General features: G+C 38.5%; 5 protein-coding genes, 1 non-coding gene and 1 pseudogene across 9 annotated transcripts in view; 5 read left to right on the top strand and 2 right to left on the bottom strand.

The window, feature by feature from the left end:
* The window catches only part of LOC148073687 (fatty acyl-CoA hydrolase precursor, medium chain-like), a 7443-nt gene extending 5316 nt beyond the window's left edge, over window positions 1–2127 (top strand). Inside the window, exons 6-13 of the mRNA XM_087797020.1 lie at window positions 1–58; window positions 119–217; window positions 278–421; window positions 489–566; window positions 653–791; window positions 874–1023; window positions 1119–1191; window positions 1273–2127. The exon at window positions 1–58 is cut by the window's left edge and continues 47 nt beyond it. Coding sequence (XP_087653146.1) covers window positions 1–58; window positions 119–217; window positions 278–421; window positions 489–566; window positions 653–791; window positions 874–1023; window positions 1119–1191; window positions 1273–1459 — 928 coding nt within the window. The 3' untranslated portion in view covers window positions 1460–2127. The remainder of the gene's footprint in view (window positions 59–118; window positions 218–277; window positions 422–488; window positions 567–652; window positions 792–873; window positions 1024–1118; window positions 1192–1272) is intronic.
* A 3772-nt stretch (window positions 2128–5899) lies between these two features.
* Window positions 5900–11981, top strand: LOC148073686 (fatty acyl-CoA hydrolase precursor, medium chain-like). Its single transcript, XM_087797018.1, has 13 exons — window positions 5900–6030; window positions 8054–8246; window positions 8324–8462; window positions 9114–9247; window positions 9340–9493; window positions 9645–9749; window positions 9859–9957; window positions 10018–10161; window positions 10233–10310; window positions 10385–10523; window positions 10601–10750; window positions 10844–10916; window positions 10998–11981. The coding sequence occupies exons 1-13, from the start codon at window positions 5961–5963 to the stop codon at window positions 11182–11184; spliced, it is 1665 nt and encodes a 554-aa protein (XP_087653144.1). The 5' UTR covers window positions 5900–5960; the 3' UTR covers window positions 11185–11981.
* Window positions 11982–16753: 4772 nt separating this feature from the next.
* Window positions 16754–24286, top strand: LOC148073685 (pyrethroid hydrolase Ces2e-like). Its single transcript, XM_087797017.1, has 13 exons — window positions 16754–16876; window positions 18789–18981; window positions 19520–19661; window positions 19828–19961; window positions 20052–20205; window positions 20409–20513; window positions 20623–20721; window positions 20785–20928; window positions 21047–21124; window positions 21188–21326; window positions 21400–21549; window positions 21621–21693; window positions 21758–24286. The coding sequence occupies exons 1-13, from the start codon at window positions 16801–16803 to the stop codon at window positions 21942–21944; spliced, it is 1674 nt and encodes a 557-aa protein (XP_087653143.1). The 5' UTR covers window positions 16754–16800; the 3' UTR covers window positions 21945–24286.
* A 64-nt stretch (window positions 24287–24350) lies between these two features.
* Window positions 24351–39371, bottom strand: fbxo31 (F-box protein 31). 3 transcript variants are annotated; one of them, XM_087797023.1, is made up of 10 exons: window positions 38909–39371; window positions 32814–32885; window positions 32062–32148; window positions 31737–31813; window positions 31484–31651; window positions 30105–30179; window positions 29915–30024; window positions 28962–29115; window positions 27898–28277; window positions 24351–27000 (listed from the first exon to the last, which is right to left on the bottom strand). In XM_087797023.1, exons 1-10 carry the CDS (start codon window positions 39279–39281, stop codon window positions 26778–26780), a joined length of 1719 nt encoding a protein of 572 aa, XP_087653149.1. In that variant the 5' UTR covers window positions 39282–39371; the 3' UTR covers window positions 24351–26777. The 3 variants fall into 3 exon arrangements, with proteins under 3 accessions (XP_087653149.1, XP_087653148.1, XP_087653147.1); XM_087797022.1 differs by lacking the exon at window positions 32062–32148 and having other exon boundaries at window positions 27898–27965; window positions 28038–28277; window positions 38909–39369; XM_087797021.1 differs by lacking the exon at window positions 32062–32148 and having other exon boundaries at window positions 38909–39370.
* A 2249-nt stretch (window positions 39372–41620) lies between these two features.
* trnar-acg (transfer RNA arginine (anticodon ACG)) lies at window positions 41621–41693 on the bottom strand. Its single transcript has one exon. It is a non-coding gene; the product is annotated as a tRNA-Arg (tRNA).
* A 209-nt stretch (window positions 41694–41902) lies between these two features.
* Window positions 41903–54170, top strand: LOC148073682 (Fanconi anemia group I protein-like). Its single transcript, XM_087797016.1, has 37 exons — window positions 41903–42294; window positions 42361–42433; window positions 43261–43391; window positions 43924–44077; window positions 44155–44212; window positions 44276–44317; window positions 44631–44754; window positions 44831–44916; window positions 45310–45442; window positions 45504–45581; window positions 45643–45779; window positions 45849–46029; window positions 46092–46179; window positions 46242–46372; window positions 46439–46509; window positions 47204–47318; window positions 47390–47512; window positions 47588–47656; window positions 47720–47821; window positions 47889–48071; window positions 48916–49037; window positions 49100–49261; window positions 49461–49640; window positions 49707–49873; window positions 49935–50011; window positions 50070–50186; window positions 50241–50292; window positions 50353–50480; window positions 52187–52252; window positions 52333–52429; window positions 52498–52682; window positions 52762–52815; window positions 52884–52943; window positions 53022–53096; window positions 53187–53282; window positions 53619–53717; window positions 53783–54170. The coding sequence occupies exons 1-37, from the start codon at window positions 42202–42204 to the stop codon at window positions 53852–53854; spliced, it is 3981 nt and encodes a 1326-aa protein (XP_087653142.1). The 5' UTR covers window positions 41903–42201; the 3' UTR covers window positions 53855–54170.
* Window positions 54171–56320: 2150 nt separating this feature from the next.
* LOC148073681 (carboxylesterase 1D-like) lies at window positions 56321–58460 on the top strand (annotated as a pseudogene). The gene is made up of 10 exons (XR_015712114.1): window positions 56321–56463; window positions 56567–56721; window positions 56924–57028; window positions 57139–57237; window positions 57301–57444; window positions 57563–57640; window positions 57704–57842; window positions 57916–58065; window positions 58135–58207; window positions 58273–58460. The product of XR_015712114.1 is annotated as a carboxylesterase 1D-like (transcript).
* The last annotated feature ends 11372 nt before the right edge of the window (window positions 58461–69832 follow it).

Below are 69832 nucleotides of genomic sequence, written 5' to 3'. Positions count from 1 at the left end.
GAGTGGAACTGCTGCCATGGATGTTCTTGTTTACGAAAATGCTATTGAGATGGCTCAGGTGATAATTTCTAATTATCCGTTAGAAATATTGTGATGAAGCTCTTGTGTGTGTTTCCAGATGATTGCAAACATGTCTGGATGTAGTGTTGACTCCACGGAGAAGATCACAGATTGTATGAAGAACCTGGATAAGGAAACAATTAACACGCTTGTCAAGGTATGAAGATGATGATTTAATTGGTGGAGAGTAATGTTCATGTTACCTCTCCGTCTCAAGGATAAGACATTGAGGTATGCTGTAAGCATCGATGGACACTTTTTGACAAAACCAGTGAAGCAGTTGTTCAAAAACCATGAACTTCACAAGGTACCGTTCATTACGGGAATAAACAGTGATGAAGGCGGTTATATGATGCCACATGTAAGTCATTACACACTTTGAATATATGTTATCATCATATATTTCAGTATTTATGTGTCATTATTAGCACTTTGCACCCCCAAACTGGACTGAAGGACTTGACCAGGAGCAAGTTTCAAACGCGATGTCAATGTTTCTCCCTGATGTAAGAACTGAACCGTTCTGATACTTCAATGCAACTCTGTGTTACTAGAAAAAGCACATTCATCATGAAACAATTTCTTTTACAAGGTCAGAATCAGGGACTGGGTGGCAGAGGAATATGGTGTGACTTATGAAGACCGTGTAGGAAACAGGAATGCCTTTACTCGATACATCGCAGATTTTATTTTCAACATTCCAGCCGTTGTTACAGCAAACGCTCACAGAGGTAATTCTGTGTGCAGGATGATCTAACTTGAATTATGTTTCGTTATGTGATACATGTGTCACTACAACCTCATTTCTGACAGACGCTGGTGCACCCATGTATCTTTATGAGTACCAGTACATTCCATCTTTAATAAGGTCAAGAAGACCAAGCTTTGTGGGAAGTGACCACGGAGATGAACTCTCATCAGTGTTTGGATACTGTTTCATAGAGTCTCTTGTCAAATTACCAGGTGAGTCCACTGTGATATATTGGTTTTATGTTATGCATTCGGTTTGTGTGGTAGTACTTTAGTTTTTCAAGATGTAAACTAATTGTTGGTTCCAGATGCCTGCATAGCAGAAGAGGAACAACTAGGTAGAACCGTGATGAGCTACTGGGCCAACTTTGCTCGCACAGGGTAAGATTCAAGTCAATGAAATTCAAAACATGAAACCCAAAAAATCATGAGGAACAGTAGCAATACAAACTCTTCATGTAGGTCTCCAAATGGAAAGGGTCTGGTTCACTGGCCAAAGTACGACAAAGAAGAAGCTTACCTGGCAATCAGCGAGGATCAGGTAGTTGATCACCACCTCAAGAACGAACACTTTGTCTTCCTGACTGAGACCCTTCCAAAGAAGATCCAACAACTATATCAAGAAAAACAAGATCGCAACGAGCTGTGATCACCTTTGTTCCCTCTAATACAGTTTGGTCTTCTGGTTTCTTTATTGACTATTTTCAATTTTACTTGAAGTTGTCACCAACTACTGACCTTTGTTAGATCAAACTTATTATACACTATACGTATATGCCATACTTATGATTATGCTAAAAGATAATAATAAATAAAGTATAAATTACTTGCTTGATCTAAGAGCTTAAACGTTTGACTACACATTCACAATCAACATTCCACTCCAGAATGATTCACACTGGTTCGAGGAAAGCTTGGATCAGAATTAGAGATACGACACCGGTTATTTAAAACATCCGTTTATCTACAAATCACATATTAAATCGTAGATCAAAGAACGAAGCAAGACACACCCAGGAAAGGGGGGCTAAAAGACGGAAACCCCCACCCGAGAACATTTGAATGATTAGATTATAAGAAAACAAATTAGGATGTCTCTCTGCGGGGGATTGGGACACAGGGAACTTTTTGGCCGGAAAGGGACGACCTCCAGTACCGGAAATTTTCCTTAAATATAGCGATGTTTCTACAGATCGGGGCCTTTTTTCCCGGGACTGTTGACCTGTACAGTCGCCGGGACAAAGTGTGTCCGGTCGCGATCGTAAAGCTTGTATTTTGTTTGACTTGGAGCGGCGAATAAACAAACCGTGACACACTCTTGATTGTTCATCTCTCTCCACAAAGCGAAGTATAAGACCTGGGGCGGACGTGACATCATGTTGGAGCGACGGAAGCGACTCCGTATTTTGATAGTTATACTTTTGAAATGGACAATTTTCAGACTGAACCCAGCTTCTCGGGAAGGCATTTGATTTGTGTGATCTCAGTATCATTCTTAAGAAGAGCAATTTTGGAATGTCCGGGTTGAGGAAGAAAAGCTAAAATTGATCACACATTCCTTCATTTCCAAGATCTTCGTTTTCAGTAAACTGACTAAAATAGTTTCAAGGTTCAATTCTGGCACTATAAAATACCCTGTTATCCTGACAAAGATATGTTGATGGCAGCAGATGTTTGTCAAAAAAATGGTTATGCTAAACCATGAGAACTGGTGGAAACCTTTGTTTATGGCTTCCTTTGATTAAAAAAAAGAAACACAATAATAATGAAGTACACAAGCAGTATACTCTCTACTGTCCTATTACTCTTATTATGTATTAGTGCCCCCTCAGGCTCCCTTTCTCAAAAGTTCCCTCGTGCTGCTAATCCCCCTTTTTCATTAAGCGAGAACAGAGAACATATCAACGATGTACTTGCAACAAAGGGAGAGGGAAGCTTAAAAAATAGGAACAAAACAAGGGGCTGACACTCAAGAGTCAGCACGCCGTGTGTAGACAATAAAAGTAGATGTGGTTGCACAGGGAAAACCACAGATCTGAAGCAGAGAAACAAGAAAAGAGAACCCCCACCAAATTAAAACAGGAAGAGACATTAAAGGGAACAACAAAACGGGGGCATGCAACATGCTTTTGTTTGGAGACGGAATGATCTCTGTACAGCTCTGGAGGAAAGTGTTGGATTAAATAAGCAGGCACTTGTGTGAGACTGTAGAGGAAACTCTGCTTTACTTCCTCGCTGTCACAACATGAACTCCAAACAAACCCTGCTACTTCTCTCCTCTCTCCTTTTCCTCTGTGCCGCTGCAGACCTCCAGGGTGACTGGACAAAAGTTTATTTGACTTATTTTTAATATATAGTTATTCATTTGTATTTTTGATTAAAAAAAAAAAAGTTTCATCTGAACACATTTGATTGGTAGTGTTTTGGTTGCTGAACCTCTGGGGTTATCTGAGGTAAGATCTAAAGCGAGGTTTGACAGAACTGGTGTGTCTACTTCTTCTGTCCCAACACGTTTCTATTTTGAAAATATTTCAAAGTAGCCCACACTATTAAAACATCAATATACCTTGAATACATTGACAAGTAACCAAATTTTTAATTGCACAAATAATTTCTCACAAAAAATTGACCAAAGAAGTATCCGCTTCTTATTAGGTGGAAAAACTAAAAACCTGATCTGATATGAATTTCTCAATCTGAGCCTTCAATACAAGAGGGACATTATAGACAACTACCTCCTCATCCATAATATGCCTCAGAAATCACTTTTAGGGAGGGATCTCATGTGCGGCCCGAACATTATTTGCAGCCTGTAAGATAATATTCTGCGACCTCACAAATCTTTTTACTATGTCAAACGTTTACGAAATTACGCAATTTGAACACTTTATTGTTAAAGTTTCAATACAGTTATAATAAGTTTCAGGATTCATTTAAACATTTAAAACCTTTATCAGCTAAAAGTGACATGTTGGATGGCAAACTTGAACATTGTACTATAACTGGTTACCACCAGCCCCAGTCGTCCACACCAAGCTTGCAAAACGAAGGCATAGATGTTATGGACTGGCCCGCCCATTCCCCAGACCTTAATCCACCGGGAGTTTGTCTGTAGCTTAACATCTTCACACCTGCAACCAGACCTTCATGATGCCAGTCTTCTGTAACATCTGGGATTTCCATTTTTAAGCCCAAACGTTTCAAAACGGTTAAAACACATTCGCATTCTATGCAGCAACTCTGGAACTTTCCCAGGAGAAGAGAGTGTCAGGTTCAATGGTGATTCCACTTGTGAAGATGTTATTCCAAGCAACCCAGGAAGAAATACTGAAGACCACAAATGTAACAGCAACACTACTTGGAAGGAATATCACTGCAACCCTCATAAACAAGTTTGACAACCTCGAGAGCTCAACTGTTCTGTCACTCGCAACACTGCTGGATCCAAGGTTTAAAGGCATTGGATTATACAGTCCATAAAAAGCTCAAAATGCTGCACGGAAACATAGAGCTGAATGTGCAGCAATGGTGACACACACACACGCGCACACGCACGCGCAACAAATTGTTAGATTAAATTAGTTGTATACATATATGCCATACTTATATTAATGCTAAAAGATAATCAAATATAAAGTAAGAGAATAATAAAATATACGTGGTAAAAAAATATTATCTTATTATAAAAATAAGAGCAGGGGAACCTTTTTCCCCCCCACACACACACAATCAACATACATGCATACTGACTTAGAGTCAAATCAGAATAAATATTTATGTCTGCCTGGCAACCCGAGACTCCAGGGGAAATGCGGAAGACAGGATCCAACACCCATAACTAACTGTGTCCTTCGCCTGGGAACATTTGAATTATTAGATTACAGGAGACAACAGGCAATCTCTCCCTGCAGGACACCAGGGAATCAGGTTCAAGTTGAAAGAACAATTTGGCCGGAAGAAGAATAGCGCAAGCTTTCTACAGCTCCACGCTATTCTGTCCTGGACTGTCAATTTGTTGAGTTGCAGGAAGAAGGAGCCCGGTCGACCCCAACATGCTCTGGATTGTTTGTTTCCTCCACGAATCAAAATACAAGACCCGGGACGGAAGTTACCGGTGTCTGTGCGCAGACGTCGTGTTTGACTTTAATAAAATGCACAAAATCCATCGTCCACAGGTAGTTGTAAGTTGGTCACTATGAACACACACACACTGAAAATTGTCTGTGTTCATGACTGTCAAATCTTTTTTTTTTCCCAGCTTCCAGTGTCGATCGAGATGCTGCACTGGCAAGAGCTCACAGGAATCATACATCGGATGCTACAATTGGAGTTTTTAGATACTTTTGTGATGCTCCGTTGCAAAGATCAGAGGATCCTCTGGTCTTCTGGAATGAGCACAAAAATTTGTATCCGCATTTGTATTGTTGGCTTAATAATATTTATGCATACCAGCCCCATCTGTTCCATGTCAACTTTTTTAAAATCTGGAGTTATCATCAAAAAAGGAATCGCCTAAGTCCACAAACTCTTATTCCTAAATAAAAACCTCTGAATTCCCATCCTCAAATGTCATGATTGTCTTGAGTTACACAAACACAACCCACCTTCCCTGCACCTATTTTGTTTCCTAAATAAACATCTGAATTCCCATCCTCAAATGTCATGACTGTCTTGAGTTACACAAGGACAGCAACCTACTTTGTTTGTCCACCCTCTCTCAGTCCCGGATACTAGTCAGCATACAGTATGTCTACTGAATCAGCTGAACATATGACAGTGTTGTCTACTATTTCACCACAAGATGTCACTGAAATGAACCTATGAATGAATGAACCCATGTTCAATACAATTGGCAAAGTCGTTCAATACTGCTTTATAGCATTATTTAAGCAACACTAGACCTAATCCCTGGTCGGGGGGGGGGGGGGAGATTGAATTATCGAACGCCCACTCGACAGATGTGGTGCAGACACACAGGAAAGAGAACCCTCACCAAAATAAAGCAGGAACTGACATGTAAAACAAAACATTTGTGTGCAACATGCTTTTTTTTATTATTAGGAGGCGGAGACAGTGTAATACATAGGCAGGCACTGGTGTCAGAGTCTTTAGAGGAACTCTGCTATTCTTCCCCTCTGTTCAGCCCCAACATGAGCTGCAAACAAACCTCGCTACTTCTCTGCTCTCTCCTTTTCCACTGTGCCGTTGCAGACCGCCAGGGTGAGTAGGGAAAGTTTATTTGACTTCAATCCATGGTTTGCAATGTGGAAATCGGATTTAAAAAAAATGTGTTTATTTATTATTTTGATGGTTAGTGATTTTGGTTGCTCAACCTGCAGGGTTATCTGAGGTTCAATCTAAAGTGAGGGTGTGACAGAAGTGGTTTGTCTACTTCTTCTGAAGTCTGTGGACAGTCCCTTCTGTTATGAAAGTCTTTTGAAAAAAGGCCATGATAGCAAAAAAACAATAGTCCCTAAAAACATTTTGACAAGTTTTTTAAATGCACAAATACTTTCTCCCAAAACTTTGACCCAACCACTGAAGTATCCACATCTAGCGGAAAAATGAAACCTGATCTGATACAGGCAGTGGTGTAACTAAACACCACAGGCTGGTTAAAGGGCTACTAAAGTGAAAATCCAACTCTACCGACTCCCTCGCATGTTTCAAATGTTGAAGTCTATCTCTGCAATTTGCAGCAAGTTCTTCACCGTGACGATGTTTTGATGTTATTACTTCATAAAAATTTCATGTAACGCAAAACGAAACATTTTCAATGGGCCGGTGCTTAAGCACATTTTCTCTTTAGCCACAGCTATCGTGAGCTGGACAAAGAATACACCATGTTCCCTGAATTAAGAGTCAACACAGTTACATCCCATCATGGTGGCCTTTTCGAGCTTCTGCCGTTTGATGGTGGCAACTCCCACAGTAAACCTAAACCACCGCATCCATATATGACATGATCAGCTCTACTAACTCAGATGGGGTAGTTGACCAGTGCCTTTCAGGGTCAGCTAGTGTGGAACACTTGGATAGGCCTTGGCTAGGTCCAACCAAACTACAGAGTGTTTCGTGTTGACTGTGGTTAATTTGGTCAGCCAGTTAATCTCTGTTGTATGCTCTAGAGTCTAGACAGTCAGACTTTGGACACTGGGATCAAGTAACTGGTTGACGAGTAGTTATTTTTCCCCAAAGATGGACCCAAATATTTCCCCCCTGGGTCCAAAAGGAACAATTCCTTAACTGTTCAAGTTTCATGAAATAATAATAATACTAATTTTATTTATATAGCATAAAGTCTTTCCTAAGAGGGGGAGGGTCAGTGGCTTAAAATTAGTGAAATCATTAGAAACGGAGTGGCTTGTGTCAATTATCTTATCAGGGGGTGTTATCAGTTGTCTTATTTCTTGGACTCTGGTTATAAAAATAAAAAAAAGCAGAAATCTTTCTCAGTCTTTCGGGAGTAGCACTTGGGGTGTGGGATTTTTTGGGATTAAAAACATCATCTAAAATCCGAAATAAAATCTGTGGGTTGGCTTGGTTGGCATTTAGAAAAATGATCCCTTTTTGCTTGGACTGCTGTCTGGTAGTGTTTTTTAATTAATTTGTCCACATTTCTTGGATACTTGTAGACCATCTTTTTTCCATTTTCTTTCATTCCTCCGGAATTCTATGAGGAGTTGATTTGTACTTTCATTTATCCAGGGTTGTGGGGGTCAGATATGTTTTTTTTTAATTTGAAGGGGGAACAGTGTGTGGGATGGTGTGACAACTGCTGTTAAAATGAGAGAGTAGCTCTTCTGTGTTAAAAGCAAAAAGTAAAATGCTCTGTAAATGAGAATGTTGACTGAGGGTTAAAATAGACAATTATGATAGCAGTTGGGTCTTTGCCATCTACAGAAAAGACAAGGAAGTTCAAAGGAAGTAAAAGTGCCGTTAAGGATTTAATTTAAAACTCTCTTTATAAATGACAACAACCCCCCGCCCCCCCTGCCAGTAGGCTCAGGAGAACTTTCCTTTGAACCGAGAATAGGAAAAGTCAAAGAAGAGTCAAACAAATGTTGTTTAAAGCCACTTACCACTTAAACTTTCCCACAAAATTTAGTGAATTTCCATCCATAAACCTACAATTTTTTTTGTTTATATTCAGAATTAATTTAAACATTTAAAACCTTTATCGGCTAAAAGTGACGTGTTGGATGACAAACTTGAACATTGTATTATATCTGGTTCCCACCAGCACCAGTCGTCCACACCGAGCTAGGAGGCCTGAGAGGTCAACTGTTTACTGTCAAGGGAACAGAGAATAAGGTTCATGCCTTTTTGAGTGTTCCCTTTGCAAAACCCCCTTTGGGCCCCGCACTGAGACTGTCTGCACCTCAGCCTGTGGAAGGATGGAAGGGAGTCAGAGATGCCACCAAACAGCCACCGATGTAAGAAAAAAATATATTTTTGCTGTAGTGATGAACAAAACCAGGTCAGATTTGTGAATCTTTTTTAACTGTTTAAGGTGTATCCAGAATAGAGAAATTACTGTGGAATTCATTGGGATAACGGGGCTTGACATGGAAATCCCAGAACTTTCAGAAGACTGTCTGTACCTTAATATCTTCACACCTGCAACCAGACCTCATGATGCCAAACTCCCGGTAAGAAAAGTTCAACTTAAAAATGAAGACAAATCATTTTACCATATATGCCCTTATTCAACTTGTCTTCTGTGCAATGTAATTGTCAGGTTAGAAATCTGACTTAACACTTTTACTTACTTAAAAAATAAATAGAAATCAGATCCTGTTTAAAGACACACCTGTATGTTGGTTTGCTGTTATGTCTCGATTACAGTCTAACAAGCTGTTGTGTATTTTAGTCCAAAGGTTTCCACCTAAAACGAGCATGAATTATTGATTGATTTGTCCTTACATTCCTTTCTCACACATGCAGTGAGGAAAATAACAGCAGTGATACAAACATAATAATATTATATGTGTTTAAGTAAATTTAATGAGCATAGTTTAGCTCAGAACTTTCCCATCAGTAATAGCAATACAGACTTTAGTGACAAGTCGAATCTGGCACTGGTCACCAATACGTTATAATACGATAAAATTGGTTCTGACATAAATGTCAGTAACCAGGCTAAAATCAAATTTTGGTGTCATTTAGGTATCATTTTTCCATGTGAAAAATGTGTTGATGTCCAGGTGCTTCTATTTGAGGAGAATATCTAGAGAGTGAGATGAATCAAACCAAAAATTCAAAATAAACAAAACATTTATTTTGCTTCTTTGTGTGGACAGGTCATGGTCTGGATCCATGGAGGAGGTTTTGCAGTGGGAGCAGCTTCAATATATGATGGGTCTGCCCTGGCAGCCTATGAGAATGTAGTTGTTGTATCAATTCAGTATCGCTTGGGAATTCTTGGCTATCTCAGGTAAGTCATGTCGAGATGTCAATAAATCAATACTGGCTGACTGAGAAGATCTGCTTTAAAATCATGAAACGCTTTCTATGTCTATGAGCCAGCACTGGTGATGAGCACATGGCAGGAAACTGGGGCATGTTAGACCAAGTCCAAGCCTTGAAGTGGGTCCAGGAACATATTCACAACTTTGGAGGAGCCTCTAATTCAGTCACAATATTTGGGGAGTCTGCTGGTGGAGTGAGCGTCTCATTATTGGTAAGTTTCATTGTTAGATGCTTAACCGGGTTGAATGTACTTCAGCTGTGATAATGATTTTTGGATTATTTAAAAATAACTAATAATATGTTTAGCACACATGAACGACTTCTTGCTAAATAACAGTTATTTTATGTGTTCAATTGATCAGCTTCTCTCACCACTGACTGAAGGACTGTTCCACAAAGCTATTGCAGAGAGTGGCACTGCTGCCATGGATGTTTTTGTCCAAGAAAATTCTCATGCGGTGGCTCAGGTGATTCATAGGTCCTTTTTATTTTTTATGTTTGTGGTATATTGTTTCTGTACGATAATCTCTCTATTTGTTAGAAATATTGGGATGAAGCTTCTGATTGTGTTTCCAGATTGCTGCAAACAAGTCTGGATGTAGTCTTGACTCCACAGAGAAGATCACAGATTGTATGAAGAACCTGGATATGGAAACAATTAACACACTTGTCAAGGTATGAAGATAATGATTTAATCGGTGGAGAGTAATGTTCATGTTACCTCTCCGTCTCAAGGACAGATCATTAAGGTGTACTGTAGTCGTCGATGGACACTTTTTGACAAAACCAGTGAAGCAGTTGTTCAAAAACCATGAACTTCACAAGGTGCCTTTCATTACGGGAATAAACAGTGATGAAGGCGGTTATTCACTCACACGTGTAAGTCTGAATACATTACACACTTGAATATATTTTATCTTAATATTTCACTGTTTATGTGTCATTATTAGCACTTTGCACCTCCAAACTGGACTGAAGGACTTGACCAGGAGCAAGTTTCAAATATGATCTCAATGTTTCTCCCTGATGTAAGAACTAAACTTCCATGCAACTCTGTGTTACCACAAAAACACATTTACCATAAAACAATTTCTTTTACAAGGTCAAAATGAGGGACTGGGTGACAGAGGAATATGGTGTGACTTCTGAAGACCATGTAGGAAACAGGAATGCTTTCATCCAATACATTGCAGATTTACTTTTCAACATTCCAGCCGTTGTTACAGCAAATGCTCACAGAGGTAATACTGTGTGCGGAGTGATATCATTTTAATGATGTTCAGTGATACATGTGTCACTCTTACCTCATTTCTGACAGACGCTGGTGTCCCCATGTATCTTTATGAGTACCAGTACATTCCATCTTATATGAAGTCAAGAAGACCAAGCTTTGTGGGAAGTGACCACGGAGATGAAATCTCATCAGTGTTTGGATACTGTTTTACAGAGTCTCTTGTCAAATTAATGGGTGAGTCCACTGTGATATATTGGTTTTATGTTGCATTTGGTTTGTGTGGTAGTACTTTTGTTTTTCAAGATGTTAACTCATTTGTGGTTCCAGATGCCTGCATAGCAGAAGAGGAACAACTAGGTAGAACCGTGATGAGCTACTGGGCCAACTTTGCTCGCACAGGGTAAGATTCAAGTCAATGAAATGCAAAACATAAAACCCAAAAAATCATGAGGAACAGTAGCAATAAAAACACTTCATGTAGGTCTCCAAATGGAAAGGGTCTGGTTCACTGGCCAAAGTACGACAAAGAAGAAGTTTACCTGGCAATCAGAGAGGACCAGGTAGTTGATCATCACCTGAATAAGGAACACTTTGTCTTCCTGACTGAGATTCTTCCAAAGAAGATCCAACAACTATATCAAGAAAAACAAGATCGGAGCGAACTGTGATCACCTTTGTTCCCTCTAATAAAGTTGGGTCTTAAATCCTGGTTTGATTTTTAATATTACTTTATTATTCAGTTTTCATCAATTATTGATGGTTCAAAACGATGGATATAAAACTACAAAAGGTTTTGTTATATTTATCAAAGGTTTGGCTAAGACGCATATGCATTCCAAAAAAAAATAATTGTAAAAAGTACATTTTCAGAGAGAAAATGGCTCTTCAGATATTGGTTTGTATGATCCTAGCATTTTTTTTAAGGAGCGCAAACATGGAATGTCCAGGTTGAAGAAGAAAAATCGGAACTGATCAAACAATTGATCACAATCCTGCGGCACCTGATCAGCAAAGCGGATTATCTGCTGCAGATACATTTTACTGGGCCTATGCTTTTTTCTCCTATGTCATCAACTGATATGCTTCTGTGATAGGTTGAATATATGCGTAAAAATGTGTAAAAGAATGGTTAAAAATGGTTAAGAACACTTCAGTATGGTCATGTCATTTAAAAAAAAAAAAAGTTGAAACGCCTTAATATGTTATTCTGTGATCAATAGGCATGATTCTCATTTATTTGTCTTCTCCCAGGTAATAATTCAATATTTCTTTCTGTTGTGTAGTTAAAAGTATGGGTGAATATGTGAAGTGTCATCTTAGGTTTTTTTTTTCAGTCATTGTTTGGTTGCTCCTGTGTGGGTGGATGCCGTTCGCTATTGGTTGTTTGCTGTACAAGTTGCAGGCATGAGCCTATGTATATTGGTTTATTTGAATAATAAATTCTGCCAGAAGTTGGCTGGGTGGAGACATGTTCAAGTGTCGTCTTTTATTTGCACTCTCAAAGACTTTCAGGGCGTTATATTTAGCACCACTGGGAGGAGAAATTTACCTTCTCCAGTTTGGCTCATCAAATTGAACAAGATTTCGTAAGGATTTCCTGAAATCGATTATAGTGGATGCTGTCAGTCGGTCAATAGCAGCAGGCCAAAGAAGTGGAGTCTGGCCTTAAATATGATCCTTTTCTTGAACAGAGTATGTTCCTACATACTGTCATGACAGTCTTGCAAAACAATAACGTTAGAAGTGACCTTTAACCGTACCTTCCACCTTCAAAGTTAAATATTGCATGTTCGAATGAAGCTGAACGACACAGCCAGCAGTACCCAGCAACAGCATAAAACCCCAACTTCAGCGCAGTGACTGTGGTCATTCTAGCAACAAGAGAACAAGTGTGACGTTACCCCTTACATTGTTCTTGATGTGCAAAATTCCACTGAACATGTTGCCAGGAAGAACTGGAAATGGTATCCTACAGCTTGTCTAAGCTGTCTATTCAGTTTACTGTTCAAGATAAACCAAGCAGCTGCCATCAAGTATCAGAGAATCTAGTGAACACACAGTAAGAACAGGTGGATGGCATATCATGGGATCCTCTGATCGACTTACGTCACTTGGAAGAGCCGGAAAGAACTGGTTGTACAGGACATGCTGCGGGAAGATTGCTCCACTTTCTCCAAGCAAGATGACATTATTGGATGTATTGACAACTATGTATATCTTTGAAGATTATTTACACAGTCTGATAACACATTATTGAGTTAAGAAGTCTCACATGTCATTTGCCTAACCGGTTGTCTGTTTAAAGAAGAAGAAAGGAAGCCTGCGCTGTTGCATCGATTTCAGTGGGCTAAACGAAATACAATGCCCTGAAAGACTGAGAAAACAAATAAATGAGGATGTTTGAACATAACGTCTTCATCCAGCCAGCTTAAAGCAGAATTGAATAAGCTAATAAACCAATATGCAAAGGCTCAGACCCCAATGCAATCGATTCCCTATCATAAAAAATAAAACAATTACATTAGACAGACTTTATTAATTCCTCTGAAGATCTCCTTCGGGAAACTAGATTTGCAGTACAGGACAGAGGATAGAAGGTTTAAGCAAGTTTCATAAAAGCAAGAACAAAGTTCAAATAAAATGAACAAGTGTAAAAAGATAAAGTGCAAATATAGAGAGCATAGATCGAAGGGAAAAAAAAGCAAAGATCTTAGGATAAGGTAAGGTAAAGTAAGGTAAGGTAAAACTTTATTGAAATTGTTTTTTTCCAATAGCCAATACATGCATTTGGAACAATCTTCCTCTCTCTTTGCGCTTGATGGAGTCTACTGACTCCTTTAAGAAACATCTTAAGACGTTTCTATTTGTTCAGGCTTTTCCTTGAATTTCTCGAACTCCTGTGTTGTTCTCGGTGTTGTCTTGATCTTTGAAGTATGTACTGTTTTGAGTATTGTTTTGATTGTTAAAGCGCTTTGTGACCCTGGTCTCGAAAAGCGCTATATAAATAGATATTACTTACTTACTTACTTACTTACATACAGCAATTTTTTTTATAAAAAATAAAAAATAAATCAAAATAAAATAAGAACAAGAACAAAGAGAAATAAAGAGAAAGAACAAGATGACACAATCTAAGTCTAAAGATAAAGACAAAGAACATAGATAAAAAAAACAACAACAAAGACAAAGGATACAAAGACTAACATAGAACAGAACATCCAGATATTTTCACTCCACTCCTGCCCCCGAACTAAGAATTGTAGAATTTAATAGCCCGAGGAATGAATGAGTCCTTGAATCTATTTGTTTTGCACCTGGGTAGGAGCATTCGTGCACTCATTCTGCTTCTCTGCTCACTGATGACAGTGCTGAGAGGATGACTGTCATCGTCCATGATGGACAGTAGTTTGTTCAATGATCTCCTCTCAGCAACTGTCACTTGGACAAATTAAGATCTCCTGAGTCTGAAGAGACTTTGTCGAAAGACTGAGCGTCTCTGGAAGTCCACTAAACTTGAGGTGCATAGACTTCACCTCAGGGATCTGATGACTTCTTACAATGAGATGGTAGAAACTGCTAGATCTGATTACATCAGAAAACTGGTAGCAGCAAATAGGAAAAACCCCAAAGTTTTGTTTGACACGATTAATTCTCTCGTGTCTCCTGCTCCTCAAATCACGCCTGTCTTCTGTGAAGCTGACAGTAATGCATTGTTGAGATTTTTCATTGACAAAATTAAATTGATCAAAGAGAAAATCTCTCCCCCTTTGTTTGGAACCCCTACTGTCTCTGAGCCCCTCTCCTCCTCTTGGTCCTCCTTCACTGCTGTATCTTTGGGTGATATTTCGGCACTAGTGAACAAGATGACACCCTCCTCTTGCTCAGATGACGTCCTTCCTTGTAGGCTTCTTATCAAAGTATTTGATGTAATTGGCCCCTGGGTTACCAATATGGTGAACCTCTCCCTTTCCACAGGGGTTTTCTCCAATGCATTTAAACATGCCATTGTGGAGCCTCTGCTCAAAAAACCAGGCTTAGACCCGACTGACCTCAGTAATTTCAGGCCTATTTCTAAGCTCCCTTTCTTGTCCAAGATGTTGGAGAAGGTGGTGTCTGAGCAGCTGTCTTTGTTCCTGGATCAGAGCGACATCCATGAGAAGTTTCAGTCTGGCTTCCGTAAACATCACTCTACGGAGACAGCTTTATTGAAAGTGTCCAGTGACATCATGATGTCGGCTGACTCTGGTAAATTCACTGTTCTGGTTCTTTTGGATCTGTCCTCAGCCTTTGACACAGTTGATCACCAGATCCTGCTGAGAAGACTGAGGGATGAAGTGGGACTGTCTGGGTCTGTGTTAGAATGGTTCTCATCTTACCTTTCTGGGCGCAGTTTTAGTGTATCTGCCAATCAAATGAGGTCTTAATCTGCAGATCTGTTGTGTGGAGTCCCTCAAAGTTCTGTTCTGGGTCCTTTATTGTGTTTGCTGTACTTGATTCCCCTCGGTAAAATCATTCAGAGATTTCCAGATGTTTCTTATCACATTTTTGCTGATGACATCCAGCTCTACTGCTCTTTTGATCCAACTGAGCCCCAAAGGCTGAACAGCTTAGTCAATTGTTTGCTAGAAATCAAACAATGGCTGAGTGAAAACACTCTACAGCTAAATGTGGACAAAACTGAAACACTGGTGATTGCTCCTGATGATAAGATTCCAGGGTTGAGTCAGTACTTGGGTGACTTAGGTCAGTCTGTCAAACTGAGCCTGAGAAACCTGGGTGTTGTATTTGATAAAGACATGTCTCTTGTTCGACACTGCAGAAAACTGACCAGAAACTGTTTCCTTCAACTGAGAAAAATCTCTAAACTTAGGAAAATGTTGTCGGAACATGATCTGGAGCTTGTAATCCATGCGTTTGTTTCTTCTCGTCTGGACTATTTTAACAGTTTGTTTTCATGTCTTAACAAGAAGGAGTTGTCTCGCCTGCAGTTGATTCAGAACTCTGCAGCGAGAATTCTAACCCGCTCAAGTAGAAGAACTCACATTTCTCCGATCCTTAAAACTCTTCACTGGCTTCCAGTTTCTTTCAGGATCAACTTTAAAATTCTGGTTCTTACTTTCAGAGCTATTCATTGTCAGGCTCCACCTTACATCACTGATCTGATCCAGCCTTACACCCCAGCTCGGGCTCTGAGGTCTGTGGATCAGAATCTACTTATGGTTCCACGCACACGACTCAGGACCAGAGGAGAGAAATCTTTTCAGGCTGTTGCTCCTAAGCTTTGGAACAATCTTCCTCTCTCTTTGCGCTTGATGGAGTCTACTGACTCCTTTAAGAAACATCTTAAGACGTTTCAATTTGTTCAGGCTTTTCCTTGATTTTCTTGAACTCCTGTGTTATCAGTATTATCTTGATCTTTAAAGTGTATATACATTTTTGAGTATTTTTTTGTTTGTTTAAGCGCTTTGTGACCCTGGTCTGAAAGCGCTATATAAATAAATATTACTTACTTACTTACTTACCAGTGAGTCCAGCTTCATTCCAACCACAGAGCCAGCCCTCCTGATCAACCTGTCCAACCTGTTGACACTCCTCTTGGACACATTTCCACCCCAACACACCACAGCATAGAACCGGACACTGGCCACCACAGACTGGTAGAACACCACATACAGGTACAGGATACATGTAAACATAGACTACATCATCCCTTCTCTCTGCTCCTGCCCCTAAATTCAGAGTTATAAAGTCTAATTCTGAATTTGGAACTAAATAGCTAAAAAAAAAAAAAAAGAAGAAATACTGTTAACACAATCTTCATAACCTTAAACCACGCAACACCAAACTGACCAAACACCGCCCCCACGTGGCGCAGATGGTGACTCATAGGAAAATTACTAGATAATAATAATAATAATAATAATACTAATAGATCCCCTCTTCTGGTCCAACCAGGCAAAACCAATCAACACCACTAAAAGTAAACACAATAAATAAATCTCAATGTCCAATTCTGGTCCAAGGAATTGTCCTGCAAAGCTATGCTTACCTTTCATGTTGAATAAGAAACACAATAACAACACATGAGCGCAACAAGTCCATATTAATTGGAAATATCCTCTTTCTTGAAGCATGTATTATTATTTATTTAAACATTCTATTGTGCTCACCACCCCCTTTTAAGGAGGAAATCATATTTTAGTTTCAGTTTCACTTCCACTGCGGGTGCGTCAGTGAGTGACACACTTCTATCAGCCTCCAACAAAGACAGTCATTATTCCACCATGAGGACCTGCTTCAAACTCTACTTCTCTCCATCTTTAGTTCTCTTCCTCTGTGCTGTAGCAGAGCCACAGGAGGGTGAGTCAAAGGAATTTATCTTGAGCAAAGCATTTTCTTTTTATAAAGTGCCGGTAACACTTCCTTTAAAGTTCTCGTGTATGATGGTGATCTTATGATGATTTTTTATAAATGTTTACAAGTGGTTGACTAAATTACTATAAATCAAGCATTCATAATGTTTTATAACTCATGACAGAGCTGTAATAAGTGGAGTAGAAACCAGATTCGCTTCAAAAAGACTTCAGTCGTTCAAAGGTTACTGGAACTTTGGAAATGAGGCAAATATTTCAAAAGAATCACAGTAATAATTGGTGGATTGTTCAAGGGAAGAAAGGAGTTTTGTACCCGAGGCACCCGAAAAGGAGCCGGCAGTAACAATATAACCAGGCGATCAGTCAGTAACAGGTCAACAGGAATCAGTAGAACATATTTTGACACAATAATGGCTTCACTCCTTCTCCTGCCCGCTGTTATCACGCCCCCCTTTGGAGGTGGAGACTTCTGGGATTGATGGCACATGGTGAAAAACCCCCATAGTTTTACAAATCACTGCAGAGTGTGGGTGTGGTTGGTAGAAAAGGAGATTTGATCATCAGAAAAACACTGTTTTCAGTGGGCGGGAGCTAAGCACATTTTCTAATGTTAATATAATAGAGTACAATAGAGGACTTGACAGCTTCTTCTTCAACTACTTTTTAACGCTGATTGCAACCAGCCATTGGAACCGTATCGCAAGTTATTAAGTTGTGTTTCAATATGTTATTAGTGTTGTTTTTGCGGTAAAATTAGTGTTTTCTCGAGACATTTACGCCGATATCTGCTCCGAAGACGTGTCGACAGAGACGTAGCTTCTGTTTAGCGTCGACTACGAAACTAAGATGACGGACGTTGAAGGTGGAAAGTGTCCATTGATCCAAACTCAATTTTGTGGCCGTCATACATTTTTGCACACTGCTCAGTGTGAACGCACTTTGTACTCAAAATATATAATGTAAGTGCAGAAGTAAGGGATTTTGAGACACACCACTGTTGTAAAAATCTGCTGATCATGCATTATACACCAAGTGCTACCACATTTCTTTTCACATTATTTATTGCAGGGGTTTTCAATCATACATCTCATATAAGAGACCAAAGTCTTTCGAGGCTGCGGGACAAAATGTAATTATTACCAAACTGCTGTAACAGGAAGTATAAGTCTGGTTGTGACATTTACTTGAAAGGCTTGTCTCCGTTTTTTTTTACTACATGAAAATGTATCTGATTTGATTGTGAGCCAACAATTCGGTGGGCCAGATTTGGCATCTGTCCACATCATCTCATTTGACTTGTTTTATACATTATTTTAACTTGTTATCTTCAACAAGGAAACCACACATGACCTCTAATACACTGTAAAAAAATGAATATATATATATATATATATATATAAGGCAAATTGGCCCAGGGGCAAAATCTGGCTCGTCGGGTCATTTAACATGACTCAAAAACATCATGTGTAAGCTTTACAAATGAGAAAAGATGTTCTTCTAGCGGAGTACAAATGCCAACCAAGACTCTGGTACACACAGATAGGAGGAAATAGGAGATAGAAAAAAAAACTTCTGTTGGTTTCATTGGTTCTATTGTTAAGGTTCAACTCTGGTTCTTATGTAAACTTCAGCAATCGGAAACACTCTACAAGCCAAATTCACTTTAATGTGGGTCAGGTTTCAGTGGAAGCCATGGCAAACAGGTTAAGTCAGGAGGAGCAACAACACATGTAAAAGTGTTCAACTGGATTGGATTTACGTTTCACCCCCTAAAACTCAACCATGATGCCTTATTTTTTAATTTTTGAAACCACAAGTTTGGATTGGATTAAACATTTAGCATCTCTTGTCTAATGAGTAGTCATTGTGTTTCAATAATAACCTTTTTTCCCCACCAGCACCAGTCGTCCACACCGAGCTAGGAGGCCTGAGAGGTCAAATGTTGACAGTCAAGGGAACAGACAATAAGGTTCATGCCTTTCTGGGTGTCCCCTTTGCAAAACCCCCCTTGGGCCCCGCACTGAGACTGTCTGCACCTCAGCCTGTGGAAGGATGGGAGGGAGTCAGAGATGCCACCAAACAGCCAAACATGTAAGTAATTTATATTTATAGAGCGCTTTTCCAGACAAGGGTCACAAAGCGCTTAAACAATCAAAACAATACTCCATAAAATATATGCTAAAAGGTCAAGACACCACCGAGACAAACACAGGAGTCTCAGAAAATGAAGGAAAAGCCTGCAAGAATAAAAGTGTCTTAAGACTTTTCTTGAAGAAGTCAGTAGATCCATCAAACACACAGAGAGAGGAAGATCGTTGCAAAGTTTAGGAGCAACAGCCTGGAAGGATTTCTCTCCTCAGGTCCAGTGAAGAGATTTAAGGATCGGAGAATTGTGAGTTCATCTACTAGAGCGGGTCAGAATTCTCGCTGCAGACTTCTGTATCGACTGCAGGCGAGACAGCTCCTTCTTGTTAAGACATGAAAACAAACTGTTGCAATAGACGAGAAGACACAAACGCATTCTCAAGTCATGATTTTAAAGTTGTAAAGTATGTGTGAAGAAAATAAATGATCTTGGCTATAATGGTGAACAAAACCAGATCAGATTTGTAATTTTTTTTTGTTTTAGGTGTTTCCAAGATAGAGAAACCAGTGTGGTTTTAGTTTCGATGGTACTTGGACTTCAAATGGAAATCCCTGGAGTGTCAGAAGACTGTTTGTACCTGAACATCTACACACCTGCAACCAGACCTCATGATGCCAAACTCCCGGTAAGAACAAGTTTTATTTAAATTTAAATAGCCTGCCTAAGGAATATTTGCCGATTTAGAGTCAACAACTTAAGTTGTTTTTTTTCTATCTCTTATTTAATAGTCTCTCCAATATTCAGCACCACATCCTCATTGTTAAATGACTGACAGATTTTTTTCTGGACAGGTCATGGTCTGGATCCACGGTGGAGGTTTTGAAATGGGTTCAGCTACAATGTATGACGGATCTGCTTTGTCAGCCTATGAGAATGTAGTTGTTGTATCAATTCAGTATCGCTTGGGACTTCTTGGCTTTCTCAGGTAAGTCATGTCTTGATGTCAGTAAATCAATACTGGCTGACTGAGAAGATCTGCTTTAAAGAAGAAACAGTTTCTATATTTATGACCCAGCACTGGCGATGAGCACATGGCAGGAAACTGGGGCATGTTAGACCAAATCCAAGCCCTGAAGTGGGTCCAGGAACACATTCACAACTTTGGAGGAGCCTCTAATTCAGTCACCATATTTGGAGAGTCTGCTGGTGGAGTGAGCGTCTCTTTATTGGTAAGGTTTTGAGCTTTGCTTTTTATGAACTTAAATCATTTATATTAAAATATATCTTAAGGTAGACCTTCTCACGATAGCAGGAGCATATAATATACTGTGTATATAATACATTTCCAGTTTTTTTTAACCCAGTTGGAATATAATAAACAAGGTAATTAGTAACAGAAAAAAAGAACTAAGTTGCATTTGTCATCGATCAGCTTCTCTCACCACTGACTGAAGGACTGTTCCACAAAGCTATTGCAGAGAGTGGCACTGCTGCCATGGATCCCCTTGTTTACGAAACGTCTCTCACGATGACCCAGGTGAGTCGTACCAATACCATTTTGCCTCATCAGATTATTATTATTTAGTATGCATATCTTTTCACATTTGTTAGAAACATTGTGATGAAGCTTCGGTGTGTGTTTCCAGATGATCGCAAACATGTCTGGATGTAGTGTTGACTCCACAGAGAAGATTACAGCTTGTATGAAGAACCTGGATATGGAAACAATTAACACGCTTGTCAAGGTACGACTTTGAATTTAATTAGATGTTATAAAAAATACTTAATTTCCATTTCCTGCTCTCAAGGACAAGACGTTAAAGTATCCTGTAGTCCTGGATGGACACTTTTTGACAAACCCAGTGAAACAACTGTTCGGGAATCAAAAACTTCTCAAAGTTCCGTTCATCGTTGGAGTCAACAGTGACGAAGGTGGTTATTTACTGACAAATGTAAGTCTGAATCCACCATACTCTTCTATTTGAATCCGATGTTATACAGCAATTCAACTACAGATCTATTTATACACATTATCAAGGCACATTACAAGCTATTTTTGTCTTTCCTTAGTTCTTTGCGCCTCCAAACTGGACTGAGGGACTGGACCGGGAGCAAGTTTTAAACATGATGTCAATGTTTCTCCCTGATGTAAAAACAGATGTTTTGAAACAACCCGTGACCATAAACTGATGCATTTGATCCATTTCTCAGGTCAAAATAAGAGAGTTGGTGTTAAAGAAATACGCTGGAACCTCAGACGACCCTGTAAAGAACAGAGATGCGTTCAGTCGGTACATCGGAGATTTCCGTTTCAACATTCCTGCTGTTGTTACGGCCAATGCTCACAGAGGTAACACTGTATCCAGGGTTATATAGTTTGAGTGATGTTCTGTGCTGTGTGACTCTGATCTGTATTCTGACAGATGCCGGCACACCCGTTTACCTTTACGAGTTCAGGCACATTCCCTCTCTTCTGAAGTCAAGAAGACCAAGCTTTGTTGGAAGTGATCACGGGGATGAAATATTTTCAGTGTTTGGATTCTGTTTCACGCAGTCTCATGTCAAATTACCTGGTGAGTCCACGGGGAAATATTTGCAGTTACTGATTTTCGGGATCACGATGTCAACTAATGTGTGGTTCCAGTTGCCTGCTTAGAAGAAGAGGAACAACTAGGCAGAACCGTGATGACCTACTGGGCTAACTTTGCTCGCACAGGGTAGGAAAGGTCAAAACATAAAACATCACAAGGAGAATAACAGTGATTCAAACTGTTCATGTAGGTCTCCGAATGGAAAGGGTCTGGTTCACTGGCCAAAGTACGACAAAGAGGAAGCTTACCTGGCAATCGGAGAGGATCAGGTAGTTGATCATCACCTCAAGAACGAACACTTCGTCTTCCTGACTGAGATTCTTCCAAAGAAGATAGAACAACTATATCAAGAAAAACAAGATCGGAACGAGCTGTGACTCTTGACATTTGTTAAAGATTTAGTAGAATATATAATGCCAAATACACAACAAAGACTATCCTCATATATATCGTTTGATGTTGTAGAAGGTTTTCATCTGAAGGATGTTGTCATGCAAACATGACATTTCAAGGGTGAGGTTAAATGCTTTAATATATTATTTTCAGGTGATTTTTAAGTTTCAGGTTACGGGGAATTCAAGTGGTCTGAGAGTAAACTTTTGACAGAACCTACTTGATGTCAGATCTTCTGATCTATTTTTCATAAAAGAACATTGACTTCTGCATAAAATACACTTAGTTCACTTTACCTTTGTGCACAGTTTTGAAATGAGAATTCAAATTGGTTAAGTCAGAAAGTGATTTAGACAACCTAAAGTCTACTATCAGATAATCATTCTGACCAAAAAACATATTAAATTAAAAGTTCCATTTTAAAGAGCAACAAATCTGAAAAGGAAACCCTACAGACTTACTTACATGTTTCAAAGACTGTAGTCGATCTCACAGTTCTGAGACTTACTTCAGCACATGTGTGGTATGTTTGTATTTGCCGGTTCCTGGGTATCGGTAGTGCTCCTTTAGGTCTGATCGAATAGGTTCTGGATCGCTATATCCCTGAGTCAACTGCTTTCACATCGTTTTCATCATCACTACGCAACAATACTGATGACGTTGAACACATGCCCTCGTTCGTCAAAAATATTAAAATCTTCTTATTGAGGTACACGTGCCACAAATCTCTGAAAATATTTTCCTTTCCTCGACAAAACTGCTTTGCCAAACATCTAAATCAAGTCAAATATTCGTTGGAATCCTTATTAAATATACATTAAAACATTTATACTTGAATCTGCCAAATATCTTTTAAATTGATCGATTCCCATGTTGTTTATTTCTGCCGATCGCCTGGTCACTTGTAGTCTGACTCAAGACAAGTAAGCTTACTGTTAACAGAGATTTCACTTCCGCTTATTTCATGCGTTTAAACAATAGGAATACACCGCAACTGTGCTTTATGTTTCTATTATTTTTTATTTAAACCGCGCTAATTGTTGAATCTTGGATGTTCATTTGTTTTTTCGATGCATATTTTGAGAGCCAAATTTTCTAATTTAACAATAACTAATTGATTCTAAACGATTAACGCCATTATTAGTTTCTTTGTTTAGAAAGCTTTCCAATGAGACCAACCTAAAGTTTGGATTTTAAAAAAGTTCACACCTCAAATATTGAACCCTATTGACGAAGAATATATTAGTGCATTTTCACCCGTTTTAATAATCCATAACTTTCTTAATATTTATCACAGGAAATTATACTTATATCACTAATAAAAAAAACTAATATTTTTTGTTCATCCCAAACATTACATTTAATGCAAATACTAGAATACACGTTTTCTTTCAAATAGTAAAAAGAAAAAAAGCGAATTTTATATACGACTAGATGTGATTTGGTCCATAAATAAACGTATATTAACAGTCCTATCGTTTAACCACTAGGCTACACTATAATCCCACTAGTTTCTGTAACTCTTCTTCCCACTTTCACGGAATATTTCACATGTCACAACAAAAGGTGAAAGTAAGCTGTATTAAATAAATAATATATTTAATATAGTTTACCCTTTAACAGGTTAATTCGTCAGTTATAATGTTGCTCTGGATATAGTTCTTAAATGTGATGCAAAAGTTGAATTCTTACCGGTATTTTTGCAGAGCTTTAAGTCGTGTGTCTCGTTTTTCAATTACTTTTTTTTTAACCAACTACATCTGAACTCTCAACTATCCGCCATTTTGGGGCCTTAATAGAACCCACCTTTAACTATTCTAGGACGCTGATTGGACCACTCTTTGTTGCCAAGTGATCATTTCACGTCACTGATTGGCTGACTGGTGATGAACGGGAAGTTCTTTCCTTTGAAATAAATGGAATTATGTTGTGACATTTGATGATGAAATTCGAACCACAGCAAGTGAGAATAATAATTTGTAAATATGATATTTGGCTTCATGCAAGTGGGATGTTGCCACTGACAGTTACATAATTGTTATATCAAAGAGAAATAATATAAAACTTTTAAAATTGAAATGAAATAATCTAGGAAACACTCAATATTTGTTAGACTTTATGCACAACGTGGAATAAAATATGTGGATTGTTAAACAATGTAAAAGAAAGCGCCTTTACTCATTGTGTTATGCACAGTACTTTTATTTTGAAGGATGTGTATTGTTCGATCCCGGATGTCATGTGTAACTTGCTCCGGGAAAAGTTGATTAACGTGTGTGTGTTCCAGCGGTCGTTCTTGAAGAAAATAAAGCAATGATTGAAGCTGTACTGAAGTGGAGTTTGAATCAAAATCCTTAACATGGATGTATTCAAAAAAATGACCCAAAACCTTTTATTTTACTTGTATTTATTACTGAGAAGAGCAATTAGCTGGAGAGCTCCCTGAAATAGCAGTCAGAGGTCAAACACAAATCACAAAATCTAGTTAGTGGTGTATAAATTAGTAAAAGCAACACATTCAAAATGCAAATTATTTTTAAAAAACAATGCACAGTACAGCTGGTCAACTGAGGAAACTACACAAGAGTACACTTGGGATCTGAGAAATATTCGATGCAATGTGTTTAAAAGGTCAATTTTCTTCTTTTTTTTGTTAATGTCAATAAAGATGCAGTCTGATATAAAAGTGCTGGCCTGTGGTTTTTAAGATTCACAAATACGCCCAGAAAAGTGCACTTGGAGAGGAAAAGCTACCGGGCACCACCAATAGGCCACGATGAGATACAATGCTATCACTGAGCTGCGTGGTAGGGTCAACTGTGTCCGTTTATACAAATAAGTTAACAAGCAAGCGTAATGTCAGCCTTTTTTTTTTTAACAAACAACAGATGCAATCAATGTCAAAAAATAAAGCGGCAGAACATCAATACACAAGCTGAAAGGTGAGTTCATTCATATTTTGATTCAGATCAGGTGTATAGTCACCTGGGCAACACAGCTTCACCTACTCCCAGTATATCAGTAGGTTTGAAACGACACACTAAGAGCAGTCGACGCAGAACAAATTATAATCTAAAGCGGATTCGAGAGCTTTCGTGAACAAATCATTCTTCTAAAAACTGACGGTAGGACGGATAATAATAATAAATTATTAGAAACTTGAAAACTCACAAGGATCATTAAGGCTGCGACGATTTAAGACGGTAAACTCAGAGCCAAAAGTTTAGGACTGACCACTGAAGGTGATGAACGAAAGGTTGTTGGGATATAAATCTATCTTGCAAGTTTACGATGGAGAAGCTCAAACTGGATGTGAGCTGGAGACACGAGGTCCACGTGGTAGTTCCTTTTGTGGTTGCCAGAGTTCAGATAACCCCCTTTTTGAGCTGCAATAGTTAATAAAGGCACCTGTTAGCTGCCAATGGAGCGAAGTACTAACATGGAAACCTTCTCGAAAAGCTGTGAAAGAGATTACAGGAGTTATTGGATGATGCAAAAAAGCATGACATTGTATAATTATTTTTTTTTTACATGTGACAATACATTTCTTTCATGACTGGCCAACAGCAATATGCTTTATATGAAATCAGCTTCTGATTTTAATTTTGAGCAGTTTACGTCCATCATTTGTCTTTGACAGGTCAGGTCAAAAGGGCAGCAGTCTAAAGAAATCTGGAAAGACTTTTATCTCCTTAGAAACCTCCTTCAACTCTTCTTATAGATGTGTACTCGGGTCTAAAGTTAGTGGAAAGTCAACATGATGGATGGAGGAGGCAGAATTGTAGCCCTTTATCTAATGTGAAAGTAAGAAATAAGCAAAATAAAAACAGATTGGGGCGGTACCAAGAGTTATGTTGATCCTTTAGAGGAGCTCATGTGCCTCCTATTGTCCCCTCAGTTTTATTTACTTTGGAACTCTACCCTCTCAAAGCCACCATTTAACATAAAGGATCTGATCTTAATCCTCAATCCTACATTTAGGAACATCCAAGGAGAAGGACTAGGAGTGATTGTCATCGTGACACTTTTTTTTTGTGTGAGAGGTCATTTCCTGGTTCAATACAGGGTCTTTTTCATGCACAAAATTTTAAGTATTTTTCAGCGTCTCTGAGAGGCCTGGTAAAGCATCTTGCTTGGATATAAGCATTTAACCCATTTTGAAGCAATTAAAAACACTTGACCTGACCCGAAAAACCCTCAAAATCTCACGACAACTAGACTCAACGATGTATCGTCCTCTTAATATAGTCATTCCATTACGAGTTAATCCATCAGAGACTTATGGTTGATTTTTAAAGGAATTCCTGGAGGGTCAAAATGTAGATTATCATTTTAAATAGTTTCAGCACAGTCTTAAACTTTTAGCACAAGATACAATCCGGCCATGCTTCAGCGTGGAATAGTACCTGACCACTACCTTTCAATTGCCATCTAAACCTTTGGCTAAGATAGCTGAGCGCAGCATGCATTGCAACGTGGTGGCCACTGGATTCGGGTATAATACTTTGGGGTTTAATACTTAAAACAACCTTAACACGGGTTAGGATGTGATTTTGAGGCACAATACAGTGTGATCTATGATTAGTGGTTGAGCGTACCATTCTTTCCTCATAAATAAATAAATAAAAAGTGACCTGTTGTCATTGGCACTGGAAGAGTCATTCCGAGTGAGTGCTCGCATGGGTACATCAGCGCGAGTGTGAGGGGGATGAGTGATACAACTGCTTTTTCTGGAACAGTTTAAACGCCTCCGAAGACATCTCTAGAGATTGAAGTCCAACGAACCGATGGGTTGTACCATTCTGCTGCTGCGTCCATCAAGACGTCCAGGACTGCATGTTGCACAGCATGGCCTCGAACCGCTCCATGTTTGGGGCGTGAGCGTGGGCCAGTTGGTCCGTCAGGCGACTGTACAGACTGAAAGACTTCAGCTCGAGCCAGATGAAGCCAAAGCGGTCTTTGTCGAACATCACGAAGAGGCCCGGCGTGCGCTCCGGACTCGTGAAGCCGTGTCCAGCGATGAGGCCGGTACCATAGAAGCTGGAAACGAGACGAGGGACGGAATAAATTATAAGATGATGATTTTTCTTAACATGAAATGCTGAGGTTTACTAAAGAGGTTATGTTCATGTTGACATTGATCTGTATGTTCTCAAACCATTTAAAAATGTCGTTGAAATCTTCAGGGAATGTTGATGATGAAGAACAGATGCACTAAAATGTCAATCAAGTTTTAAACCTACTATATCATACTATAACAACTATTAACGCTTACATTTGTCCTGTAGCTATGGGTTGCTAAAAGTAAAAAACCAAAGCACAGCATTTTTTTTCATTATTTAGAAAATATTTCTCACATTTGACAAAGTGCAACGAAATCTATTATATATAGAGTAGTGTTAAGAATAGTGTTTCTTAACTGTGATTATTTGAGTGATATTTGTAGTTTTTGTAAAGCACTTTGTATCAAATGCTGTTGTTTTTAACGTTCTTTATAAATAAAGTTGAGTTGAGTTGCTGTCCAAAAGTAGCTCATTGCGATCAGTGCCATTTGAAAACACAGGTCAAATAGTTGATATAGGACTGGGGTCCCCAAACAATGGCCCAATCTGCCCGGCCCCCTAAACAATAAAAAAAAAAAATCCAGACTATGTTTTTTGTTATTATAGTCTACCTACATTTTTTTGCTCTCCAAGAAATACTTGAAAGATGTTAAAGGGCAAAAACTGTTGATAACGTTCAACTTTCTCTCTTACAAACTGACCTTTGCCCCCCCGTCAGAAAAGGAAAAAGTTGTTTGGCCCTCACAGGAAAACAAAGGTTTGTGGACCACTGACATACGTGAAACAAACACAATCTGGTGCGCGCTGGAAACTTTTCTTAACCTATAACTGTATGTATAACACCTAGAAAAGGAGGAGGTTCACCATGACTCACCATTTTTGACAGGTCCGAGGGTAAACCTCATTACGAGCCATCACTCCGAGCGGCAGGACAAACGGCTGAGAGTCTGTAGCCTCGTTGCTGGTACCGGGTCCCAGCTGGCACCCGTCTGAACAGGCCCCGCCGAGGTGTTCTTCCTCCATCTCCTCTGCTGCGCTCGCAGCATCACCCTCCTTCTCCTCGGCGGGCGCTGCCGGAGGAGGAGCCGGGTTCTGGTTCTGCTGTTCCGACTCCCTCTGGACCTGCTCGTGGATCCCCAACACCAGTTGTGAGAGCTCCTCTATGTTCCGCTGGCGCTCCAGGTCCGGTAGAATCACCGGTCGACTTAGGTCGACATCCAGAGTGAGTTGACCCGCGGGAACATTGGGGTCGCCCTGGAAATAATAATAATAATCATTTTATAAAAAATAAATATTTATTTGTGCTTTAAGAGCAACTAATGTGTTGATTTAAGTGTATCTTAAAATGATCTCGGACCTCTATTGTATCATCAGTATGAAAACTCTCTTTTCATTGAAATATTTACATTAGAAAATCTGATTAAGCCCCGCCCACTGAAAACACTTTCTGGATGAAATCGGTTTTCCACAACCACGCCCACTTTGCTGTGATTGGTCAAGCATCAATGTTTGTTACCACATGACATCAATCCCAGAAGTCTCGAACCTAACCTAACATGTTGTCTAAATTACACTCTCAGTATAGTATATACTTTATAAACACATTTAAATATTTACACATTTTTTCTTTTATAAATGTAGTTATTTATGTATTTAGTGATTTCAACGTGTATTCATTTATGTATTTATGCATCATTTATTTATTAATGTATTGATACATTTAACAAAAAATAAAATCAGTAGTAATTTATTTATACATACTCACATTTATTTATTAATAAATGCACTTACGTATTTATAAATGTATTTATAATTAAGCCTTTTATTGTCCGTCATAAGTCACAAGGTGAAGTATGGGCTCCATATATAATAGCCCACAAGTGTGGGAAGGTATTTCTACCCTCAGGGACGAGTTCTTACAAGACTTGTCATGCTTACCGTGAGCTTGGTGGCTCTGGCAGACGTCCTATGAAAGCTGAGCATGACGATCTCTAGTCCGTGGCTGCCGTAGGTTCCTTTGAAGAGGCCCGGCTGCATCAGGTAGGACGGCAATTCTGGTGGCAGGTAGATTCTCCGGTATGTCAAGCAGTTGCTGATATAAAAAAAAGCCACTTTTACATTTCAGCCAAAACATTATGACCAGCTAGTCAAGTAGTCCATCTGTAATGACACCCGGAAGTTCGGTAAAGTACGAACGTTATAATATATTTTGATGTCAAACTCAATCACACAAGGGCCAAAAATTCATTAATGGTATAAGTCACGGGCCGAACAAAATGTACATTTACCAGGAAGTATGTGGTTTTGTATTTTTATACTCGCAGGCTTGATATATCTTGATTATCTCCGTTTTTCTCCTTCATCAAATACTTACCTAGCAATTTTCGGGTAAAACAATTGAACTTGTATCTCCACAATATCAACATGAACCTGATACTTCGGCAGAACACATAAAAGGACTTGGCGAGCACCGAGTTTGAAACATGTGGTCTAGAACATTCACAGATTTTCAACTGGACTGAGAACATCAAAATTTGGACTTTAGGTCAAGTGGTGCAGGAGGAGATTGTACTGCTGGTTCGAGCCATTAAGAAAAGATGTTTCCTTGAAAGGGTGTACCAGTCAGCAAAATGTAGATTTACTTTACAGAACCATCCCCTCAAGCATCACGTAGATACAACAAAATGTGGTTTTCTGCCACAAGCTAAATGTTAATTCTCCTGATCGAACCGCCTTGATAAAAATGTGTTCCGCCACTGTCTGTGAATAGTCATAATGCTCTTTGATTAAAGAGTTACCTCCAGTGTAGATGTCAACAGAAAGGTCAACTTTGCATTTTGAAAAACTTAAGATCAATCCAAAAAAAAAAAGGATGTTCTCATCACACGTACTCGTATTGACTTGTGTAAATAAACTTCATCAGGATCAGCTCCTGCATGTGTTCATGGAAGATTTCTTCCAGCGTCCGCCCCCACTCCTCCTCCAACCAGGTTCGAAACTCCTACGAGACACACATGCCAGGACTCTTAGACAAGAAGACACTACAAAACACAGCTTTATCAGAAGGTTGATGTAACAGACCTCCTGTCTGCCTCCTGGCATTCGGTGGTGATCGGTCTGATTACATTTGGTGGAGAATTCATCCAACTTCCCCGTCTAAAAATAACACACACATTAGACGACCCAATTACACAACTCAGTGAATGCAGAATTCAGCTTAAGAAGAAAATCTGGCCAAAAAACAGTGGATTTAAAGCGTTGCAAAATGATAGAAACTACTGTGCAATGACCTATGAAATGGTCAGGATTCACCACTATCACCCCCAGAAGAGAAGTTGTGAAATGGTGTTTAAATAAACATTCATGTCATGAACTAGATATATGTATATATATTAAAAGTTTAATGATTGTCTAGTAAAACAAAATGAGATTATCTTTTTTCCATAACAAGGACCATGACATGTGCACATCTTTGATAACCGTCTATAGAACGTACAATCAGGTCTTTTTAAACTCACTAAAGGAAAACGTGCAACAGAAATCAAAAACCCACATTTTTTTATTCACATCAATCAATTTCCTTCTTTTGTGTACTTAATTCATCGTTTTGCATTTTATATAGTAACGACAACAAAAGGAAAAGCAACAATATCAGGTGGTTTGGATTTAAACTACAATCTAAAATCATTTAATGTTAAAGCGTTAATACTACATGGACGCACAATATTGCCTGACAATGACAACATGAAGTGCTGCCGTCACAACCATGTAGATACACAAACAGTTATCATGTGAGAACAGGTCTGGTTGCGTTAGAAGGTAAGAAGAGGAAGAGACCAGAAAGATAACCATCTAGAAAATAAGGAACCCCTGGAGGAATATTAAGCTCACTTTATAAACTTTTTAAGAGAAGCAGAACGAGTGCACGAATGCTCCTTCCCAGATGCAAAACTAATAGACTCAGGGACTCATTCATTCCTCGGGCTATTAGAGTAGTACAATTCTGAGTTTGGGGGCAGGACTGGAGTGAAAGTATCATGATGTTCTATTCTATGTTAGTCTTTGTATCCTTTGTCTTTATTATTTTTCTTTGATCCATGTTCTTTATCTTTAGACATAGATTGTATCATCTTGTTATTTCTCTTGGTTCTTGTTCTTATTTTTATTTCTATGAATAATTGCTGTATTGCTGTGTCTAATTGGAAAAAAAAACAATTTTCTGACCTCCTGAGGGATCAATAAAGTTCTACCTAACCTAACCTAAAAAATATATTTTGGTGGTCAACCTTCTATGGCTATATTTCTGAATTGTGACGAGCATGGAGGTCCTTAAACATGAGTATAATTTGACAGAACTACGTAGCTTATCACGAACAGGACTTTGTCGCCCCCTTTTGACAAAAACTTTCAGTCGTTTGATGACTTTCGCTTTTTTGTTTTTCCGTAAAGCGCCTTTGTACCTGTATATCTCCTTTGTGAGGCCCCTTGTGTCCATACATGCACTCCACAATGGCCTTATTGCTCTCCCACATATGGATCCGGAACAGTGGACGCCTTCTCATGGGATCCTCCACCCGAGGGTCGTGAGGGGGCAAATACATCCATCCAATAATAAACAGACCGTCCACCTACGGGAGACATATTTTGACAAGGCGTTAAACCCAGGAACGTTGTCAAGGCGGTCTCGTACAAAGAAGGGTCTATATAGCTCACCACCACGTTGAGAAGACCGCCGTACGGGCCAATGTCCGGCTGCCAGAGGCCCAGGATGTGTCTGTAGGGATGAAGCACTGCAACACAACAGTGCAGAGTCATGATGACGCACACTTCCATCCTGTCTGCAACACGTCAGGCTCTCCAAACTAGTTAGGGTCACACGCTAGACAACTTCCGACCGGATAAGTTGTTAGAATTCAGAGCCCGTCAGGCTTCATTTAGAAAGTAGTTCATCACACTTTAATCGGTTATTGACATATTTAGAAATGTCAAATTCCACATGCACACAAAGTCCACGTGCAGAGGTCGCACATGTACATACGGCGTATATACACGTCTCTATACCCCATGTGCACGTAGTCCGGGAGGAGCTTCATAAAGCGTCCAGATTTCACCCGAGGGTTGACACCTGGACAGGTGCGACATGACTGTGTGTGAGATATACACACGGCCACACAACACTCACAAGGTCAGACTAACAAAACTACAAACTGGAAAACTGTTACCACCATTATTATTTTTACTTCAATTGTAAATATAAATTAAAAGTTTTTAGGACTTGACTTTAACTTTTGTTTGTTCTGTGTTCAATGAAAGTAATAAAGCTTTTTTTCTAGATAATATTTTTTCTATGAAAATGGAAATTAAATCGCATAGAACATTTCCTTTTTTTATGATGTCATAGGATAATTACACGTTTGATTTTTCTTTCCAACTGATAAAGACCATTATTTCTTCCGTCTTTTGATGAGTTGATGAGGTTTCACAATAGCTCAGTAGGTGGCGCTATTAGCTTACAAATACCGTTGCTTTTAATCGTCTTTAAAAATGAGGACAGTGGACGATGATATCTCATCAGTAATTTGCTCTAGATTCACGTTATAAAAACGTCACATTAATTTGTGGCCGACATCACGGATTTTAAAGGATGACTTTTAGACACATTGAGTTCATTCAATGATTGTACGGAGAGAGTTCTGTTCAGGCACTTTCATATGAACCCAGCTTATCAGAAACGTTTAGACAGTAAACAAGCAGAGATCAGATGACAAGTGTCTCTTTTGCAAAACTCACGTTTGACGTAGAGATCCCGGCTTGAAACACCTCCGACCTCCATACGCCTGAGATCCTCCTTCATTCCAAACTCTGCATAGAAATAAATACAGTATATTAGTAGATCATTCCAAACTTAGATGGAGACATTTTAGAGCGACTTTCACCGTCTCTTTTAAGGCACCAGCTGCTCCGTTTTTGAGTTTCTACTCTTACTTATTTTACGTTCCTTGTTTTTTAGCAGCACGTGCTAATAAATAAACAACTGATAAACATGATAAACAACATAGATTCTGATTTCTGAACTTTGACACTGAAAAGCAGAAGTCTTGGGTCTTAGGAAGCTGTTTTTTTTCGTACTTCGTTCTAGGCGGGCTGCGACAACACTACATATATTTGTCGGAAAATAACATGAAAAAATGTTAGAAAACTTACCAAGAAACGGTGATAAAGGGACTAGGAACTAGTTCAAACGGATTGGATAAGAAGATTTTGAAAGAACCGTAGTTTAATTCCAACTGCTGCTTTTCACACACCGTTCAAAACTACCAAAAACGTCGCGTTGACCCGTTAGCGTTAATATTTCACACTAATTACATTTTAAAAAGAGGTTTAACCTTGTATTAGGTAGTGGTTTCAAAAGGTTTACATAAGACTTTTAAAACATGTGATTTTCATTCTGTAAAATATTGAAGGACTTTTTTTAACAAATGACCACTCAGCAAATATTCGTACTGATTGTTCTGTCCCGTTAGGAAATAACGGTTGTAAAGTGCAACAAAACCTGAGATGACCCATTCAGCGTGAACGGAGGTGCTTGAGCACACTCAGTCAAAGTCTGGGTCACTATCATTTATGATATGATCAGGGCGTACACTGATGTTACACTCTCCTTTAATTCTTACAAAACTTTCTTCTTCTTCACATAAGACTAACTCAGGGGGTCCAAATTAGAATCCTTTAGCAGTCAACGTTGTAGGCCAAGCAAATGTATATTTAACTAATATAGAAGTTGATCGTCTTTTCATTCTGTAATTCATAATCGTTCTCTTATCTCATCACTGGCACCTACTTAGGTCACTTCCACTATGTTCATACTAAGCCTATCGTAACCGGTTGAATAGACTAGAGATGCTTAACCGGTTGAAATAAGCCTCGTATGAGTTGCATTCAAGAACTCATGTACATTTCAAACTCCAGTTTTGTACATTAAAAACAAATAATAAAATAAGGTTTGCTGCTTAATGTACACATTTCAAAAACACCTAAAGGCAGAAGTAACTCCCACCATGTTTACAGAAATATTTATTTTGTTTTACAATTAACATGTAGGAACTTAACTGATTTAGGGCTTCAAGGGAGGACTTTTCACCAGAGTGACATCAGAATGTATAATTTAAACCGTAATCTCGTTGGGCGAGATTTCAGACGGGAGAGAACTTTATTAAGTAATAACTTCATAACGGAGCAACGTCAAGATGAATGAACTACTGCATCTTGAAGAGGACGACTTCAACTTTTACAACATTTTAATAAGTCAGGAGAGTTTTCACGTTAGGTGCCCTTTAAATAAAATAATCTTGCGCTCTCCATTTTCGATTTGCATCAATGGCAGACGATTTTGGAATCCTCACGATGGAAGCATGGTACACAAACTGGTCTAGAGACAAGGCTTCTTATGAACGTGTATGAACAAGAGGTTTTTAGCTGGTTGAACCCCCCGCTAATTATGCAGAGACTTTTCAACTGGTTACGATAGGCTAAGCATGAACAATTATCTACATTGAGACAACATCCAGCGTCCACATGTAATAGCAGAGTTTGACGTGTTTCGATTTACTTTTACCTACCTATGGGTTGACATTTTTTGAAACCGTAAATTCTCATGTGCAAAGTGAATCACAATTTTCGTGTGAATAAATGTAACAAACCTAAAACATGTCATGTTCAAAATGTTTCTGGAGCTCATGGCGTAAGAAAATGGGAAGGAAGTTGAAGAAATGTATCAGCTAATCTTTTCATCGTGACAAATGAATATGTGTATAAGATTTAAAAAAACGGAACGTTGAGAAGTTCACAGCCTACTTTGACTATAACAAAAACACATTTCAATTCTTTAATGAACACAGTAAATTGTTTTTAATCCATTAGCATCAGAAAAATATGTAGTCTTATTTTTTACACATTATTCAGAGACACATATTACAAGTAGCACAATTGGCGGAACAGCAGTTTTATTTATTTATTAATTTGTTTTGTGTAGGTACTATTTCACATATGTTAACCTGCTTTATCATGATTGCTTCATTCATTTTTTTTTATTAATGATTTATTTGTATTTAATTTTATGGTAATGTATTCCATTTTATTTTAACTTATTGTATTTTTTTTTTTTATTAATTTCTTTGTATTCCATTCATATTATTTAATTTCTATATCATATACGCATCAAAACAAATTGCTGTGTTGTGTTTACAACACTGGCAACAAATGATTTTCTGATTTTAAATGAAGATTATTTTAGAAGGTTTATGTGTTATGGACAAATATAGAATTTACAAAAATGGATGCTAGTTGAGTGCTACTTGTTCTTGTGCTCCAATAAATAAAAATAATTATTCTTTATGGAAAATCAGACTTTGACTTACATTTTATTATCATCCTTAAACACAAAAAGAATCGTTTGTTTAAACAAGAGTAAAACCTGTGCAAGTGTAAGCACCGTCAGTCAAAGGTCATAACACAGTTCAGAGTAGGACATATTCATAGTGCAGAATGTTCTAATAAAGAGGTGTGGCCAACACGCCCGTCTCCACATTTCTATCTCAGCTATTGCGTCACAGAGCGACGTCCCGCCGCCACCGTCGCCATTAAGTTGTGCCACTTTGGAGGATCTTCCACCTGTTGTTTCCTGCCGCAGACCTCTGAGCAAGACGGATTAAACAACACATTTAAAACTCTATTCTAAAGTGTCAGACTGTCGCAATGCAACGCTCTGGTTTTAAATATAAAGATGAACAGATACGTTTGCATTAAAGCAAGCGACGCAGCACAGAAATCATGAAGGAGCGTGAATTAAATATGAACGACACAGCTACATCCGACAGGCCGGTAGAGTGGGATTCTTACTTCTCTGATCGCTCAGTCTAGAAAAACCAGACCCGTCACGAAGCGTAACATCAAAGGAATGCGAGGATAAACTCCATTGGTCTCAGCGGAAAAAAACGTATCTTGTTGTTGACCGACAACAGCAACACAACACACTGAATATCAGTTGAGTGTGTTGTGAAGAGACAGAGCAGCGTCTGCTCTTCCTTATGGAATTCATTTCTCTACAGTAAACCTTAACAAACATCGTGTTTGATGAGATGAAGATGCGTTTCACAAAATATCCCATTTTATTTTATGTTCAATTTTTATTTTTTTGGTCTGTTACCATAATTCCAACACACATCAGGCATCAGGAAAAAAAACAGATGGTTCTAATTAATTATCATATAATATAAATAATAATTAATATATTATATAGCAATTATATTGATGAAGTATATTGTTGAGAAAGTGAAACCGCTGACTTTTAATTTTTATGTATTGCTTGAAGTTATTTTTGTAAAAGTTAAGGCTTCTGTGCTGAGTAATTGTGTTTAAAAATTAAACATTTAACTGCAAAACTAGACAACCTTTTTTAAATAAGTGACATAAATGGTTTGAATATAAAATGATCTTGTTTGACGCACAAAGCGTCTTATGTACATGTGTATAGCCAAACCATATAGACTATGCAACATAAAATACTAGACACTTATTTTTAAAAAATATACGGAATTCTTTACACGCCCAATATATATTGAACTAACTTGTAAGTAAGTAAAGTAAGTAAGTAATATTTATTTATATAGCGCTTTTCCAGACCAGGGTCACAAAGCGCTTTAACAATCAAAACAATACTCAAAAAAGTATATACTTTAAAGATCAAGATGTATGTATTAATGTATCACCACAAGTCAATAAGTTGAGTCAATATTGCACACAACGTTCACCGGAGTAAGTCTGAGGACTTTGACTAGACGGAATAGTTGGGTTGAATCAGCTGTTTTGATTGACAGCTGGTCCATCCAATGAAATCTTTTAGTGGCAATGGGCTGACCTTATGAGTGATGACGAATTTTGACTGTTAAAAGAGTTGACGACCAATTTAGTAATCAATGTTGTAGTTTGTTTTATTATTTAAGCTTTATTATAGCTTTTTAGCAAAGCCTTGGCACACTCATTGTTTTCGCTGTTATTACCGTAATCTGTAACGTTTGAATGAAAGTGTTTCTTATAAAACTGCAATTTCCCAAAAGTCACTAAGATTTACTTCATAATTCAGAATATTATTTCACAATTTAAACATTTAAACCTTCTTTCAGAAGAGCGGGATTTCTGGGATGGATTTTCCCTGTTGTTTTAAAATTAAAGAACTTTAGACAATCAAGCTCATGGTGGATCGGTCAGGCTTGTGTCTTCATCACTATTATGAGACCAGAGAGAGATTCTTTTATATTTGTTTTTTTAACTTCTGAAAAAATTGAAAGCTCCATTTCATATTAATATGTCTTGTTTACTTTTATTCAGTCATTTTTTTCCATGTAAAGTCGATTTAACAATCAAATCGTCTTTATTTTTCGTTGGCACATAAACATTAAAGAGCTGCAACCTTATTATGGTTGTATAAGAGTCAGTTCATGTTGGATTGAAAAGATTCATCTGTGATTAATTGATGATCAAAATAACCATTTTTTTTGTTCGCCCAATTTCCGACCCATTGATAACTCTTAAACCATCAACCATGAGCAGGATGATCCTACATAGAACCAGTAAAGGAAATATAACCACAAAAAAAATACCAAAAATACTTGGGTTCTATTGTCAAAACGGTTTCATATTTAATAGCCGATTTAAGTTTTTTTCTTCTCAGTTGATTTGACATGTGGTTATAAACTGATTCATCAATGACCTTTGCACTCCGATCTAAAACTAAAATTCGTCTCTATCAGTCCGATAAATGGTGGTAAAAAGAGATCAGAGGTCAAAGTTCAACCCTGACACTATATTTTGTGAGTGAGACTAACCGAGACCTACTCGGTTAGGCAGAACTTTATTAGTATGTTTCATTAGTTATTACTATTATTACTAGTCTCAACCAATAGTCTTGTGGTTGACCTAGAGAGGGAGAAGTGACCAGAAATAACCTGTGACTTGACATGGAAATGAAGATGGATTTGAGATTAGTAATATAGTAATATAGTAAGTAAGTAAGTAAGTAATTTTTATTTTTATAGCACTTTTCCAGACCAGGGTCACAAAGCGCTTAAACAATCAAAACAATATTTAATAAAGTATATACTTTAAAGGTCAAGATAAAACTGATAGCACAACAGGAGTTCCAGAAAATCAAGTGAATATATAGTGCATATATAGTAAATATATAGTGAATATATAGTGAATATGTAGTGAATATATAGTGAATCTATAGTGAATATGCAGTGAATATATAGTGAATATGTAGTGAATATGTAGTGAATATATAGTGAATATATAGTGAATATATAGTGAATATATAGTTAATATGTAGTGAATATGTAGTGAATATGTAGTGGATATATAGTGAATATATAGTGAGTATATAGTGAATATATAGTAAATATCTAGTGAATATGTAGTGAATATCTAGTGAATATATAGTTAATATGTAGTGAATATGTAGTGAATATGTAGTGGATATATAGTGAATATATAGTGAATATGTAGTGCATATGTAGTGCATATGTAGTGAATATATAGTGAATATATAGTGAATATTAATAAATATCTAGTGAATATATAGTGAATATATAGTACATATATATAGTGAATATATAGTGAATATATATGGTTTTGAAGATAAGAAAATCCAGGGTTAGCAAGATACACCTGGTCTACATTCTCTTGCTTTGATGTGTGATAAGAGTCAGATGTTTATCAGTGGTTCTGACCGGGCCTGACAAGATAACAGTGACCCAGACTGAGAGCCGATAACATACATGTCTCCGCAGGTCCAAATGAGACCCAGGTTCTCCTGACGATCTCTGTACCTTTCACGCAGCGCCTCCTCCAGATGGTCTCGGTGTTGAGGATCTGCCTGAATTTCTTGCAGACCAGGGCGACGTTGGGCAACACGGTCCCGGGCAGGAGGGAGAACACCTCCACCAGCAGCTCCGGGGGCAGCTCCGAGAGAGACTGCGGGTGTAGCGAGAGTCCGGGGTCGACGCGGGTGTTGACGCGACCGTCGCTGGACGGGCCCCCATGTCTACCTCCTCCTTCTCCTCCGCCATGGTGGCCCACGATCCGCTCTCCCTCCTCCTCGTCCATGTCGGAGTCGCTGGCCTGGTCCTGCTGGTTCTGCCGCTGTCCTCTCCGGCACCGTCGGGACTGCCCTACTCCGCAGAGCCTGGCACAGACCGCCATCTGAAGTCAGCGCTCGGGCCACATTACGTCACTACGACAGAACCCGCTAGTGCAGTGAGATCGCCTCCTCCCTCCCTGGCGTCGTGTTATAAATCTCGCGAGAGTTTTACGTCGAACAAACTCTCGTAGCGGTAAATAATGTTTAAAAAAAAAAGAAAAAGGCGAATAAAAATAAGTATCAGCATATACGTAGAGTCTAGCCCAAAATGAACACAAATTAATTTCTATTTCTTATTTTCTCCTTCAAGAAACTTCTTAAGACGTTTTTATTTGTTCAGGCTTTTCCTTAATTTTCTGGAACTGTGTTATCAGTTTAACTTGCCCTTTAAAGTATATACTTTATTGAATATTGTTTTGATTGATTAAGCGCTTTGTGACCCTGGTCTGGAAAAGCGCTATATTAATAAAAATTACTTACTTACTTACAAAAATAGACTAGTTGTCATTGCACAGGAAAACAGCAGTGAAACTGGCAACGAAATTTCGTTACTTTGCAACCGTTAAAAAAAAACACATCAGAGAGATGTATATATAAAAAGTATAAATGTAAATATTAATAAGTTAAGAATAGTGCAATATAGTATAAACAGAATAAATAGGTTAGGTTAGGTTAGTAAGTAAGTAAGATAGTAATTTTTATTTGTATAGCGCTTTTCCAGACCAGGGTCACAAAGCGCTTAAACAATCAAAACAATATTCAATAAAGTATATACTTTAAAGGGCAAGATAAAACTGATAACACAACAGGAGTTCCAGAAAATCAAGGAAAAGCCTGAACAAATAAAAACGTCTTAAGATGTTTCTTGAAGGAGTCAGTAGATCCATCAAGCACAATGATGTATATATAAAAAAGTATAAATATAAATATTAATAAATTAAAAATTGCAATATAGTATAAACTGAATAAATAGGTTAGGTTAGGTTAGGTAGAACTTTATTGTTCCCTCAGGAGGTCTCCTTCGGGAAATTATTTTTTTCCAATTAAACACAGGAATACAGCAATTATTCATAAAAATAAAAATAAGAACAAGAACAAAGAGAAATAAAGAGAAAGAACAAGATGATACAATCTAAGTCTAAAGATAAAGAACATAGGTCAAAGAAAAATAACAAAGACAAAGGATACAAAGACTAACATAGAATAGAACATCATGATACTTTTGCTCCACTCCTGCCCCCAAACTACAGAATTGTACAATCTAATAGCCCGAGGAATGAATGAGTCCCTGAGTCTATTAGTTTTGCATCTGCTTCTCTGCTCACTGATGACAGTGTTCAGAGGATGACTGTCATCATACATTTTTTTTATTTTTATAAATATTGCATATAATAATTAATGTATATAAAGTATAAAATAGGCAAAACAAGCTTCTCATTCTGATTTACGTATAAACCAAGAGAGGCTAGTTCATTTGTTCAAGAGGAGACAATATTAAAGTCTTTTTTTTTATACAAGTTAACTTTATTTTAAAGGGAAACTAATGTTAAAAGCCAACTCTCCTGACTCAAAAATGTGTTTCAAATGTTGAAGCTTCATTCCTCCTCCAGCCAACTGTTATCCCGGCCTACTTTCTTTATACAACCAGTAGCAAGTAAGTAAGTAATAAGTATTTATAGAGCGCTTTTCAAGACCAGGGTCACAAAGCGCTTAAACAATCAAAAATATACCTCAAAAAAAAATTACTTAAACGGTCAAGACAACACAGATACAAACACAAGAGTCTCAGAAAATCAAGGAAAAGCCTGCACGAATAAAAGTGTCAAAACCAGTCTCCTGCAGGTGGAGACTTCTGGGATTGAAGAACATTTCATCTCAAGAAAAATAGTTTTTCAGTGGGCGGGGCTTAAGGACATTTTTCTAGTGTAAATATTTCAAAAGAGAGTTTTGTACATTAGACACATACTGATGAGTCTAATAGAGGTCAAAATTTTAAGAGACACTTAAATACTCATGTAAGTTTCCCTTTAAATACTTAAAATGATTGTTTAAAAATTGCTTTTATTACTTTGTTTTAATTTATTTTAAGGGAGAACAATCTCTCAAATGCAGAATGAAAAAAATAAATAAATAAAGTAATCTTAAAATATTACTTTAACAAGTTATGTTTATAAATAAACAAACTAAAATAATGTTTTCGCTGTTTTGTAGTTTTGGTTAAAGGCCGTTTTAATACAGTCGTGGGGCCACAGATGACCCCCAGAGCCGTGCTCAGGTCTGGTTTTAGACAAAACAGTTGCATCTGTTTGACTCGACTTGAGTCAAAATAGTTGTGTTAGAAAAAAAACGGTTGAGTTTTATACAATATTAATAATCTCGTCAAAGAAAAATAAAAAAAATTCGAGCTAGCCAGGAGTCGAACCTAGAATCTTCTGATCCGTAGTCAGACGCGTTATCCATTGCGCCACTAGCCCGAAATGGATGCTGCTGTCTCTTTCCTATATAAACTATTGCTGATGATCAGCTAACCCTTATTAAAGATTATAAAGTTAGAAACTAACATGTAAATGAAAAAACGAATCCATGGGTGACGTTTTTAGATCACGTTGAAATCCTTTCATGTTTTGCTCGAGGATACACGGGAGTCTTTGAAGCGACTCGAGTCACCACTATTAAAGCTAGAATCATCCCAGTCGCCATCAGAAACTTAAAAAAAAAAATCATTTAATATGATACGTTTAGGAATAGATTTCACCGTCCAGGTTTGTCACAGGAAGTTCGCCTCTGATCGCAGGAAGTGAACGCTGGCGGGAAGGTTTTCTACGTTACCAAAGCAAGAAGATCTGCAGCAAAGCTCGGAAGATAACAGTAGTTATAACAATAATAATAATGATGCTGAAAGAAGCTTGAGCTGCCAAACTAAAACAAATATTTGTAATATTATTATTATCGCCGAGTTTAACGACACCGGACAGTATCAGGATGAAGTCAAAAGTGGATCAAATCCTCTTGCTTTCTGAAGGAGACCAGACGCCAGAGCTTCAGAAGTATCTGGCAGCTCTTACCAACGAAAAGGTGAACTTGATAGAAATGTGAGATTGTGTTTTACTTGTGTTTCTTTAATGTCTGTATTTTTTTTAGCTCACCACTGAGATAACCAACTGCGCCCTCGCAGGCAAGAGGATCAGTGCTTTTATCAAAAGCATATTTAAAGGTAAGAAGAACATAAACTACACTGTATTCACAATGGCTGACAAAGTCAGTTGTCATGAAGGAAGATCTAAAATAAATGGTACAAAGGATCTTACAGTTCAATGGAGATAGTTTGGAACAGAACTAATAACAAAGCAGTGTTTTTGCTATGGTTTAAATCCAATAATAGTGCAAAAGTTGATGTTAAATACATAATTTTCTGTCTCAGAGATGTTTCGACATTAACTCCAAGCTGACCTTTTAAAGTTATTTATTAAGTCTTAAATGTGAGGTTTATGGACTTGTACGTAGCTTCATTTAATAGTCACTGTCAACCCCATGAAACCTGTCAGATATCTATATGGAGGAATTTCCTCCATTAAACTCTACAAAGTACTTAACGCAGTTATTCTGGGATATGGATTATGGGTTTGTTGTTGTCATGAGCTTCACTGAAACATTACGAAACTGTACGCCTTCCTTTTAGTAAGAAAGTACCAACTTAAAATTGAACTTACTAGATGTTTTTATCACATGTGGTTAAAGAGAAGCGTCTCTGCCTTCATGTGACTTTGTCCCTTATTTCACATATGGATTGTGGTTTAAAAAAAATGCATGTTAAACAGGTGCATTTAAGAAAACAATTTATACCGTAAACTTTACTGCAAAAACAGGATTATTTGAGGATTAAATATCCAACTTCTTGATGGTAGTAGATGTTCCCTTTTAAAAAATCTTTACATATCTACTTTAAATATATTTTTCCAAGTCATATATCACAGTTATATTTTTAACTATATGTAACTTCTGGACCCTTAAGTTGCATTAATATAAATATTTCCTATTCAGGTTCCCCGAACGGTTCCCCTGAAGGGCCCGGCCGCCGACAGCATGTCTATCAAGTGTGTATCTCCCTGTGTGAGTCTGGTGACCTGCAGTCAGAGGTGGCAGCTGATATCATTGGTCTGCTGATGCTTGAGGTAACAGATTATAACATATAGGTCATGTAGATGTTAAACAATGTTGCATGATGTTGTTTTGTATTATCTATTACTGAAAAATCAACGTGTAATTGAAACAAGAACATCAAATAAAAAAATATATAATTAACTAGTTGAGGGTCTTAAGCAGCTTTTAATAACTTATTAATCAAAGCATTTAAAGCTTTAAAGACATGGGATTATGAAACTGTTAAATTCAATTTTTGAATAAAAAAAACAACATTTAACTGTCAAATGTTTTTTTGGTTTTTTGGTTACAAGTTTTTTAATTTGTAGGTATTTTTAACTGTGTATTGCTTTTGATTGTTCAAGCACTTTGTGACCCTGGTCTAGAAAGACGCTCTAAAAAAAATAACCATTACTTACTTACTGATATTAATTGCCTGCTTTAAACGTTTCACCTACATTACATTACATTAAAACAATTTCCCGAAGGAGACCTCCTGAGGGATCAATAAAGTTGTACCTTACCTTACCTTACATTTACTTGGCTCTGATTTCCTTCGCACAGACTCACACGCTGCCTGGTGCGTCGCTGGCGAAGCTGGCTTCCGATTTTGTCGAAGCCATCAAGGTGGGAAAGGTCGGCAGTGGCAAGTCTTTGGAGCTGTTTCCCACGGTTCTGACTGCTCTGGCAGGCTGCGACGCTGTGGCGTACAGCAAAGGTTTGGATCTCACCTTCTTCCGGTTTGTCCTCCTGAATGAAAACCTAAGTGACACAACTGATGTTTTTCAACTGAAGGTGAGCTCAGTGGTGAGGAATACAAGCGGCAGCTCATCAACACATTGTGTTCCAGCAGGTGAGAAGCTCTTAAACTGATGTGCAAACTGATTTGTAACATTAAAATATGTTCTTAATGCAGATGGGATCCAAAGTGTGTGATCCACCTGACAACTATGTTCAGGTAATATTTTGAGCAGCAGCGCAGTGTTCGAGCGAGTGAGTCAGTAGATGGAAAGACTTATGGGTCCAAACTCTTAGTCATCATGTCTATTGTAATATTATGAATGATTATATCATATCTTGGAACGCCCGAGGCTTCTGGGTAAAGAAAAGTCTGGGTCTCTTTGCTCTGGCTGCTGCCCCTGCTACCCATCCTTGGATAAGTGGTTGAAGATGAAGGAATTTTACTAAAACTTAGATCAGACTCGTCTCTGAACAGACCGGTTATAGTTTTGGTCTTTTTACTATCTTGTGTTTTTCTATTTCATTTTAAGGGATGTCCCTCTTTCAACTGAAGAGCTGCAGTTCCTCGTGGAGAAAGTTCTCCGCATGTTCAGTAAGCTGGACCTTCAGGAGATTCCACCATTAGTTTATCAGCTGCTGCTCTTATCCGCCAAGGTCTGGATCGAACAAACCAACATCCACGAGTCGAAACTTTTGTCATATTCAACCTTTTTCCTTTTTTTTTTTTTAGGGTTGCAAGAAACAAGTCCTGGATGGCATCATTGCATACTTCAAGGATCAAGACCTTCACCAGAAAGAGGAGCAGAAACACGGAGAGTAAGTTTGTCTCGAATAGAAGATTAGTTTGGGGTAGAGAAAACAATTGTGAAAATGATATTAGAACCGAAACATAAATCAGAGGATTGACAAAAGTGCATAACTTTCCCATTAGTTTGGTTAAATAAGAATTCAAATATTTAATAAAATGATAATTTTAAAGTAGAAAAATGGCTACAACCAAAAAGTACAAGTTCAATTGAAACTCGACACATAAAAACCAATAAAACCTGTCATGCGAGTGTTTTTAGTGCTTCTAAAGTAGAATTAAAAATGGAATTACGACAAATGAGAAGTAATAGATAATTAGAAACTACATTTAGACTTGGAAAAAACAACCTGACCAACCTTTCTCCAGATTTGCTCCTTTAGCATCTGATACGTCTCTTCCAGGAACTTGGACTTGGAGGTCCAGTCTATTCCTACAGATCAGCTGCGACACGTGGAAGGGACCTCCATTCTTCATGTCGTGTTTGCCATACGACTGGATCACGAACTTGGCAGAGAGTTCCTCAAAAGCTTTAAGGTAGATTTCATTATTTATTTATTTTATAAAGCAGAATAATTCTTCTCTTTCCCACTCCCAGACGTCATACGGAGATCTCTGCCCCTTCAGCGTCGCCCTGCTCTTGTCTGTGGCTCGTATCCAGCGCTATGAGGAACAGGTGTGAGCTTCAAAGACCAGCACATCTTCTCAACGTCACTAGTTTCATTTCTATCTCTCAGGTCTTCGATCTTCTCAAAGGAGCCATCATCAAGAGTCTCAAAGACGAGCAGCTGCTGCACGGCTCCAGGTTCTTGCAGGACCTTCTGTCCAGACACTGCAGTATCGGGCAGATGATCGTGGACACGGTGAAGAACAGGTGAGGAGGTCGAGCGTTTTTTCGAGTGTCACAGGAGTGTCACAGGAGTAATGACACGCGTGTGCGCAGTGTGTTCGGCTGGGACCATGTGACCCAAGGTTTGGTGCAGCTGGGATTCTTTCTGATGGACACGTTTGGACCCAAACCTGGTCCTTTTGGCAAAACCTCCGAGGGTTCCACGACAGTAGCCAGGACTCCTGCGCAGCTGGCTTGCAAACTCGGGGGTCAGGTGCTGCTAGAGGGGTTCAAGGTTATTATCTCAGAAACTACAATATATCACATGTTTTCTTACTTGTATACTTCCATATTCAGATGCACGAGGCCATCAGAGGAGAAATACTGGAGCAAGTTCTGAATCGACTGGTGACAAAGACGGCGTCGCCTGTCAATCATTTCATCGGTGAGTCGTCCGTATGTCGACTGAGCGGCTAACGTGCTAATGCTAACGCCGCCTCGCACCAGAGCTCTTCTCCGACATCGTGACCTTTCGTCCCATGGTCATCCTGGGGTCGTCGTCCAAGCTGACGGAAACCTTCGACCACCTGTCGTACCTGCCCCTGGCCACCGTGCAGGGTCTTCTGAAAGCTGTGCAGGTATGATTCCGTCGGGGGGGAAAAGAATGGGCGAGTTTTACCACTGACCTCTTGTTCCGTCTTCAGCCTCTCCTCAAGGTCAGCATGTCCCTGAAGGATTCCTTGATTCTAGTCCTCAGGAAAGCCATGTTTTCCAGGTAACTGGAAATTCTTATACACTTTAATATCACAATATATTTCTTCACGATTCCTTATAAATAATCAACGGCAACATATCGGCTTGAATAAGAAATGACATTATATTTTTGGCATCACATAGTTATTTGATGATTTATAGTTAATGAAAATGTGCATAAATAAAATGCAAACACTCGCAGTGTTTGTTCATTTTTGTGTTGCAATTAAACGTCCGGCCGCTAGATGGCTGAGGACGAGAGGTCGACTCCAGCAGCTTTCAAAGCTGATGTTTGGACATATTTTGTTTCAAAACGAATTAAATCAGTTACGACTTCGTCAAGATTCACGTGGTCTTTAAATACTGCAACACCAGAGTCAAGTACTCGGACAATACCACAAATGCATCCTTGTTACTACAGTATTACAATATATCACATCAATGCCCCTGTATCATGATAAGAATTGTCAGTAATTGAGCCAAGCTAAGAAACCGAGATAATGGAAGTCGACAATTATACATTTATAATAACATTAAATTTTAATTAGAAATAGAAATAGAAATGTTAATACTTCCTTTTAGAGATAGTTTGATAAAAATGCTGGACCTGTGACCAAGAGTGTTTTAAAGATTTTGTCTCTCTCAAACATTTCCATCCTTCCTAATATGTCCCTTTCTTCAACTTTCTTGTCGTCCGTCACTGTTTTTCCTGTTAGTCAACTGGATGGCAGGAAGTCTGCCGTCACTGGCTTCTTGTTGCTGCTGAAGAACTTCAAGGTTTTGGGGAGTTTGGCCTCCAGTCAGTGTAGTCAACAGATGTCCTCCAGCCAGGTAAGTCACACTGAGCACACACGTCTATGTCCAGCGCTCTAGAATCTGGTTCGTCTGACCCTACCCAACAGGTCCAGGTGGACGTTCATTCGCGGTACAACTCGGCTGCCAACGAGGCCTTCTGCCTGGAGATCCTCAGCAGTCTCCGTCGCTGCTTGAGCCAGCAGGCCGACGTCCGCCTCGTGCTGTATGAGGTATGACGACAATCTTTCAGCCTCATTCACACTCGTGCTGTCCAGGACTCGCTTAATATGGTCTTCACCTCGCAGGGGTTCTACGACGTTCTTCGACGCAACTCCCAACTATCAGGTTCCATTATGCAGACCCTCTTAACGCAGGTACATGTTTGCACTCCTACTGTTTCATCACAAGTTTCAGCTCATATTTTTTTTTTACTGTAGCTAAAGAGATACTATGAACCAGAACAAGATCTTCTGCCTCCGTTGAAGCTGGAAAACTGCATCACTGCACATGGAGATCAAGTCTTCCTGCAGGAGCCTCTGGTATCCAACTTAACCTCTTTTTTATCAGTGCGTGATGATTTATTGTTGGTTTCACTCTTTACTAAAGGCCCACCTGACGAGCTGCACCGTGCATTGCCTGCTGTGGCTTCAAACCATGCACAGATCGGTCAACTCTAATGACAGTGATGATGATGAGGAGGAGGAGGAAGGATATCAGTCTGAACTGCAGACGATCCTGGAGAGCATGGCCAGACGCATGATCAAGTGTGAATTAGAGGATTTTGAGCTTGTAAGTATTTTTTTGGATTTTCATGACTAATAATTATTGTTATATCTCCATTATGTGAAAGCCTCTATAGATAGGATTTCCAATTTCTGGCACTTCCCTGGTGGCGGAGCAGTGTAACTGCAATTGTTTGGTTGGCCATCGCCGATTATGTGTGTACATTTGTTTATAAAACAAGATAAAAGCTCTTGTTGTGTCGTTTTATCGTTTTATTTTCCTCATAAAAAGTCTTGGTTCTTCATATAAAAACACTCGTCTATGTTATGTCCTGTTCGTCTTACAATTTTACAAATTTGTTTCATGTTCCTTTTTTTGTTTTTACATTCTTTCTCAAGACATCTTCTTTCTTAGAAATGTATTTATTCACTATAATAGTACAATGAATTTACACCTTTGCGTTTCTTGTTGTTCATTTATACATACAAAGTAGGATAATATATATTGTTTTTCACATTCTTATTTAACTTTTTTTTTAACATTCATATAAAACAATGGTAGAAGAGTAGAATCATATTCTACAATTAAAAACCTGTATTTTTCCTATTTGTTAACAATATTGTTTTTTGAACAAATTTATTTTTAAATGAAGAAAATCTACCCATTGTGTGCTGCAGGACAGGCTGTAACCTGTCAAGGGTGTCCCAAGCCTCTAGCCCTTAAATCAACTTGTGACCCTCATTAGCGAATAAGCAGCAGTAGTAGTAAATTAAAGTATGTAATTTATTACATTTTGCATAGATAAAACATAATGACCGTCCATGAACCCAGCCATGTCTCTTCCCAGACACTTGTGCCTCTTACTAGAATAGTTTGACATTTCTAATCCTCTTAACATCGTCTCTTTCAGGACAAGTCTGCAGACTTCTCCATGGGATCCGGTGTTGGCGTAAAGAACAACATCTATGCCGTGCTGGTGATGAGCGTCTATGAAGTTCTGATGGAGTACACCTTCGTGAAGGCCAAGTACAGGTACAACACTTTGTGTTTTTTGACAATCCAAACTTGATTTCACGGTGAAAATCTCTTGTCAGTAAAAGCCACTTCGAGGAGGTCATGGAGCTGTTCAACCGCTACCACAAGCTGGCCGAGGTCCTGAAGGAAAAGTCCGGGAAAGGTCGAGCGCTGTCGAACAAGACGCCACGCAGTTTACTCTCCATGGGCTTCACCTCCAGCCTCCTCACTGCACTTTTCAGGTTATAAGTCAAGGTTTAATGATGTAGTGTAAGAAATTAGCAAACTTTTTATGATAAATTAAGTTAGAATATCTTTTTTTTCCTGGACAAATAATGAATATGTCAGTAAATGTGTCTGATATTTATTGAACACGCTTGTGTAAATCGAGGTATTATCATCCCAGCGGCTCCTGATGTGATTATTTCCTCCCATCATCAGGGACAGCGCCCCAAGCAGAGAGGAGGCGCTCTCAGTGCTGCGCTCTAGTGGAGAGTTCGTGCGCTACACCGTCAACGTTGCTGTCCAGAAGATCCAGCAACTGGAGGAGACTGGAAACACGGATGGTCCCGATGGACAGAATCCAGAGAAGACTTTCCGCTTCCTCTGCGACATGACAAGGTCGGCCTCCCTGTCTCAAATAAAGCCGTTTGTTTGTTGATTAAAAGTGATTTTCTGTACCAACAGTGTGCTGATGTGGCGTTACACCAACATCCCGAGCGTGGTGGAAGATGGAGGAAAGAAGGAGAAGCGATCGACTCTGTCTCTTCTCTGTTTGGAAGGACTGCTGAGGATCTTCACCACCTGTCAGCAGCGCTATCCCGAGAAGATGGCGCAGCTCTTGTCCACCATGGGTAAAAAAAAGAAAAGTTAATTTCCCTTAAAAAGCTTAAAAGCTAATTAAAGGAATTACAGAAATCTCAGAGGATGATGCGGAGCCAGACGACGGCGATGCCGCGAAGATCAACTTCTTTTACATTCGTCAGTTCCAGGTACATCGGTGTGTATTTTCAACGCCTCAGGTTCGATGGTTTGTTGTGCTCCCACCAGAGAGCGCTGTTCCAACAGCTCAGCAAGGGAGAAGAAGACTTCAACACCAAAGAGGCTCAACTGTTGGTGAACATCCTGAGCGTGCTGTCTCTTCAGCTGAAGCCCACATCTGAGCAGGTGAGTTCACGCCACGTCTGCTCGGAACCGTTTGACCGACCACTCGATTGACAGTTTGTTCAGATGATCACGTGGACCGTGAAGATCTGCAAGGAGACCAGCTTCGGTGAGTGAGACTCGAGAGTTGTTTTGGTTTGACATTTTGCTCATCAAAACTTGATTTCAGAGGACTCTGCGTTCTCCAAGGGTCTTCTAACGCTGCTCTTCAACCTCCACGCTCTCTTCAAGAGTCCAGTCGGGGTTCTGGTGGAACTCAGCCAGGACATCCACAGTCATCTGGGAGACATCGATGGGGTACGACGGCAAACACAACTGTGACGCAGATCATGCACAAGAGTATCACTTTATTCATCCTCTGTATATAGAATGGCAACTAGTGATGAAATTGCAAAAAAATGAAATCATTAGTGGCCAAAAAGCTAGTAATTTGCGTGAGTCTGCTACTGCAGCCGCAACACAGTAAGATCACTAAAATAACCAGGGGCCTCGTGTATTAAGTAAGTAAGTAAGTCATTTTTATTTATATAGCGCTTTTCCAGACCAGGGTCACAAAGCGCTTAAACAATCAAAACAATATTCAATAAAGTATATACTTTAAAGGTCAAGATAAAACTGATAACACAACAGGAGTTCCAGAAAATCAAGGAAAAGCCTGAACAAATAAAAACGTCTTAAGATGTTTCTTAAAGGAGTCAGTAGATCCTTCAAGCGCAAAGAGAGGTTAAGAGGTCGTACGCACAAAAAACTCGCGGACATACTTCATGTCAAAGTTCATATGTATTAATGATGAAAAGAGCGTTAAAAAGTTTGTACTTCCCGACACGTGTGTAGGGGGCGTACGTTCTTATTTACTGCTCAGATGCATGTCAGCCTCACTAGTTATGTTAAGATGTTCACATCAGAGATGCATTAATGATCAATATTGATCAAAATTAACGCATACACACGTGTTAGTAGTTGCACGAGTGGATATTAAATTATTCACAAACTTATAAATATATTCTCATTCACCAAACTGATGATCTGTATTTATTAAGACATCGATCGTTTTATAGTGAATATTTTAATCCGCTTTTTCATGCTATTCAGAAAAAATGTACAAGAGTCACAGACGTTCTTGTGAAACAACATCATGTTTTATCAAAGTGAAGTTGCAGAATGAACGCAACTAAAGCCAGTTCACCTCATCACGTGATCAGAGCGATCTTCTTGAAAAACCCTTGTATAAATACACCGTAACACGATTTGTTCATTTGTAATTTGTTAACAAAACGCCTCCATTTTAAAAAATAGAACAGAATATAGAATTATCTTTTTTTTCTTCTTTTTTTCATACATATCTTTATTGATTCTCCTTTAATAAAATATCCGTGTTAATAACCCTGAATGTAAAATATAACATTTAGCCTGGAGCACGTCTGCACTATTTAAATTTAAGTATGTGATCAAGGTCAGAAATGTTTTAAGCGACTGTTAATCCAGTTTATATTCCTACATTTTTTCTGATCGGGGAGTATAAAACCACAGACTCTGGTTAATTTAAATATGTTAATTAGGGCATAGAAAGGGACAAAAAAGGTTGCGATTAATTCCACGTTGATTGTGACGTACAAAGGAAAAGTGCTTGTATTTGTGTGCACGCACATATTCATACATCTGAATATTTTTGTACGTGCACCATTTCTTGGCCCCGAGTGAACGGTGTTTTTAAGCAGAAATCCACAAACTTCTTTGTACATGGCCCCTGGTAAAAAAAACAAAAAAACTTGCCGGGTGCTGCCCCTGTCTTTGAGATCCAGAGTGATGTGTTCAACCACTTCCCCACAAGTTTTTTTTTTTTTTCCTTCCATGTCTGGGGCTCTGTATGAAATAAGATATTTCTGTGATCAAACTTTCACTCTGAATTCATGGGGCCCCACAATTCTAGTCAGAGAACCACACTTTCGAAACATGACTCTTCTTATAAAAGCTTCCATCTAAAACATTTGTAATGGATGCAGGACATCGAGGTGGATAAACATTCGCACTTTGCTCTCATCAACCAGAGGACGGCAACATCAGCTGCTGTAAGTTTCTTCTTTTTCTTGTACTTTCTAACAGAGTTTAGTTGTGAAATGATTCATCTTCTAGTCTTTATGTCCTGCAGCTGCTGGTGCTGTCCCAGGTAGACAGGGTGCTGGATGAGGTGGACTGGCTCGTGGCTCGTAAAAAGAACCAGAGCGCTGCGGATAAATCCCCGTCGAGTGAGTTCGACTGGTGCATCCAGACGAGGGGCTCGAGGGACTGACGTGTGCTTCTCGTTGTCGTGTAGAAGACGCCACACAGACGGAGGGTCAGCAGGATCCGGTGGAGAAAGCGGTGACGCTGCAGCTGGGAACTCTGCTGACGGCGTTGAACGAGTTGGTTCAGTCGTCTCTGCCGCAAGGCACCGGCACCGTCAGCCTGCTCAAAGCGCTGAGCCGCGCCTACACCACTCTCACCACGCTGGTCAAATACGTGCGTTTGTCTCCCTCCGGGACTTCAGTCAAAAACTCCAATATCATGTTTAGACGTTTACTCTTTTTTTTCTTCACAGTACATTCAGACGTGTGGCCAGAATATAGCTCTTCCTTCACGCTTCGAAAAACTGGTGAGTTTGAGACGCTTTTGTATGAAATCTCCCATTTTTACAGAACGTTTTAAACGTTTTGCGTTCAGGTGAAACTGTCCGGATCTCACTTGACACCACAGTGCTACTCTTTCATCACATACGTCCAGGTAACATGACGAGATCTTTGAATTATATTTGCTGGTTTTCAATCAACCCTGTAACTGACTTGAGCAATGTCTCAACAGAACGAAGAAATGGCAGCAGGAGGTGCAGAGGACAAGAAGAAAAAGAAGAAGAACGAGGCGAACACGGCTCCTTCAGTAATAACACTTTCATCAGCCTTTTTTTGTTCTCGTCTACAATGAGACGCGATCACCCGAGCATCTCATCAAGAACATCTCGTTCGACAGGCGAAACTGCTGCGGGAGACCAAGGCGATCCCCAACTTGATTTTCAGCATCGAGCAGTACGAGAAGTTTTTGATCACGCTGTCCAAGAAGTCAAAGGTCGGTGCAAGTTTGTCGAACAACGTTTGAATTAAAGTCACGTTTTCATTTTAGATTTTGATCTGAACACTTTTATTTTAAGCCAATGTTGACATTTCTTTTAATGTTTACTTGTAAGAAGTTCTTATGGACCGTGATTGAGGTTTCAATAAAGTTTTTATGTACATATCTGTCACAACACAAGTGTCAACCACATGGTAAGTAAAAAGTACAAAATAAACGCAGAGCAAATGGAAACCGTTTAACATGTTAACATAAAACTGATCGTCCACGTTAGCACCAGTGAATAAAAGCACTGTGGCGTTATTTAAACATTAGTGTCTGTTCGTCCTGCAGGTGAATCTGATGCAGTACATGAAACTCAGCACGTCCAGAGATTTCCGCATCAACCCGGCCACACTGGACGCAGCTCTGCAGGAGCAGGACAAGAACCAGGTCTGTCGAGCGTTCAGTCGCCTCACATCCGCCTCCTAATGACCGCCTTGCTGTGTTTACATCAGGCTGCAGAGTCTCAGGAGGTGGAGGAAAGTCAAGAACCCAAGAAGAAGAAGCGGAAACGAGCGAACGTGTAGAGGCTTCTCAGGTCTTGTTGTCGTGCAAGTGTGCGCGTGTGTGTGTGTGTGTGTGTGTGTGCGCGCTACCCTCCTTTATTCAAGGAGCCTTTGGTGACGTTGAGGATTTCATAGATGTCCAAGGCTTCTCCTGCAAGAGGAAAACCTTTATTTAAACCAAATATGTTTGAATTGTTAACAGTTTTTATTGTTATGTTAGTATTGTTCACCCAGTTTTGTTCTCATATGTTTAATACTTAAAGAAAATTCAGCTCCAATGCAAGATCTGATTTATCCTTAAGCTCAACGGTTCATATTAAAAGGCATGAATGCTCAACATCTTGTGGTTTAATGACGTCAACAGTTGTTTCGCGTATTTACACCTGCATCCTCTAGATGGCAGCACTGGTACCGTTCAGTCCTATTTTGTTTGCCTTTTATAAAAATAAAAATCGTTTAGAACTGTGAGGCTCTGATGCCTCACAGTTAACATTTATTTTTTCTTGATTTAGTCCTTTTATAGTTTTAAATAAATATTTTAGGTTTGTTATTCCTGGTTATTAAACATTTTTTAGGGGTCGTTTTTTCAGGGGTTTTGTTCTCGCTGTTGCGGGGTCTTTGTTTTCACCCTTGTTTTCCAGACAACAGGTGGTGGTGTGTGTGTGTGTCTAAGGACACACACACACACCAACCAAGGATAACTTGTAACTTGTAACTTGTAACCAAGGATGTTACACTCTCCTTTAATTCTTACAAAACTTTCTTCTTCTTCACATAAGACTAACTCAGGGGGTCCAAACCAGAATCCTTTAGCAGTCAACGTTGCAGGCCTCGCAAAATGTATATTTAACTAATATAGAAGTATGAAGTTGATCGTATTTTCATTCTGTAATTCATAATCGTTCTCTTATCTCATCACTGGCACCTACATAGGTCACTTCGACCCCGTTCATACTAAGCCTATCGTAACCGGTTGAATAGACTAGAGATGCTTAACCGGCTGAATTAAGCCTAGTATGAGTAGCATTCAAGGACTCATGTAAATTTCAAACTCCAGTTTTGTACATTAATACCAAATAATAAAAACAAGGTAAATTAAATTATTCAGAGACACAATTGGTGGAACAGCCATTTTATTTATTTAATTTGTTTTGTGTAGGTACTATTTCACATACGTTAACCTGCTTTATCATGATTGTTTCATTACATTTTTTATTAATGATTTATTTTTATGGTAATGTATTCCACTTATTTTAACTTTTTTTTTTTTTTTATTAATTTCTTTGTATTGTTCATATTATTTAATTTCTATATTATATACGGATGAAAACAAATTGCTGTGTTGTGTTTACAACACTGGCAACAAATGTTTTTCTGATTTTAAATGATGATCATTTTAGAAGATTTGTGTTATGGACAAATATAGAATTTACAAAAATGGATGCTAGTTGAGTGCCACTTGTTCTTTTGGTTCCTACACTACAATAATAAAAATAATTCTTTATGGAAAAATCAGACTTAGACTTCCATTTTATTATCATCATTAAACACAAAAGAATCGTGTGTTTAAACAAGAGTAAAACCCGTGCAAGTGTAAGCACCATCAGTCAAAGGTCTCTTGTCATAACACAGTTCAGAGTAGGACATATACTTGAACTTTAGATGATCAAGTTCATGGTGGATCGGTCAGGCTCGTGTCTTCAGCACTATTATGAGACCAGAGAGAGAAGTTTATTTTATATTTGTTTTTTCATCTTCTGAAAAAATTGAAAGCTCCGTTTCACATTAATATGTTTTGTTGACTTTTATTCAGTCATTTTTTTCCCCATGTAAAGTCGATTCAACAAACAAAAATAATAGCTTTATTTTTCGTTGGCACATAAACACTAAAGAGCTGCGACCTAATAATGGTTGTATAAGAGTCAGTTCATGTTGGATTGAAAAGATTCATCTGTGATTAATCGATGATCAAAATAACCATGTTTTTTGTTCGCTCAATTTCTTAGATAGACCAATAAATCCCCGTAGGTCAAACTGCTGTATAATGACAATAATAACAATCTACTTGAATCCCTGCCCTGCCAATAAAGAACACAATATCAACCATAGAAGACTAAAACACTGAAACACAATATTTAAAAACATTAACATTAACATAATTAACACATTAAGTGCATTGAATTTAATTTGGCAAAAATATCTTATGGCCGTTATTTAGTTAAGAATCGCATGCGTGAACCGAACCATCGATAACTCTTAAACCATCAACCATGAGCAGGATGATCCTACATAGAACCAGTAAAGGAAATATAACCACAACAAAATACCAAAAATACTTAAGTTATATTGTAAAAACAGTTTCATATTTAATAGCGGATTTAAGTTTTTACTTCTCAGTTTATTTGACATGTGGTTATAAACTGATTCATCAACGACCTTTGCACTCCGATCTAAAACTAAAATTCGTCTCTATCAGTCCGATAGATGATGGTTAAAAGGTCAAAGTTCATCCACGGTGGAGGTTTTGAAATGGGTTCAGCTACAATGTATGATGGATCTGCTTTGTCAGCCTATGAGAATGCAGTTGTTGTATCAATTCAGTATCGCTTGGGACTTCTTGGCTTTCTCAGGTAAGTCATGTCGAGATGTTAGTAAATCAATACTGGCTGACTGAGAAAAAACAGTTTAAAAACATGACTTGAGAAAGAAACAGTTTCTATATTTATGACCCAGCACTGGCGATGAGCACATGGCAGGAAACTGGGGGCTTGTTAGACCAAATCCAAGCCCTGAAGTGGGTCCAGGAACACATTCACAACTTTGGAGGAGCCTCTAATTCAGTCACCATATTTGGAGAGTCTGCTGGTGGAGTGAGCGTCTCTTTATTGGTAAGGTTTTGAGATTTGCTTTTTATGAACTTAAATCATTTATATTAAAATATATCTTAAGGTAGACCTTGTCACGATAGCAGGAGAATATAATATACTGTGTATATAATACATATACAGTATTTTTAACCCAGTTGGAATATAATAAACAAGGTAGTTAGTAAAAGAAAAAAAGAACTAAGTTGCATTTGTCATCGATCAGCTTCTCTCACCACTGACTGAAGGACTGTTCCACAAAGCTATTGCAGAGAGTGGCACTGCTGCCATGGATCCTCTTGTTATCGAAACGTCTCTCACGATGACCCAGGTGAGTCGTACAATACCAATTTTTCCACTTCAGATTATTATTATTTAGTATGCAATATCTTTTCACATTTGTTAGAAACATTGTGATGAAGCTTCTGTGTGTGTTTACAGATGATCGCAAACATGTCTGGATGTAGTGTTGACTCCACAGAGAAGATCACAGATTGTATGAAGAACCTGGATATGGAAACAATTAACACGCTTGTCAAGGTACGACTTTGAATTTAATTAGATGTTATAAAAAATACTTAATTTCCATTTCCTGCTCATAAGGACAAGACGTTAAAGTATCCTGTAGTCCTGGATGGACACTTTTTGACAAACCCAGTCAAACAAATGTTCGGGAATCACAAACTTGTCAAAGTTCCGTTCATCGTTGGAGTCAACAGTGACGAAGGTGGTTATTTACTGACAAATGTAAGTCTGAATCCACCATACTCTTCTATTTGAATCCGATGTTATACAGCAATTCAACTACAGATCTATTTATACACATTATCAAGGCACATTACAAGCTATTTTTGTCTTTCCTTAGTTCTTTGCGCCTACAAACTGGACTAAGGGACTGGACCGGGAGCAAGTTTTAAACATGATGTCAATGTTTCTCCCTGATGTAAAAACAGATGTTTTGAAGCAACCCGTGACCGTAAACTGATACATTTGATCCATTTCTCAGATCAAAGTAAGAGAGTTGGTGTTAGAGAAATAGGCTGGAACCTCAGACGACCCTGTAAAGAACAGAGATGCGTTCAGTCGGTACATCGGAGATTTCCGTTTCAACATTCCTGCTGTTGTTACGGCCAATGCTCACAGAGGTAACACTGTATCCAGGGTTATATAGTTTGAGTGATGTTCTGTGCTGTGTGACTCTGATCTGTATTCTGACAGATGCCGGCGCACCCGTTTACCTTTACGAGTTCAGGTACATTCCCTCTCTTCTGAAGTCAAGAAGACCAAGCTTTGTTGGAAGTGACCACGGGGATGAAATATTTTCAGTGTTTGGATTCTGTTTCACACAGTCTCATGTCAAACTACCTGGTGAGTACACGAAATATTTCTCAGTTACTGATTTTCATGTTCAAGATGTCAACTAATGTGTGGTTCCAGTTGCCTGCTTAGAAGAAGAGGAACAACTAGGCAGAACCGTGATGACCTACTGGGCCAACTTTGCTCGCACAGGGTAGGAAAAGGTCAAAACATAAAACATCACAAGGAGAATAACAGTGATACAAACTGTTCTTGTAGGTCTCCGAATGGAAAGGATCTGGTTCACTGGCCAAAGTACGACAAAGAGGAAGCTTACCTGGCAATCGGAGAGGATCAGCTAGTTGATCATCACCTCAAGAATGAACACTTCGTCTTCCTGACTGAGATTCTTCCAAAGAAGATACAACAACTATATCAAGAAAAAACAAGATCGCAACGAGCTGTGACTCTTGACATTTGTTAAAGATTTAGCAGAATATAATGCCAAATACACAACAAAGACTATCCTCATAGTTATCGTTTAATGTTGTAGAAGGTTTTCATCTGAAGGATGTTGTCATGCAAACATGACATTTCAAGGGTGAGGTTAAATGCTTTAATATATTATTTTCAGGTGATTTTTAGGTTTCCGGTGATGGGGAATTCCAGCTGTACAAGTGGTCTGAGAGTAAACTTTTGACAGCACCTACTTGATGTCAGATCTTATGATCTATTTTTCATAAAAGAACATTGACGTCTGCATAAAATACACTTAGTTCACTTTACCTTTGTGCACAGTTTTGAAATGAGAATTCAAATTGGTTAAGTCAGAAAGTGATTTAGACAGCCTAAAGTTTACTATCAGATAATAATTCTGACCAAAAAACGTATTAAATTAAAGGTTCCATTTTAAAGAGCAACAAATCTGAAAACGAAACCTTCCAGACTTACTCACACGTTTAAAATTTGGTTTTAAGACTGTAGTCGATCTCACAGTTCTGAGACTTACTTCAGCACATGTGTAGTATGTGTGTATTTGCCGGTTCCTGGGTATCGGTAGTGCTCCATTTAGGTCTGATCGAATAGGTTCTGGATCGCTATATCCCTGAGTCAACTGCGTTGACATCGTTTTCATCACCTCTATACAACAATACTGATGACGTCGAACACATGCCCTCGTTCGTCAAGAATATCAAAATCTTCTTATTGAAGTACACGTGCCACAAATCTCTGAAAATATTTTCCCTAAGTCTTTCCTCGACAAAGCTACTTTGCCAAACATCTAAATCAACTAATATCCGTTGGAATCTTTATTAAATATACATTAAACAACATTAAACAATTTCCCGAAGGAGACCTCCTGAGGGATCAATAAAGTTTTACCTACCTACCTAAACATTTATCTGTGACTGTGAGTCTGACAAATTTCTTTTAAATTGATCGATTCCCATGTTGTTTATTTCTGGGCCTGCCGATTGCCTGGTTGCTTGTAGTCCGACTCAAGTCTCAAGTTTACTGTTAACAGAGATTTCACTTCCGCTAATTTCATGCATTTAAAAAAAAAGGAATACACTGCAACTGTGCTTTATGTTTCTATTAGCGTTTATTTAAACCACTTATGGTGTGTTTGTTGAATCTGGGCTATTCATTTGTTTTTTTTCGATGCATATTTCGAGAGCCAAATTTTCTAATTTAACAATAACTAATTAATTTCAAACGATTAACGCCATTATTAGTTTCTTTGTTTAGCAAGCTTTCCAATGAGACCAAACTATAGTTTGGATTTTAAAAAAAGTTCACACCTCAAATATTGAACCCTATTGACGAAGAAGATATTAGTGCATTTTCACCGGTAGTAATGATCCATAACTTTCTTAATATTTATCACAGGAAATGATACGTATATCACTGGAATAGTCTTCACCAGATCAGTCTGAAAATACTGGTTTTATAGAGCAATCGATCATCAATTCATCTTTAACATTTTTAGAGTAGCAGTTGGTAAAAAAAACATTTTTTGTTCATCCAAAACATTACATTTAATGCAAATACTAGAATACAAGTTTTCTTTCAAATAGTAAAAAAAAAAGAAAAAAAAAGAAGCAAACTTTATATACAACTAGATGTGATTTGGTCCATAAATAAACGTATTGTAACGTTTGGTCCTCCACACAATGACCAGACGGTTGCCCGCAACATTAATGAACAGAACAAACAGGATCGTTACACTATATTAACAGATGCAGTCCTATCGCTTAACCACCAGGCTACACTATAATCCCAGTAGTTTCTATCTGTAAGTCTTCACTCCACTTTCACGGAACATTTCTCTGGTCACAACAAAAGGTGAAAGTAAGCTGTATTAAATAAATAATATATTTAATAAAGTTTACCCTTTAACAGGTTATTTAGTGCTCTGGATATAGTTCTTAAATGTGAGGCAAAAGTTGAATTCTTACCGGTATTTTCGCAGAGCTTTGTGTCTCGAGTTTCTTTTTAATTAATTATTGAATTACTATTTTTAACCAACTAAACCTGAACTCGCAACGATCCGCCATTTTGGGGCCTTAATAGTAATATTCATAATAACTATTCTAGGACGCTGATTGGACGACTCTTTGTTGCCATGTGATCATTTCACGTCACTGATTGGCTGACTGGTGGTAAACAGGAAGTTCTTTCCTTTGTAATAAATATAATTTGACATTTAATGGCGACATTCGAAACACAGCAAGTGAGAATAATAATTTGTAAGTATGATATTTGGCTTCATGCAAGTGGGATGTTGCCACTGAAAGTTAAATATTTTTTATATCAAGAGAAATAATATAAAACTTTAAAAATTGAAATGACAGATAATCAGGGAAACACTCAATATTTGTTGGACCTTATGCAAACTGTTGAATAAAATATGTGGATGTATTCAAAAAATTACCCACAAACCTTTTCTTTTACTTTTATTTATTACTGAGGAGAGCAATTAGCTGGAGAGCTCCCTGAAATAGCAGTCAGCGGTAAAACATAAATCACAAAATCTAGTTAGTGATGTATAAATTAGTAAAAGCAACACATTCAAAATGCAAATTATTAAAAAAAAACAATGCACAGTACAACTGAGGAAACTACACAAGAGTACACTTGGGATCTGAGAAATATTTGATGCAATGTGTTTAAAAGGTCAATTTTCTTTTTTTTTGTTAATGTCAATAAAGAGGCAGTCTGATATAAAAGTGCTGGCCTGTGGTTTTGAGATTCACAAATACGCCCAGAAAAGTGCACTTGGAGAGGAAAAGCTACCGGGCACCACCAATAGGCCACGATGAGATACAATGCTATCACTGAGCTGCGTGGTAGGGTCAACTGTGTCCGTTTATACAAATAAGTTAACAAGCAAGCGTAATGTCAGCCTTTTTTTTTTAACAAACAACAGATGCAATCAATGTCAAAAAATAAAGCGGCAGAACATCAATACACAAGCTGAAAGGTGAGTTCATTCATATTTTGATTCAGATCAGGTGTATAGTCACCTGGGCAACACAGCTTCACCTACTCCCAGTATATCAGTAGGTTGGAAACGACACACTAAGAGCAGTCGACGCAGAACAAATTATAATCTAAAGCGGATTCGAGAGCTTTCGTGAACAAATCATTCTTCTAAAAACTGACGGTAGAACGGATAATAATAATAAATTATTAGAAACTGACAAGGGTCATTTAGGCTGCGACGATTTAAGACAATAAACTCAGAGCCAAAAGTTTAGGACTGACCACTGAAAGTGGTGAAAGAAAAAAAAAAAAAGGTTTGTGGCATGTAAATCTATCTTACAAGTTTACGATGGAGAAGCTACGAGTTAATCCGTCAGTGATTTTTGGTTGATTTTTAAAGGAATTCCTGGAGGGTCAAAATGTAGATTATCATTTTAAATAGTTTCAGCACAGTCTTAAACTTTTAGCACAAGATACAATCCGGCCATGCTTCAGCGTGGAATATGCAAGATATGGCGTTTACATACTATTTTGTATGATACTGGGAGGAGGAAATGTAAATAGATTAAAATAGCATACGCACTTTGATTAATCAAGATTGCATCTGTTTTTAATAAGTTTTAATCGAAGGTGCAAAGTTAAAGAAATCAACATTTATTGAAAAATGGAATCACTTTCAACATTCAAAACATATTATTACAGAACGATATACTTAAGCTCAATAATATCTACTTGTGTTACACCCCGCAAAATCATGGATGGATTGTCCTGACCGCGCGCTTTACAAACTCGCCACGGACGCCCTCACCTTCACGCGCAAACAGTACACGTGTATCTTTGCCAAGCACACAGACATAGGCTGTATTAAATATCCTACCTGCAGCTGATAATTGAAATTGAAATTAAGAGCGATGTGCGGCGTGTTAATTAAGCTACTGTACCGCTGCTGTGCGTAAATGCGCATTACTCTGAATTAAAGACGCACTTCCAACCTTTCCATATGCATTTTTTCATAACACAGCAGGAAAACTCACCAATTTCAGTGGGAACAGTGTTGTTGGTCTCCCTTTTTGCCAGTGCATCAAAGTCTGGAGTGAGTTTCGTTGTGGCAATTCTCAGGACAGATCTGAGGTGTTGGTCTGTTAACTTGGATCTGTGATGGGCTTTGTTGATTTTCATGACGCTTAACGTCTGCTAACACACGTAGGTCGAGCCAAACAACACCAGCATCTTCTGTGCCGTCCTCCGGAGGTTTGGAAACGTGGTCTCGTTAAGTGAAGCATAAAAGTCATTCAGTTTAAGAGACTTGAACTTCTCCTTTGAGACGGAGTCAGACTGAAGATCGATCAGTTCCAATTGCAGCTCCTGCGGTGCTGATTCGGGGTCTTGACAAGTTCGGCGGGCCGGATTAAAAAGCCTAACGCGCCGTATGTGGCCCGCGGGCCGTAGTTTGCCCATGTCTGGGTTAAGCTCACATTATCATTTACCTTTCTTTTTTTTTTAAATATATATATATTTTAATATACATTTATATAGCACAATCCACAACAAATTGGTGGGCTTGACTGTGGAGTCTTCATACTGATGGTGAGATATGGTTGTAAGTATTTCAAATTCGGGTTCTACTTAACACGTTTATCATTTAACTTGTTTCCAATTTATCTTTTTTATTGTTTTTTTTTTAGTATGCCTTGCAGCACCGTAATACTTCACAGCAGTATGTGCAAATGAAAATATTAACCTCTTTTTTTGTCAAACAAACATTGAGTTCTTCCAATACATATTTGTCTTCCAGTCTGACCTTCCAACAATAAGGAAATGGTGGAGCCTGGTTCTGAGGGAGAACTTTGGGGACTTCCATGAAAGACAAGTCCTACAACATTGAATTACTGTGTGAAGAACCCACTTCTAACCAATTATTGCAGGACAGAAAACTAGAGAGAGATTCGTTTTTTATTTCATAGTTTGGGTTAGAGGGTTTGTTTATTCCTTTTTGTTGTGTGGATGTTTTATGTAAATAAAGTTTTATGAACAGTGCCACTGTGTCTTTCAATAATTATCATTAATATTAATATATATGTGTTGTTAACATCTAAATGAATCTTCACAGCAATGAAAAAATGAATACATCAGATGATAACTATTGTTGCAGGTGTCTCATATTTAAGCATTATTCAGATACGAAGAATGACACTGACAAGATATTGTGTAGGATTTTATACCAATAAACACTCAATCATGTTTGATTTTGAGACAATACGCAAAAACTTTTATCTTAAAACATTGAGGGATTCTCTATAATGGTAAAAAATAAACAAGTGAGTGAATAGTTCATAGCAATACAATAAGTACTTGCTTATGGTAACCCTTGCTGCAGGACATAAACAACGAAAAAAAAAATGGAACGTGTCACACCTGTATTTGTGCCTGTCATGCCCGGTATAGTTTCAAAAAATTGTCATTTGTTTATTTTACCTTGTTGTCCGGTTGTCACAGTTTTAATTATTGTACATTATAGCTCTGAGACCCTTTCGGTTGGGTCAGTCGTGTGTTCGAGTCCCACTCACTCCATCACTAACTCGAACAAACTGTGTGGGACATGGAGAGCCCAGTGATGCGTGAAGCCCTCGGAAAAGTGACCTGGTGGAGTGACTAGAGCAGGTGGCTCTGAGACCCTTTCGGTTGGGTCGGTCGTGGGTTCAAGTCCCACTAACTCGAACAAACTGTGTGGGACATGGAGAGCCCAGTGATGCGTATAGCCCCCGGAAAGTCACTAGACCCTCAGTTTGTGCAAGCTTGTGGCTCTGAAGACAAGTAGTAGAGTACACCAAGTAGTGGTTTGTACTCCCATGGAGTACAAATGGAGTGAAGATGGGAACTTCAGTAGAGTGCTGATTTAACTGCTCATGTTTTCTTCAGTTAGTCTATTCACTATTCTACACTTTTCCAGGGGCTTCACACATCACTGGGCTCCCCATTCAGTTGGTTTTAGAGGGAGTAGTGGGAGCTTAGTAGTAGGGTCTTGGAGCTTCCACCAGGTCACTTTTCCGGGGGCTTCACATTTGTTGATGGAGTGAGTGGGACTCGAACCCACGACCAACCCAACCGATAGGGTCTCAGAGCCACCTGCTCTTGTCACTCCACCAGGTCACTTTTTCGGGGGCTTCACGCATCATTGGGCTCTCCATGTCCCACACAGTTTGTTGATGGAGTGAGTGGGTACTTGAACCCACAACCAACCCAACGGTCTCAGAGCCACCTGCTCCTGTCACTCCACCAGGTCACTCCACGAGGTCACTTATCCGGGGACTTCACGCATCACTGGGCCCTCCATGTCTCACACAGTTTGTTGATGGAGTGAGTGGGACTCGAACCCACGACCAACCCAACCGATAAGGTCTCAGAGCCACCTGCTCTTGTCACTCCACCAGGTCACTTTTCCGGGGGCTTCACGCATCACTGGGCTCTCCGTGTCCCACACAGTTTGTTGATGGAGTGAGTAGGACTCGAACCCACGAAAACCCAACCGAAAGGGTCTCAGAGGCACTTGCTCTAGTCACTCCACCACAGAACTTTCACAGAATCGGTCGAAATAGACCTGTTTTCGAGCCTTCAAAAAAGGCATTTTAAGCATTTAGGCAACAATTTTCTGCGCTCACATGGTGCGTCTGATATCATACTTAAGTATTCCGACCTTTCTTTCCATTTTCGGGCACGTCGATTTTGGGCCATTTTTTAAAGTTTGAGAAAAAAAAATCGGTCGAAATAGACGTTTTTTCGAGCCTTCGAAAAACGGCATTTTAAGCATTTAGGCAACAATTTTCTGCGCTCACATGGTGCGTCTGATATCATACTTAAGTATTCCGACCTTTTTTTCCATTTTCGGACGCGTCGATTTTGGGCCATTTTTTAAAGTTTGAGAAAAAAAAATGGGTCGAAATAGACCTTTTTTCGAGCCTTCAAAAAACGGCATTTTAAGCATTTAGGCAACAATTTTCTGCGCTCACATGGTGCGTCTGATATCATACTTAAGTATTCCGACCTTTTTTTCCATTTTCGGACGCGTCGATTTTGGGCCATTTTTTAAAGTTTGAGAAAAAAAAATCGGTCGAAATAGACCTTTTTTCGAGCCTTCAAAAAACGGCATTTTAAGCATTTAGGCAACAATTTTCTGCGCTCACATGGTGCGTCTGATATCATACTTAAGTATTCCGACCTTTTTTTCCATTTTCGGGCACGTCGATTTTGGGCCATTTTTTAAAGTTTGAGAAAAAAAAATGGGTCGAAATAGACCTTTTTTCGAGCCTTCAAAAAACGGCATTTTAAGCATTTAGGCAACAATTTTCTGCGCTCACATGGTGCGTCTGATATCATACTTAAGTATTCCGACCTGTTTTTCCATTTTCGGACACGTCGATTTTAGCCCATTTTTTAAAGTTTGAGAAAAAAAAATGGGTCGAAATAGACCTTTTTTCGAGCCTTCAAAAAACAACATTTTAAGCATTTAGGCAACAATTTTCTGCGCTCACATGGTGCGTCTGATATCATACTTAAGTATTCCAACCTTTTTTTCCATTTTCGGACACGGCGATTTTTGCCCATTTTTTTTAAAGTTTGAGAAAAAAAAATGGGTCGAAATAGACCTTTTTTCGAGCCTTCAAAAAACAACATTTTAAGCATTTAGGCAACAATTTTCTGCGCTCACATGGTGCGTCTGATATCATACTTCAGTATTCCGACCTTTTTTTCCATTTTCGGACACGTCGATTTTTGCCCATTTTTTAAAGTTTGAGAAAAAAAAATGGGTCGAAATAGACCTTTTTTCGAGCCTTCAAAAAACAACATTTTAAGCATTTAGGCAACAATTTTCTGCGCTCACATGGTGCGTCTGATATCATACTTAAGTATTCCGACCTTTTTTTCCATTTTCGGACACGTCGATTTTTGCCCATTTTTTAAAGTTTGAGAAAAAAAAATGGGTCGAAATAGACCTTTTTTCGAGCCTTCAAAAAACAACATTTTAAGCATTTAGGCAACAATTTTCTGCGCTCACATGGTGCGTCTGATATCATACTTAAGTATTCCAACCTTTTTTTCCATTTTCGGACACAGCGATTTTTGCCCATTTTTTTTAAAGTTTGAGAAAAAAAAATGGGTCGAAATAGACCTTTTTTCGAGCCTTCAAAAACAACATTTTAAGCATTTAGGCAACAATTTTCTGCGCTCACATGGTGCGTCTGATATCATACTTAAGTATTCCGACCTTTTTTTCCATTTTCCGACGCGTCGATTTTGGGCCATTTTTTAAAGTTTGAGAAAAAAAATTCGGTCGTAATAGACCTTTTTTCGAGCCTTCAAAAAACGGCATTTTAAGCATTTAGGCAACAATTTTCTGCGCTCACATGGTGCGTCTGATATCATACTTAAGTATTCCGACCTTTTTTTCCATTTTCGGACGTGTCGATTTTGGGCCATTTTTTAAAGTTTGAGAAAAAAAAATCGGTCGAAATAGACCTTTTTTCGAGCCTTCAAAAAACGGCATTTTAAGCATTTAGGCAACAATTTTCTGCGCTCACATGGTGCGTCTGATATCATACTTAAGTATTCCGACCTTTTTTTCCATTTTCGGACGTGTCGATTTTGGGCCATTTTTTAAAGTTTGAGAAAAAAAAATCGGTCGAAATAGACCTGTTTTCGAGCCTTCAAAAAAGGCATTTTAAGCATTTAGGCAACAATTTTCTGCGCTCACATGGTGCGTCTGATATCATACTTAAGTATTCCGACCTTTCTTTCCATTTTCGGGCACGTCGATTTTGGGCCATTTTTTAAAGTTTGAGAAAAAAAAATCGGTCGAAATAGACGTTTTTTCGAGCCTTCGAAAAACGGCATTTTAGGCATTTAGGCAACAATTTTCTGCGCTCACATGGTGCGTCTGATATCATACTTAAGTATTCCGACCTTTTTTTCCATTTTCGGACGCGTCGATTTTGGGCCATTTTTTAAAGTTTGAGAAAAAAAAATGGGTCGAAATAGACCTTTTTTCGAGCCTTCAAAAAACGGCATTTTAAGCATTTAGGCAACAATTTTCTGCGCTCACATGGTGCGTCTGATATCATACTTAAGTATTCCGACCTTTTTTTCCATTTTCGGACGCGTCGATTTTGGGCCATTTTTTAAAGTTTGAGAAAAAAAAATCGGTCGAAATAGACCTTTTTTCGAGCCTTCAAAAAACGGCATTTTAAGCATTTAGGCAACAATTTTCTGCGCTCACATGGTGCGTCTGATATCATACTTAAGTATTCCGACCTTTTTTTCCATTTTCGGGCACGTCGATTTTGGGCCATTTTTTAAAGTTTGAGAAAAAAAAATCGGTCGAAATAGACCTTTTTTCGAGCCTTCAAAAAACGGCATTTTAAGCATTTAGGCAACAATTTTCTGCGCTCACATGGTGCGTCTGATATCATACTTAAGTATTCCGACCTGTTTTTCCATTTTCGGACACGTCGATTTTAGCCCATTTTTTAAAGTTTGAGAAAAAAAAATGGGTCGAAATAGACCTTTTTTCGAGCCTTCAAAAAACAACATTTTAAGCATTTAGGCAACAATTTTCTGCGCTCACATGGTGCGTCTGATATCATACTTAAGTATTCCAACCTTTTTTTCCATTTTCGGACACGGCGATTTTTGCCCATTTTTTTTAAAGTTTGAGAAAAAAAAATGGGTCGAAATAGACCTTTTTTCGAGCCTTCAAAAAACAACATTTTAAGCATTTAGGCAACAATTTTCTGCGCTCACATGGTGCGTCTGATATCATACTTCAGTATTCCGACCTTTTTTTCCATTTTCGGACACGTCGATTTTTGCCCATTTTTTAAAGTTTGAGAAAAAAAAATGGGTCGAAATAGACCTTTTTTCGAGCCTTCAAAAAACAACATTTTAAGCATTTAGGCAACAATTTTCTGCGCTCACATGGTGCGTCTGATATCATACTTAAGTATTCCGACCTTTTTTTCCATTTTCGGACACGTCGATTTTTGCCCATTTTTTAAAGTTTGAGAAAAAAAAATGGGTCGAAATAGACCTTTTTTCGAGCCTTCAAAAAACAACATTTTAAGCATTTAGGCAACAATTTTCTGCGCTCACATGGTGCGTCTGATATCATACTTAAGTATTCCAACCTTTTTTTCCATTTTCGGACACAGCGATTTTTGCCCATTTTTTTTAAAGTTTGAGAAAAAAAAATGGGTCGAAATAGACCTTTTTTCGAGCCTTCAAAAACAACATTTTAAGCATTTAGGCAACAATTTTCTGCGCTCACATGGTGCGTCTGATATCATACTTAAGTATTCCGACCTTTTTTTCCATTTTCCGACGCGTCGATTTTGGGCCATTTTTTAAAGTTTGAGAAAAAAAATTCGGTCGTAATAGACCTTTTTTCGAGCCTTCAAAAAACGGCATTTTAAGCATTTAGGCAACAATTTTCTGCGCTCACATGGTGCGTCTGATATCATACTTAAGTATTCCGACCTTTTTTTCCATTTTCGGACGTGTCGATTTTGGGCCATTTTTTAAAGTTTGAGAAAAAAAAATCGGTCGAAATAGACCTTTTTTCGAGCCTTCAAAAAACGGCATTTTAAGCATTTAGGCAACAATTTTCTGCGCTCACATGGTGCGTCTGATATCATACTTAAGTATTCCGACCTTTTTTTCCATTTTCGGGCATGTCGATTTTGGGCCATTTTTTAAAGTTTGAGAAAAAAAAATCGGTCGAATAGACCTTTTTTCGAGCCTTCAAAAAACGGCATTTTAAGCATTTAGGCAACAATTTTCTGCGCTCACATGGTGCGTCTGATATCATATTTAAGTATTCCGACCTTTTTTTCCATTTTCGGGCACGTCGATTTTGGGCCATTTTTTAAAGTTTGAGAAAAAGAAATCGGTCGAAATAGACCTTTTTTCGAGCCTTCAAAAAACGGCATTTTAAGCATTTAGGCAACAATTTTCTGCGCTCACATGGTGCGTCTGATATCATACTTAAGTATTCCGACCTTTTTTTCCATTTTCGGACACGTCGATTTTTGCCCATTTTTTAAAGTTTGAGAAAAAAAAATGGGTCGAAATAGACCTTTTTTCGAGCCTTCAAAAAACAACATTTTAAGCATTTAGGCAACAATTTTCTGCGCTCACATGGTGCGTCTGATATCATACTTAAGTATTCCAACCTTTTTTTCCATTTTCGGACACGGCGATTTTTGCCCATTTTTTTTAAAGTTTGAGAAAAAAAAATGGGTCGAAATAGACCTTTTTTCGAGCCTTCAAAAAACAACATTTTAAGCATTTAGGCAACAATTTT

The sequence above is a fragment of the Callionymus lyra genome, chromosome 8 (assembly GCF_982586985.1).
Source record: "Callionymus lyra chromosome 8, fCalLyr1.hap1.1, whole genome shotgun sequence".
NCBI classification, from domain to species: Eukaryota; Metazoa; Chordata; class Actinopteri; order Syngnathiformes; family Callionymidae; genus Callionymus; species Callionymus lyra.
Note: the sequence above shows the minus strand (reverse complement) of the source record. Positions and strands in the feature narration are given on the sequence as shown.

Excerpts from the sequence above, each read along its gene's own strand:
- LOC148073686 (XM_087797018.1), top strand. The coding sequence starts at position 5,961 with ATGAGCTGCAAACAAACCTCGCTACTTCTCTGCTCTCTCCTTTTCCAC. Across the intron at positions 9,494-9,644 it reads GAGTGAGCGTCTCATTATTG|CTTCTCTCACCACTGACTGA; the intron begins GTAAGTTTCATT and ends TCAATTGATCAG. Across the intron at positions 9,958-10,017 it reads CAATTAACACACTTGTCAAG|GACAGATCATTAAGGTGTAC; the intron begins GTATGAAGATAA and ends CTCCGTCTCAAG.
- LOC148073685 (XM_087797017.1), top strand. The coding sequence starts at position 16,801 with ATGAGGACCTGCTTCAAACTCTACTTCTCTCCATCTTTAGTTCTCTTC. Across the intron at positions 18,982-19,519 it reads GCCACCAAACAGCCAAACAT|GTGTTTCCAAGATAGAGAAA; the intron begins GTAAGTAATTTA and ends TTTTTGTTTTAG. Across the intron at positions 20,206-20,408 it reads GAGTGAGCGTCTCTTTATTG|CTTCTCTCACCACTGACTGA; the intron begins GTAAGGTTTTGA and ends GTCATCGATCAG.
- fbxo31 (XM_087797023.1), bottom strand. The coding sequence starts at position 39,281 with ATGGCGGTCTGTGCCAGGCTCTGCGGAGTAGGGCAGTCCCGACGGTGC. Across the intron at positions 30,025-30,104 it reads TGCCAGGAGGCAGACAGGAG|GAGTTTCGAACCTGGTTGGA; the intron begins GTCTGTTACATC and ends TGTGTCTCGTAG. Across the intron at positions 27,001-27,897 it reads CCTCGGACCTGTCAAAAATG|CTTCTATGGTACCGGCCTCA; the intron begins GTGAGTCATGGT and ends TCTCGTTTCCAG.
- LOC148073682 (XM_087797016.1), top strand. The coding sequence starts at position 42,202 with ATGAAGTCAAAAGTGGATCAAATCCTCTTGCTTTCTGAAGGAGACCAG. Across the intron at positions 44,213-44,275 it reads AACACATTGTGTTCCAGCAG|ATGGGATCCAAAGTGTGTGA; the intron begins GTGAGAAGCTCT and ends TTCTTAATGCAG. Across the intron at positions 50,187-50,240 it reads TGAAGCCCACATCTGAGCAG|TTTGTTCAGATGATCACGTG; the intron begins GTGAGTTCACGC and ends CTCGATTGACAG.